The 71,763-nt window shown below is 43.8% G+C and overlaps 2 protein-coding genes across 3 annotated transcripts; one reads left to right on the forward strand and one right to left on the reverse strand.

Moving 5' to 3' along the window:
* Positions 1-9,909: 9,909 nt before the first annotated feature.
* On the reverse strand, positions 9,910-26,965 carry SUPT7L (SPT7 like, STAGA complex subunit gamma). Of its 2 annotated transcripts, XR_011903054.1 has the most exons (5): positions 26,126-26,959; positions 18,530-18,854; positions 16,785-17,022; positions 11,158-12,590; positions 9,910-11,115 (listed from the first exon to the last, which is right to left on the reverse strand). XR_011903054.1 is itself a non-coding variant. In XM_072331662.1 (4 exons), the coding sequence occupies exons 1-4, from the start codon at positions 26,536-26,538 to the stop codon at positions 12,328-12,330; spliced, it is 1,239 nt and encodes a 412-aa protein (XP_072187763.1). In that variant the 5' UTR covers positions 26,539-26,965; the 3' UTR covers positions 9,910-12,327. The 2 variants fall into 2 exon arrangements, 1 of the variants encoding a protein (XP_072187763.1); XM_072331662.1 differs by having other exon boundaries at positions 9,910-12,590; positions 26,126-26,965.
* Positions 26,966-27,115: 150 nt separating this feature from the next.
* On the forward strand, positions 27,116-47,022 carry SLC4A1AP (solute carrier family 4 member 1 adaptor protein). Its single transcript, XM_072331661.1, has 14 exons — positions 27,116-27,727; positions 28,414-28,600; positions 29,012-29,134; positions 29,826-29,886; positions 30,681-30,820; positions 30,964-31,124; positions 31,897-31,966; positions 34,443-34,632; positions 35,219-35,330; positions 41,579-41,825; positions 42,586-42,660; positions 43,473-43,543; positions 45,794-45,866; positions 46,666-47,022. Exons 1-14 carry the CDS (start codon positions 27,212-27,214, stop codon positions 46,713-46,715), a joined length of 2,076 nt encoding a protein of 691 aa, XP_072187762.1. The 5' UTR covers positions 27,116-27,211; the 3' UTR covers positions 46,716-47,022.
* Positions 47,023-71,763: the final 24,741 nt, after the last annotated feature.

Genomic DNA, 71,763 nt, shown 5'->3' on the forward strand with positions numbered 1-71,763 from the left:
TCATCAAACATAACCTATGTCTGCTTCAATGCTGGACTTCAGAATACAGCGCTGTAGCCCTGAAGTACAGTTACTTTATTCCCATGCTGTACTCAGTGCATGTGACCCTGTATTTTTTATCATTTGTGAACCCGCTAAAGGAAAAACTAAATGAGTATCTCACCAATCTACATTCCCAATTGTGAATTTGCTGCTCCGGGTCCCAACGTCTGTTTATCAGTTTCTATCACACATCAGGGCTCTTGCTGTAACAACAGCACCACCATTCTTAAATTAGCTTTCCTTGTTGGTGTTTAAATGAAAAGAGACATCTAATTTGTGAGTGAAAACATTTGTCATTTCTTAGGGGGATCCAGACACACAAAATACAATTAACATCTCTGATGAATGCTGCACGGAGGTTCAGCAGCAGCTGACAAGGAAAATGAAATGAAAACAAATAAAATCAGTTGTTCTAATACCATAACTCGAGTGGCAAGTGTAATCTTCTCCTTTTATCTGAGGTCGGAATTGCTTTTCTGCAACAGCTTTCATTATGAAAATGTGGCATTTCCTAGCACTAGAATATTAAGACAACACATGCCCACAGGGGCCCAGATCATTTTAACGAGGAACAAACAATACAAAATGCAGCTTTTATGTTTTTTCTCAGCTAACACCTGCTTTGCAACAAATGAACAATGGTAATGATAAGCACGACAACTCACACGTATCTGGGATGAGATATGTGTAGCTGGCATCTTTTTCTTCCTTCTGTTAGAAGATCCTGGTGGCCAGCACCACATTTAGAATTTCCAAAACCACTGGCCACAGGCTAAGGACAAGTTCTATGTTTCAGGGAACTGCAGAACCAATGGGGCAGCCCTGAGCTCCCCAGGAGCCTACAGCAGCCTGACTGCCTTACAGGTGCAGGCAGGACACAGCTAGGGTATGGCCTGTGGTGCCTTCTGAGCCCAAAGGAGCAGACAGTGGTGAGGAAGGACATCAATAAGAAGAGCAGAGACCAGAAGGCAAGAGGAAAGTTCACAGGAAGGTATTGCTGCTAGAGGGGGGATTCAGATAATTTACTAACTGGGGAGCTTCCATTAATATTGCACAATGTTTAATCAGCCCTTACCCAAGTATTTTATTGAGGACTGGATAGATCTTCAACCCCTTTTCACTACTGCATCACAAGACTCAGGTATTTGCTTATAGATACAGAGAGAAACATCAGCCAGGAGTGATTTACATACATTGGCAATCCTGTCTGAGACAAAACAATGGATTACAGAACCTCTCTGCAACTCTATCAGGTTGATATTTCTGTGGAGCTATAAGCTAGACCAGCTGCAGGGTGGCTCCATTGCTGCACAATGGTTTCTAGGCAGGGTGAGAGGAGGAGGACTACTCAGTTGATCCAAGACCCAGGAACTTGATATTTGGGACAGATAGAGGTACAATTACTCCAGTAATCACGATGGAATTATACCTGTAGAACAAGCCCAGAGAATCTGTCAACAGCAACTCCAGAGAATCTAAATCTAACCTGACCCACACATTACTTTTCCTCTACTTAAGAGCTGAATCATAGTTTCTTGTTTGATTGGTAAGATAACCGCCATCACCTTAAGTAGTGACTGGAACAGGATTTGCAATGCTGTAAAGTCCAGACACTGGGAAAGATCTCATTTTTGAGGAAGCTCACACAATTGAGAAGGCAATCTGCGATATAGAGTTTCCTTTGCATTTCCAGTCCCTAGAGCTTACAGGTCTCTGACAGACCTCTTACCTCCAGCTCAAGCTATAAAGAAGGTCATGCTTTTAAACTCTGGAAGCTCCCTAATTTGACCCCTACTGTTAGACAGCACAGTAGCCATCCCAGGCACATTGCTGCTGCATTATTTTTGCTCTGCGAGTGAAAAGGAAGTCTTCACGGCTGCCAATCCAGACTCTTTTTGGTAGGAATTCACTCATTTATGCAAACCAAACCTGTAAAGCTGGAAGGAGACTAACACAAGATCTAGAGTAGAGTGCAGAATAACAGTGCTGTGGTTTGCCAGATAGCAAATCTACATGCATCTCACTTGGCAACCAAGCAGAGACCTTAAAGAAGATAGAGAAGAGTGAAAGGATGCCACCATTCACACACACACACATTGAGAGGTAAAGGACAGGAATGCCCTCAGGGCCTAGAACTGGCAGGATAAAAACAAAATATAAATAGCTTCAATTGCAGACTGACTTTGAAAGTGTGTAATGATTTCTATGCCTTCCAGTTACTTCTATTTCTCTTAGGGACTCCACTGCATCTGATGGGGCAGAATCAGAAGTGACAGAGGATAACAAATGTTATTTTCCTGCTGAAGGACTATGTGTTTTTCCTCTGTTTCCTCAGAACAAAACCTTGACACTTCCATTCTCCACAGCCCACTCCATTTTTTCCTTCTCAGAAGCAGATTTCAGGGTTTTCTGGTTATATAAATTCTCACAAGGAAACTAATGTAGTGGAACTCACTTCTGATGCATGAACTATAGATGTCAGCTATGCCTCTCCCCTCCTCCTTCTCTCATCTTTATTGAGGTAGGAAGCCCCTTTCTCCTTCTGAGGGGGAAAGCTCAGTCCTGACAGAAAATGGCAAGCATAACAGCCCTGGATTTTGGAAGCTTCTCCATAGCGAGACCAGGGAGCATAATAGGCCAACAGAAGTTGTTATATATTCACAGGTCGCCCCCGGAACGTGCATCAGCACTGCTCAGTGGGGAGATGGGCCTTCAGCTCCCATCCAGGCTTTTTGCACTCCTCCAAGGGTTCTACAGCAAGGGAGCCAATTAGCACTAACGATGGCAGAGGTGACTGAGTGGTATGGACACTCGTGTATATGGAAATGACGGGTGCTGTCAGGCAAGTGGAATACGAAATCATTCCCAGAGCAGCCCAATTGTTCCAGTCAGCTAGAGGCATCAGGTGCCCAGAGAGATTAGCAGCAAATCCTGATCTAAAATTAGCACGAAGAGCATTTTTAGATCTTGTTCATTACTCCGCCATACTGCTCTCCTCCAGAAAAGCATGGGGTGTGCACATAATTCATAACATAGCCGCATGTATTGTTTGCATGCCTAAAGTTACACACGCTCATCTATCTGGGTTGTTAGATGAAATCCTAGGAGCACCACATGGTTACCTTAAGCACCCAAAACTCCTGTGGTCACAATTCCCACAAAGCCACAATGAATTAGGAAACATTCCTTAGGGAGCTGTAAATTATAAAAGATGGAACTGCAAAACCATATGTACATATCCATATATGTTACATACATCGCTTCACAGATAAATGCAGATACCAATACTAACTATATCAGAATTTTTCAAATACATACCTGCATAGATTGCTTTCTCCATCTCTCGACAGTTTTTTTGGGTCACTTTGAATCAGCAAAATCTCAGCAATGCAACAGGATTCAGGGCAAGAGGGGGAGGCAAGAATCAAGACTTGTCATCTAGGACTTCTGTAGCACTAAGAAGAATCTGTCTCATCTCTCTCTCTTCTCTACCTTTCTTTCCACTTTTACATCCTTCACAAATACGACATTTCAGCAGGCATTCCAAGAGCCCATGCTTTCCCTCCACATCAGGCTGCTCACAGATTTTCTGTATCGACTGTCACTGTTTCTTCCATTTGCTTTTAAAACAAAAGCAACTTCAGTTCTTTCACAGTCCCACACTGGCGCTCACAGGTACATGTCTACTTGCAGCATGACTCTGCAAAATTGCCTCTGCGTCTCATTAAAATGTTCTAAAAAGTCCTGTGAACAGTGCTACATTCTGTGTCTGCAGTTCTGAAGCTGCTAGAACTCTGAGAAACACCAAGCTCACATAGAATTTGCAAAATAAACAGCACATAAGAGTCTGTGCCATACCAACAAGCATCCACCTTTCTAGCCTACAGTTGGAAGGCCAGGTGTCCTTAATTACCATTTGCCTCAGCTGTACTTGGTTAGGACCTTCTTAGTGCCTTCTGTAAGGAGCGATGCTGCTTATTTTGCACCCAACCCAAGAAGAATATGGCTTATCAAAGCCGAGAATACCAGTAACACTGACAGATGTAGAGAGAAGTAGAGAAACAGTTTCTGAGAACTGTGGAGCTCCCACAGATCTGTTGTGCAAAGCTCATTTTTTAAAGATTGGCAGTGAGTCTAGAAAAGTCTCTGAGCTTTAGGCTAGTGGATCTGAATACATAAAGGAGAGCATCTTTTTATTCATTTAATTTCTCCAGTTTCTTTGAAGTTGTGGTGGAAGATTTGGATATACAGAGATGTAGCTGGTTAGCTCACTCTCTTCCACAGTAAAATCAATCCAGTAGACAAATAATTATGTTTCATCCTACCTGCCTGTTCAAAAATATTTTGTATTTTAGGGCACCCAGAGTTAACAGGGCCAGGACATCTCAGCCACATCAGACAAATTTGATTAAGGTAGTAGAATATAAATGCAACTACTATGTTTTCACTGATGCTGGGAAGTTGAGCGGCATCTCTTTTTCTTGGCAGAACATGAAGGAATCCCAGAGAATGGTTTCAGATACTAAGCTTTTTAGGTTAGGATTATTTATTTTCATGTGATTTTCTTTAGGCATTAGGAGCAATCAGCAATTGGCTTCCTTGTTTCTTTTCTCTACTAGAAATATTCAGGACAGCCATATGATAGAAGAGTTTATATTGACTGGAATTATAGCAAAATCATAGTATTACAGGAGTTAAGAGAATGGCAATGGAGGAAGACAGACAGTGTTAAACTGAGCTGGTTGCATTCACTAAAGACCATTATTACTGGGTTTTGCAGACTAAAATAAAAGAAAGAAAATGATTTTTTGCTAAATGTTCAACATGGCTCTCTTCAAAGCAGCTGCAGCAGTAGATACATCACACTGATCATGCACAGTCAATTTCCTCCAGCAAGATCAGGAACACCAAAATCTTTAATTGCCCAAGGACAGCACTGGACCAGCCCACAGCCCTGCTTTCCTTGCTGTTCAGAGTTTTCTTCTCACCTTTTCTTTTCCTGACAGTAACATGTACTTCATGAGCAAAAGGACAAATCAGCCCTTGGGGACCACATAATGTTCACAACAAAAGGATAGAGGGTCACCTCCCCAAAGATACATCACAACCATGCTTAGCCTCTCTCATTCTTCTCTCAAAAAGAAATTTGAGAGAGAGGAGAAAAATAAGAAAACTTCAGCTGAAACTAACTGTACAGTGACAATAATGGAAAGATGGTAGTTGTAAATATTCAAAAAGTTATTTACAGGAAGAACTCACCCACATGGAAGCTTTCAGTCTGCCGGGAACCACTGAGGCAACCTCCACCAGGGAGCAAATTCCAAGAGATGCTGCCTTAGTGGTGGTCAGCCCTTAAATGGGGTCTAGAGGAGGTGGAGTCAAGCCCCACCCCGTCCTGGAGCACAGCTACATTACTCTCACCTGTGCTCCCACAGCTGACCCCACACTTGCCTCAGCTGATTAATCAGAGGTTCAGGCTGTGATTACCAATTTCCCATACACTAACATAAATAATCCCTCTTTGTTGTTGCTGCTTTTGTCCAATCAGGGCAAGCCCAAGTGAGCATCTCAACAACATTTGGATTAGACACAAAACTGAGAGCAAGGCGCAGCTTCATTGACAGCTGGGGCTCCAAGGCAGCAGCCATCATTTGAAGGAAACTTATGCACAAGGGATAACAGGGCCCTGGAATACTTGTTACAACATGCAAGCTGTTTGTCCAGCTCACTGATGGGACCCTGTTCCTATTGCAGTGACCCTCCCAAAGGCACACACAGCCACAGCTTCTGAGCCGATTTCCAAAGCAAAGGCCGCTCCAGCAGCAGGAGCTGTTTCTGACCTACTGAGCCAAAGGGAAAAGACCAAGAGGCAGACACATTGCTGAGGAAGGCACAAGGGAGGCAAGGTTCCAGGACCCCCACACCAAGGGCAGGCGTCCCTCAGCCCTGTTCCCCCGACAGCAAGCATGCTGGGGCAGTAAGCCCACCCCAAAAGGGATTTCATCATAAATCATAATGAGGTCGTTTTCTTTCACTCGAGTGTTTCCATAGCAACAAGCAGAGGCGATTCTAATCTCCCATATAAAAGATGCTGTGAAAATGACACGGTTTGGGGTTTGGAGTTTTTTGGGGAGGAGAGAGGATGGGTCTGCAGCTGCCAGCAGCCCCTGCATGGCGTGCAGCCAGCACCACCACGCGGCACACAGCTTGAGCATCATGGCTGGGCAGGAGGCAAGCCACAGACATAGGAGAGCTTGTGAGATGCCCCTGCTGAGATCTCACTCATCATTTGCTTTGCTTCCCAGCTGCCAGCACACTAAAAGTACTGAAGTAGCACAGCCAGAAATGGAGCCAGTACCCATGCTGTGGCACTACAAGGTGGGACCTCTCTGGAGTTGTCGGCATGGTGCACGTTGCAGAACAAGGCTGCACTTCTTGACAAGCCAAGTCTGCCCTCTCCATGTCTGCAGGGCCTGGCCAGAGGTATGTGCCTGGAAGTGCCAGTCAGCAGGACAACAGGACATGGAAAGAGATGGAGGAAAACATGCATTCTGTATATAGATGTTTCCATATAGATTCATAGCACAACCCCATTTGTTTCTCCTTTCTGTTCCTCTGAAAAGTTTGTAGTCAACTTCCTGCAGCTGTCCATGGGGCATCAGATCATTCGACTGAGAGCATTTTCCATGGCACAGATTATTCAGAGCATAGTGGCTTCAGGACACAGGTGATACAACACAGTCACCGGGGTAGAGGGATGTAAACCCAGGACACAAGTAGGCTCATGCATTAAAGCAGAGGCATGTAATCTGAACTGGCAATTACTGTCGTTTTCCTCCAGGAAAGTGCAAAGCACCCCCCAGACTCCCGTGGACTGTTAAATTAATTCAGTACTACATGCTTCAGAGGACAGACTCCACTCTAGTTAAAATGAGATGGGTGTTACTACTGTTACTGTTCCCACTCTCCTGCCCAGTTACCAGATACAGGTGTGTATCTTAATTCATGACAAGAAATGTTCAGTCATTTCACAAGGCTATCAAATCCAACACATCACTCCTCAATTCTAACGTGGCAAGCAGAACAGAGGGGAAAATATCCTATTCTTCATTCACCACAGTCCCTGATAAATAAAGCAGTATGTAGAACAATTAGACCAGCACATAAAAGAGCAAATCACAAGACTTGAAGCAGGGCTCCTAGGTAGTCTGGTAATTTAGGCAGAAGTGCTTCAGAAATATCAAACTATTTATGAGATGTCAGATGAATACCAACACTAACACTGCGGTACCAACATCTCCTCTAGGGCATACTAGCAGTAGCACCCATAATAGCTAACACTTCCAGCTTCCCTAGCCACATCCTGGAGTAGAATCTCATCTCTCCAGTTATGATACTAACATCAATATAATCTCTGTAACATCAGTATTATTTGGGCCTGCAAAAGGTCTATTCCAAATTCCACACCAGGGCTTAGACAGAACTCCAAAACTGGGCTTTGCATTCACCATGCCATGGTTCCAAGCAAACAAACAACAACAAAATCAGATAAAACCTCAAGAATTTTTATTTCTGGAGAACTGTTTTTGTTTCCTTAGGAACTGCAAAGATACTCTCTCCAGGAGAGCAGGGGAGAAAAACCAAACCAAACCAAACAGAAAAGCCCGAAAGCCAAGCAGTTTTGTTCCATATAAGCACAAGCGAACTTATGTGTTTCACTCACATGCACGTACAAAAACATTTTAAGTAAAATATCTTTCACACATAACATAAGCATTAGTGTCAGAACTCAGCATATAATCAGATTGGCCTCACATACCCTATCTAATCGTATTTTCCTATTTTCTTTCTCAGTTGTAAATTTCTAAGCGGGGAACATCTCTTTTTCTGCACAGTATTACTCATATTCAAATTAGCATCAATAGTCTCGGAATTAAATCACTAGGTAGCACGGTCTGACCTACACTAAAGTTTTCACACCGACAATGAACTTGGTTGGATGCCAGGTAAAACTTTTCAAAAGGAACAAAAAGGTATTATTGCTAGAAGAAAATGAATGTGATGCACAGCACTCTCACCTGCAACCCTCTATCATTCTCATGCAACATACTTCAAAAGCCTAGTAATTCATGGCAAAATAAATCTCTAAGTACATCAGTGCTGCTGGACATGGACGCATTCAACCCTCCATATTCCTATTTTCTATTCATTCACCTTTGGAAAGGGAGGAAGATGAAAGAGTGAACAAGATGGTAAACTTCTGGGGCAGATGGGTCTGCAGAGCACTTTACCAGGGACCAGACAACAACTATGAGAGCAGAGCTTCATTCCAAGCCATTGTGTAATCTCAGTGTAGCTTAAAATTTGGGGATTACATGGTCAATGAACTTCTCACTAGCTCCTCACACCTAGTAAAATCTTATTTCATTCGTCAGAAGAGCATACAGCCTGTATCTGAGCTGGTGTGCTGGATTTGAAATTTCTCTATTTCATGCATGATATACAGTGCTGTAAATTCGAAGTCTTCAAACGTTCAGAAGGGAAATGCTTACCTACAAGGTAAAGCTTCCATATGCACAAAAAGAGACATCCAGTGCATGAAAGTCAGAAGCAACACAGCATAATGGGAAACAGGAGGTACAGATTTTACTCTAACATCGCTTTTTAAATGTACAAACTATGCTGATGCATTTCTAATCTCTGCATAAACAAGCTTCCCAAAGAGAATCAATAACACATCTCCCTTATACTGCAACAACACAGCTGAATCAATAGAGGGTTCAGGTTTGGCTTGTAGCAGTGTGTGTAACAGGGCGAAGTGAGTGTGGAAAGGGGATATGAAATACGAAAGCATGATTAAAAGTAAGACAGAGCATCTGTACTTGAGTAATACAAAGAAAGCACTTAAGACTGAGGCTTAAGCGGTTTAACTAAAGCCACGGAGAGCAGCAGATTTTCATTTTTAGCCTATCTGAGGTCTTGCAAATGAGCAAGCCATGCTGACAGCAGCCACTCTGTCCAATAGTTCCTGAAAATGGTGCAAAGGACTTTGCTTATGTGTCCTAAATTCAAAACTATTTCACAACAGTTTGGCAAATGCTTCATGTACAGGTGTTCTAATGCAGTATCAAAGACAGACCCAAGAGCCGAACCAGGCTGAACCTCAAGATCCTGTTCTAGCACATCCTGTGTGCTGTGGAGAACCATGGACCTGCTGTTTTAAGATGGACAATCTGCTTTTAGCCCAGTATTACAATTACAATGATAAGAACTTCTGAATGTGTAGAAGACAACGAAAAATATCTGCCTAGCAGGAGGACTCCCAGAAAGGAAAGGCTAAATTCAGATTGCTTAACTAATATTGACGGAGTGGATGCCTTTAGCTGAGGTAATCAAGTTGAATTCACTTTATTGGCGCACTGTGGAAAAATAGATACTTCTAAAACACCACTCATCTGACCTCTTTTAGACTCCTACTTCTAGGTCAGACCCATATTGACCTAAAAATGACTGTTTCTCTTCAGCTGCAAATAGGGCCCTGAGCAACAAATTTCGATGCGGAAGTCTAAAGTTCAGCCAGAGGACACCATCCAAAATGCTTTCTTTGTACTATGGCAGTCAAATAGCACAGTCATCCTATACTTGTTTTAAACAAAACAGCTTATTATGAACAAGTATAATATAGGTCAATAATATTTCAGTGTCTACCGAAGCATATTCCAGCCAGCAGCAGTCATACCCAAATGGAAGAAAAGCTCACAGCTCTAACAAAACTCTCTAAAGGAACAAAGTACCTTTTTTAATAGTAACTAAATCTCCAACAGACTTCTAAGAAGCAAATACTATTTTTCTTTTTTTTTTTTTTTTACAGTTGAGAAAACAGGGGCATTACAGTGTTCCTAATAGTGACTCAGAGGGAATCAAAATAAAGATTTCCTGATACACCGGTCCTCTGTTCAACTACTGACTAGGCTTCAAATAGCTAGAATTTACCTCCCAGGAGGATCCCTTAAGACCATGATGGGCGATTTTAACTCCAATGTCCATAAAAGCCTGTAGCCACACATTGTTATTAGACATAGAGGAATTTAATGTTTGGCTTCCACTTCTGCAAAATGGAGGAGAAATGCAGTTAGGAAAAAAGAACTAAAGCTAGGCATGTTATAAGGAAACAAAAAAAAAAATACTATGCCTGGAGCTCATCCTTTCAAGAGATAAACTTGCAATACTAAGGACAAATGGGAGGTCTGATAAATCTCCCTCAAATATCCCAATGGGTTACGGGTATAAAGCCAGTTTAAATGACTGTTCAGTCTTGATTCGTGTTCATGCTAGCTTCTTTTGAGAGAGATGCTCACTGAATCAAGATAAAGACTGAGTTGATCAACTGAAGACTGTGCAGAACAAAAACTGTCATCAGTCAGCTGAGCCATAAAAGCAAGCTGTAAAATAGATTCTGCTTCAGACTAAGTTGTCAAGATAGCAACTGGCCTGAAGTGGCTACACTCAATCCAGTAAGAGTGAAGGAAAAGTTTGCACTGACAGCACTGTCTCAAACCAATAGCAATAGCTGCTATATTCTCTCTGAAAACCCTACCTTAAACAGTTGGTTGTCAACTTCCCTGATTAAACAATTGAGAAGCTAAGGAAGAAGCTCCACTGGTCTTGTCAGTAAGAAGAATCTTGAAGGTCCTGGGCTTCTGCAAACAGGGAATTGTGGATTTAAAATCTTGAGAAATGTATACAAGACAAACAGAGCTTTGGACATTCAGAAGATATTTTTCTCAAGGAACATCTTGCTGGGCTCTCATGAGGGACAACCCTCGTCTCCACAGGTGGCCCAAGAGTGCTGTCTTACCTTCAAAGATTGTAGAGTAGAGAGTAGATTAAGAGTAGAACCATCCATTCTGATGAGCAAAAGCTAAAGCAGGCCTGACAGAAAGCCAGCACAAGTAACCAAGGAACTCCTGACTGAGCTCAGATGTACAGAAAAAGTACAAAGACATGAAAATGACAATGGGCTGGCCAGGAGAGATATAAAGACACAGTCCAATTAGGTAAGGCAAAGTTCAGCTAGAGTTGAAACCCATAGAAATGTGAAGAAGGACATTGCACACTGGAAGCAAAAGAAAGGTTAAGGAAAATGTGGGTTTGCTGTTCAACAACCTGGAAACAAAGGCTGCAATTTGAAATTGATGTACTCAACACCATACACACTTTCACTGTTTGGTCTGCCCGCTGGGTCTACTAGAAGAGTATTACGTAGAGCAAAGGAAGCCTGAGTTAGCAGGAGCTTCAGCCATCAGGATGCTCACAAGTCCATGTAAACAGACAAGATGCATTTGAAGGCACCAAAGGAGCTAGCTGATGACACTGTAGGGCCACCCTCCAGCATCTCTGCCAGGTCATCATCATCAGTGAAGGTTCTCCCCACCAGTAAAATTACCCTACTTGACACTGTCTTGTTGCTGGCAACAGTTAGCAATTGTGTGGCCAGCATGTTGAAATTATTATTTCTCTCTATATTGTATTTGTGAGACCTTAACTGGAGGACTTCATCCACTTTCACGCTTCGTCTTACAATAAGGGCACTGCAGCAATTTTCTTGGAAAGCCACTAAGATTGTTAGGGAACTGTAGCACGAGAAAAGGAGAGGCTGAGGGAGCTTGGTTTTTTCAGATATAAGAAGAGGAAAAGCTAAGGAGAGATCTCATTGTTATATACAACCACTTAATATGCATGTTAGAGAAGATGAAGTCAGACTGAACTCTGAGATGAACAGTGATGGAAAATGAAGCAACAAGTTGAAACATGAAAATTTCAGCTGGATGCAATAATAATTTTTTCCCTGCGAGGGTAGTCAAATACTGGCAAATGTTGCCCAGAGAGCTTTAGTCCCACCATCCTTGCAGATATTCAAAACTCAATGAGGTCCTAAACAACCTGCTCTATTTGCCTTGGCTGGACCAGAAAGCTCCAGTCCTAATTATTCAGCGATTCCAAGACTTAACAAATCTCCTCACAACTTTTTCACTTGTAACTTCCCCATCAGTCTGCCAAAACAAGCCACGACGCCATCGAATGCATACAGTTATCTTCAATCTCATAAGTACGGAAGCCAGCTATGAGGGGAGACGAAGCGCACCACACATCAAACCTCTCATAATGATTTCATGCAAGCTCCCTCATACAACAGGGCCAGCCCCATTTATACATTATAGCCATCATAGAACTGTCTTGGTTTGTTTCAAGTCCGTCAGAACTAAATCAAAAGGCTCCCCTTCTTCACATCTTCTTCATCTTTTTCTTGCAGCGCTGGTTGAAGACAGGTGAGGATCCCATCAGACTGTCAGCAGAATGAGAACCATAGCTGCTCTCAGAGCCATTGGGACTCTGTGCTATCCCAGCTTCACTCATGCCTGACATAGGCTCCTCAAAGACATCACTGCCTAGGACCCCATGGCCATGTACATTGGATTCCTCATTTTCCTGTGGTTCCATTTTCACCTGTGCCAAGTTCCAGAGTGGGGAAGCATTTACCTCTGCCCCTAGAGAAAGAAAACCATACATTAACAACAAAGTAAAAGGATAAATTACAACAGTTAGCAGATACAAGGGACAGTGGCACCAGTAGAGAAGTAAAAGCAAACCTACAGCTGAAATTGTCTGGAGAATAACCATCAACCAGTATGAAAGAATAAATTAAAAACAATATATGGCGGCTTTTGTTTTTTAATAGCCTAGTAGTTTCAGCTGTAAAAAAAATACGATGCTATGTTTTCAGAGCAAATACAATGCTATTTTCTGTGTGTTTTCCTCCATGAAAAATAACAACTTTGAAATAAAAAGGAAGGAGTGTCTCAGCAGCAATGCATATGCCAGCAGCACACAGACTGTACAAGCAGGACTTATAATGGAACAGAATGGTTGTAAGGGACCTTTAAAGATCATCTGGTCCAACCACTTGACCTCTTCAGGGCTAGCTAAAAGTTAAAGCATATTACTGAGGACATTATACAAACAAGAGGGGCGAAAGTGTGCCATGTGTCCTTGTCGTGGTTCCAGAGCTGCCGATAGAAAACACTGCTTTTTGATGTCTCCCATTATGCCAAGGTAAACCTCAGCTGCTCTCAGATAAGGGGAATCTGTGCAAGGAAACTGGAGACTGGAAACAGTCCCAGGTCATCTTTACAAAGAAAGAAGTTAAACAGTCCAGGGAATCATATGGATTTTTGTAAACAGCTAATTAAAACAATTCCATTAAAACACAGAGAAAATCATCAAGTATTTTATCTAAATTAACATGGAGGATCGTCCTTGGATTGCCACCATAGAATCATAGAATCACCATGGCTGAAAAAGATCTCCAAGCTCATCCACTCCAACTGTCCACCTACCACCAGCATCTCCCCAGTAAGCCAGGTCACTTAGTACAAGACCTAAGCATTTCTTGACTACCATTTCCCTGGGCAGCACATTGCAATGCCTGACAGCTCTTTTCAGAGAAGAAATTTTTTTCCTTATATTCAACCTGCTTTTCCCTGCTCCCTCACTACAAACAAATGTAAAAAACAAACAAACAAAAAAAGTAAATCAGTAATAACTTTTCAAACCTTGGAGCACAAAACAAACATCTTCAGGGTGCTCTGAAGGTTCAATTAGCAACCTAAAGCAAATCTTTGCCCTGTGTCATTTGCATGCTCCCTTTTCTCCTAACTTCTAACAAGAGTAACAGATCTGAGGGAGGATATTCACTGAAGATAACAAATGCTAAATCCACCCTCTTCTAAGACTCTAATCAGTATGGTTCAAAACACAGGTCATATATGTTTAATTCCTCTAAAACCTGTTTGAATGTAACTCGACAGCAACAATGAATGAGTTCTTATCACACGAGTGGCCAGATACACACTCAAGAGGACTCTTCCCATTTTTAATCCATCCCACAGAGGAAGACAGGCCAATCCATTCTAGTGTAACACGCTTTTGTTAGTTTTGTTTTTCATTTGGACTAGTGTGCAAACTGTGAGCAGACTGAGGATTTTCTAAGATTATGAAACCATGCTTCTTAAAAACAGCAAATGCTTTGTCCCCAAGAGTAGTAATTATAGATTGCATTATATCTTCTTATTTAAAGTTTTAAGAGAGACAAAAATCCTGTTAAAAACATAATAATTGGGCCCCTTGCTGACATGCACATAATAAGCCCAAATCTTACCAAAGCCTAAAATCTTCTTTCACTTTTACATTTGATCCCTCTTTTGAGGGGTTAAATGCATATGGAAAATAAAACAAACTAAGAAACTAGGTTTTCTTAAGTTTTGCAACTGTTTAAATCACAACCAAACCTCTTGGATGTATTATTACAATTCCCTGTTACTAACATACACCTATCAATATTTCCTTAGTAATAAGTAGTTACACCAAGAACAAGTCTTCCAACCTGTTTGTATTGTAAACTTTCCTTTATGTAGGAATGGGGAATCTTTATCTAATCTAGCCAGGAAGCCCAAACTAGGGCTTAGGGAGCAAGGGCAGACAACACAACCTACATCAGATCAGTAGTCAGATAGAAAGCCAGAGCTGAAGTGCTTGCTGATGTCCAGCTGCCTTATTGAAAAGTTGTTTTTCTGTTAACCACAAGTGAATGTATTCCTCTCAGCAACAGTGGACACATCATTAAAATGCTGTTAGTTCCACAGAGTTGCAGCTCCAGCCTGCACAATAATCAAAGGTGCTCACTAAACTTATTGTTTCTTTCTTTCATCAATTGCTCTGCATCGCTCAACCTTATTCCCTTCAGCTCTATTATCTGTCATCAAGAGTGTCACTAAGGACTAACAGTACTTAAGCAGTGACACTGCGCATTTCATCTTCAAAGCACTTCAGCTTCCAAGTACTTTACAAATGAGCTAATCCTCATTTGTCTGTCTGGGTGGAGGAACAAGATCCCCAATTTGGCCTCCATTTCTGCAGCTGCACTGAAATTAGGCAACTAGCCCACAATTGTAAGCCCTGGCATAAACAAAAACACATGCCGAACAGAGAAGGCTGAAAGGACATCTCACCATCTGACACCGTTGCACTACTGCCCTCCCTACAGGTCTCACACTTGCATATTTGAGCTGGCGGTATCCTAATTGCAGCAGCTTTCTCTCACTTCTGGTGATATTACACTCTCCAGCCTGCCCATCTCTAGACTGGGACTTCTTACAGCGATGAGATTTCCAAAGACCCTTGTGAAGTGAAGAGGGATTTTCAGAGAGGAACAGAGCACTTGTATTCTTAATTAGAAAACATCAATTCAGTATCAGAGAGGCAAGAGGCATTTAATATACAGCTAGCATGCTAACCTCTGGGTCTCAAGTGGTAGACATTATACCAAGCTTTCCAAATGAATCACTTGCAACCCCAGATGAGCCAGAAGAACCTGCTATTCTCTCCCCTGCAAAAACGTGAGCACTTCACATCTCAGAAGTACTATGGAAAACAATACAAGCTTTCAGAAACACATCAGATGGATTTGTGTCGCTTCTGTGTTTTTACTCCTGTTTTTTTATTACTTCAACAGAATATGCTATTTTTTAAAAGAGCTAAGAAACTGAGAGGCACGCTCAGCACTCAAAACATAATACATAAGTTAAGGTTAATGTTTCATTGTTTTTAACCAGATTTTTAAGGGAAACATTATTGCAAAGACTGGTAGAGCTCAGAAGGTTCTATAAAAAAACAAACAAACAGATAACTCTTTGTTTTTGAAGGAAGAATAAAACTGGCATATGTAGACACGGAAACAGTACAGTAGCAGCACACTGTTCAGTGCCGGCCACCAGCGTGCTTCAATGCCAACATATAGGGATGACTTTAAGAAACAGAGTACAGTCCCCATAACAACTTCACTCATTGTTTCCCTTTCCATGGTGGCAGAAAACCTACAGCAGGCTTTCAGGAAACCTGAAAGAGGAGGAGAGACTGGAACAAGCACATTTCACTGAGACCAATGATAAACTTTCTTAAAGCAATGGCTGTCACTACCAGGATGTCTTCCAAATATAGAGGACTGCACAAGAATCATTAATATTTTCCAAACTCATTCAGTGCCTAATCTACATAAAGTCCTGAATTTATTCCAGTCACAAGGAACACAGCCTTCAACATCTCAGTAACACGAAACTCTGGACAAGAATTCCAGACTACTCAGGAAAATAAGTACAAAACAAAACTAAAACAAGGAAAAAAAGGAACTCCACACCTATACTCCTACTTCTCCTGAGCAGAAATGAGAATAAAACTCTGGTTATTTCTGTCTTCATTACATCAGACTGGGAGAAAGACCCCAGTACTCACTTCTGTAGCAACCAATAATAAAGTCAAGAATGACCATACCTTAAAAATAAACATCATATAAACAAGCTATTTTGTGTTCTTCAGGGGAAATGACTTGGCTTGGAAGCAACGTTAAAGATCATCTAGTTCCGAACTCCCTGCCATGGACAGGGAACATTCCATTAGACCAGGCTGCTCAAAGCCCCATTGAACCTGGCCTTGACCACAACCAGGGATGGAATACCCATAGGCAATTTGTTCCAGTACCTCACCACCCTCTCAGCGAAGAATTTCCTCCTAACATCTAATCATAATTTCCCTTTTTATTGTTTGAAACTGTTCCCTCTTGTCCTGTCACTATCTGATCACTCGGAACAGCCGAGGGACTGTTTCTAGTAGTTACAACAAGCAACTACCTGAAGTCTGCGGGGAAGCTTCTACTTCCAAATTTGCAGAAAATCGCTCGCTTTGAGCTCCAAGAACTCCAACGGGCAAAGACTGGTCACCAGAAGCAAGATCTCCTTCCAGCTCCTCGCTTATGGGGAATGTGATATCACTAACAGGCTCCTCCTTAATCTTCACAGGCTTTGTGTCTTCTGCTGCCTTTTCAGGGTTGACAATCTTCTCATACTCTTCAGAGAGCTGCTTGCTAACCTGTCAAAGATCAGAGGAGATAGAGAAAAAAAAGAGGAAAGGTCACAGTGATTTCAATGACAGTTACATTGCAGTGTGCTTTCCACTTAGAATATTATTGTCTGATATGGCTGAACAAATACCCAGTTGTCAGCTACAGAGGAGATTAATTATTAATTAAATTAAGACTTCCAGATTTAGTCTGCTTCTAACAAGTACTTGTTTGTACCACTTGAATCCCAACATTCAGTCAACTGATCAGGAAAATCCCCAGGTCTTTTCAAACAAGAAGCAAGGAAGAAAAATAACAGCAGAGCTTATTTTCCCCTTCTAGATAAGGTTTCTAAATACAGAAGTTAGCGTGGACCTTCGCCTATATGAAAATCAGAGTAAGTAAGACAACAACCAGCTGTGGGATGAAAGTGAATTACATCAGCTGAATGATACAGAAAACCCAAATTTCAGAAGGAAACAACACCTGGGCATCAGGATGCAACCATTAAACTACAAGCAGCTACACAGCCCTTCAAACCAGGGAGGACATTAAATAAATAAATAAACACACAACAGCACAGGAGTATTTTTTAACTAAAGCAATCATGTAATCAGTCCCTTGGAATAAAAACACTTTTAATGAGGACAAATCTTGATGACGCTATTTTTATGCACAAGCCAAAGTCCATCACAATTCACATACTACACGTAGTTAGTTATAGATGTCTCTGATTTATGCTACCTCTGTAACACACAAGGTGACAACCCTGGGATAAGAAGGAGCACGAGCAGCTGTTCCAAGATGAGTCAACTAGCACTTTCATACAGCATGACGAGGAAGAGAAAGATTATTTGTGGTAGGTCTTGCCTTTGGTCATGGTCTACCTGCTTGATTCAAGTCTCGGTTTGTGATAATTTTGTCTAAAATTCCCAGATCAACTCTTGCATTCTTGTAACTCTTCTGTCACTTAAGTAAAATGCACATTCAGTTTCACACAGACCAAGAAAAACTATGCCCTTACTCATACAACCCACGTTTATATGGCACCTCTCACTTCCAAGAGATTTAACAACCCCTCTCCTTTCTCCACAGAAGTACAGTTCCCTGTAGACTGGGAGATCTTGCTAAATAACTCATTCAACACAGTACTAGTCCTATAAACTAATTGCTTTAGCGAGCCACCCCTTGTTAATGCCAACACAAGGCATCCTTATTTTATGAAATGGTAAGTAGACAAAAGTCTCATTAAAGCAAAAAATTCAGTTAATCTTACTGACATCACTTCGACTTTGGGTCATTACACAGCTGGGGGTCCCCCCGATTAAACCTAAACTATCAACACAACACTCTTAGCCTCTGTAGGGACAGAAATAAGTCATCTCCACCAAAAAAATCCTATTTCCCTTTTCCTTTCTGACTCTTTTCCATACCATGAGGTTTTCTAATTGGAAAACCTCAATACTGTTAGAGGAATATACAATTGTACTGGAGCCACGCATCTTGGTGCTACCCACTCGCCACTGCTCCTCTCACCTGAAGCATATAGCTGTGATAATCCTTAATGCGGTGCTGCCAGAACTTCTGCAGTGAGAGCACACTGCCAATGCCCACTTCATGAAAGACCTGCTCCATGACATCCGGGAAAGGGGTGTGCCCAAGTCGGGCTTCTCGATCCACAGCAAAGCGCAGCAGTTTGGTGAACTTCAAGCAGTACTCGTGGGCTATATCTGTCAGGGTCTCCAGGACACTCTCGTTGGCACACTCAAAGCCCGTGTGAGCCAGAATAGTGGCCATTGACTGGTAGAGAAGCTGCCGGCAGGAGGACCAACTCAGCTCAGTCACAGGCTCCCCTTTTCCTCTAAAAAAAAAAAGCAGAAAGGAGAAAAATAGCACACCTCCAAAAACTAAACTAATTACTCAGTTCAAAACATACTTTCAGTATGAACACGATCTACAGAGGGAAAGCAACTTGTTTGGGGTTCAGCTCAGTTTCTCCTTTACATAAGAATACATCTAGCACAGGTTTATCAACTTTCCCTCCTTCCCTTTCCCTCCAAATCAGTGCTACCGAGTCCCATTTTCACTTTTAATGTCATAAGAATCCTTGGGTGATTCATAAGTGTGGGATGCAAATCTTCTGAATCCTTAAGCAACTCCCTTCCCACCAAAGAGCTTTTCTCCTAGAGATGTGAATTAAACGGGTGCTTGACACAAACAACAACAAAAAAGGCATTTTAAATAACAAATGCAAATAATTTCCCCTCTCAGTCAATTACATTTCTCTTCCTTATTATCTCTGATGTCATAGGCCTAATAGTCAGATACAAAGGCTTCTGGGACAGACAAGATTTGAATTTATAATGCACAAGACACACATAAAGAGTCAGAAATGGGAACAGTTCATAAAGCTATACTGTAGCCAGAAAGACCACTTCTATATCCTTACTCCCAATAATCACAGAGTATGACAAAGAATAAGGTATCCCAAATTGTGACACAACAAGTAAACCTGAAGCCTCCCAGGAAGCCTGCAGAGCTTCTGCCTTAAAAGCAGCACTCCTTGGCCTTGGGCCTGAGACTGCTTTTCTCTGTTCTGCTAAGCAGAAATATGTGACAGTGTAGGACAGAGGAGACAGGAGGACTGACATGAGCATTTCCCACATCATTCAGTTACAGTCAGTCAACCAAATTTTTCAACACGGTGTGTAAACAAGTAGATGTTCCATGTAGGAAAAAAGAGAAGATGAGGTAGGAGTTTTAGCAAGAAATGGAAACACATTTCTACCATATTTCTAAACTCACAATTAAACTTATGCAATTTATTCACCCACTACAATCCCCAGCTGCTGATGTCAGAAATCAAGTGTCCTTTTGCTAAATACGGTATTTATTTACTTTCTTCCACTCCATTCGGAATCAATGGGTGAAGAATGCTAGCAATTTCACCCTTCATTTGTTTCTGATCAATTTCTTCCAACATCTCATTCAGCCCACTCTGAGACTTCATCTCACTCTCCCCATACACTATTTATGCAGTCTCTCCAGTAACAAGACCTGATTAAACAGCACGTAGGCAACACCAATGATTTACATAGAAGGTACCAGTGGTCTTGGTAAAATTCTCACTACTCTGCTTCTTCAACAAGGAATTGAGAACCTTTCAGCCTCATTAAGGCACTGGGTCACAGAGCCGCAGCTCCCACTGATCCTCAGAACGGACCCATACAAAACCACTGAAACACAGCAATAGAAAAGATAACATTTCAGAGAACTGCCAATGGGAGGTTAAGCCCAGAGCTATAAGGACCAAAGCCCAAAGGTTCATTTTCAAGAACACCAGCTCAGCTCAACACTTTCTGCTTATTCAAGTAAAGAGGCAGAGGGGTGGCAAGCACACTATATTAAGAGCTGCAGGTGACGATATTACTAAGAGAATATTAAGAACAGCATGCGGATCTCAGGTCATGGATTCATCCCAGCTATTAATTGCTGGAAAATGACTCACATCCCAGTTCCCTACTCAATTATGTGAGTACTGTGGAAAGAAAACAGCCGGTGCTCTGTCAAAATGAATTAAAAGCTCATCAGTTCCCTTCTAAACCAAGTGTCATCCGTGCTGTTTTTACATCTCCCTAACTATCCCCTCCATCTCCCAGGGACAGACTTCTGCAGCTTACAAAGAGCCATATGACAATACCAGGAAAAGGAGGTTACAACAAAACAAAATGGAAAAAAAAAGGGGGGGAAAAACCAAACAGAAACAAATAGATGCCATTGATGTTTTGCCAATCACACAAAGCAATAAGGGCAAACTTAAGCTGGACACAAAATGTGGCAGCCCAAGCAGAATATTCAGCCAATTCTGAAGAGGATATACACATAGGAATGCATATCACTGTTCAGAAAGCAGCACAGAACGTCATGTCTCTTTTAAATTCCTGGAGGAGAAGAAACTAATTGCCAGCATTAAAATGCAGCTAGGTCACCGTGCTGAAAGGGATATAATCAACTTGAAGTCTAATCAATTAAAGACAGAGAGAAATTTTAGGTACTGTACTCAAATCCAACTCCACACCTCTTGTTCTTGCTAAGGTCAATCAATTTTGTTTTGTTTTTCTTATTTTTTCTTCCCTTGATTTCATGTTTTCCACAACAAACAATAAGGGGAAGATGATTAAAAACCTGATTAGACAGGAAAAAAAATGGAAGCATTGCTATAGACATTAACAGAAAACAACATCTTTTTTCTTCATCTCCTTTAACTTCCAGGTACCATCTAATAGGATGAAAAATAAACAAGAATGGGCATACAGACACATTTAAATTGAGAACATCTATCTAATGCCAAGTCTTTCCAGCAAACGGCTTCTTTCCTCCAGTCATCACAGGTAAAGTGTACTGGTCTTAGATTTCACCCTGATGCCCAACACCTCCAAGAGCAACCCCCCAAATAATATTATGCAGAATGGCACTCTACCATCCAACTGCCATCTGAAACCAAGCCTATATTACCAATGTCATGTTAACCTCAAGTAAACAAGAAAGCTTTAATCCCTACAATTCTGTCACCACAGATCAGCAAGACCAGCAGTTAGGCCTATGACTTGGAGGTAATCATCTCTGTGGAGGATACAGCATGAAACTTATCACAAACACTGGCCACCTTCTCACTCTTCAGTTTTGTATTCCCAACATTTCCATGGTTCAACAACATTAGATGGCGTTCCAGACAGAAATCAACCTGCCAAGATACAAATTCATCAGGTCCAAAGCTGAGCCTTCTCCCATTGCAACCAAACCATCTGCAACATGCAGAACTTTGCACCAACACACAAGAGAAAAATGACCAGTTTATACAAATGGAGCTTATTTTCATTATTCATAAGGTTTCAGAGCTAACAAAAGGCTCATTTTCTGCGTCAGCCAGTTAACATGACACAGTCATCCCCCCAAAGGCACCACAGTCCATTCACCCAAGCTTCTCTCCTGTAAAGACTTTTTTCTTAAAGGAAGGGAGAGCTTATGGTCCATTTGCTGTGCCACCTCAGGGGAAAGAAAGTGCTTGGCTGAGTCAGTACAAAGATCAACAGCTGAGGCTTACTCACCTGAGGTAATGGACTGAGGTGCTCTTCCCCCACACAGGAGAGCATAAGCTAGTGGCAGATGGAGGGAGGGATTGTTTTCTTACGAACACATTCGTTTTATGAAACATTTCATCGTAGAGCTGAATTTCTACCAAATTAGGTGCATCAAGGTCATTTCACTGCCATCTTTCCCAATACAATAAAATAAAGGAGAACATCAGTAAAAAAGAGATTATAATGATCAGGGAGTGCATCAGAGAACAAAAAACACCAACTCAAAATGAAAAATAAGCTTCCTTTTGAGAAAGGGCCTCTTTTCACCTCATCCTGAATAAGTCTCTTTTCAAATAGCTCTGCTATGCCTGCAGGAGGATGCGCAGGTATACACAGAAACTGTTCAGTAGATAATGGCAACAGGCAATAGCTAACATTTGGAAAATAAATTAGGTCCCAGTGGGACAACACAGAACAGCATAAAGTTTAGGAGATGGAAATGAAATGCTTTATCCAACAGGCTAAGCATGTTCTGCCTGCTCTGATTTCTACTGCTCCAAATCCTCCCTCAATGCTAACCTAGCTATCCCACCAACACACACTTCCCTACCTCTGTACGAACACTAAACTATTAGACCTTCTGCCATGAGCTGTCTTCCCATTGCGAGCTCCCAGTACAATTCTCAGTTCAATACAAAGCACAAACATGATGTGGTCAGGAACACAAATGAGAGAATGACAGAGAAATCCATTAAGAAAGCAACCATGTATACATACACACACACAAAAAATGATAAAGTTAGGTTTCTTTCTACAGTGGATCCATATTAACAGTGGAAAGCTGAACACAGAGGAAGGAAGAGCTATCAGCCATATTATGGTAAGAATCTCCTGTTGAAATGGCAGTTGTATGTTACAGTTCCTTACTTATTCCTCATCAACTATGCTTTAAATTTACCTTCTGTTTTTATATCAGCCAAAATCAAATGTTAATCTCCTATTGTGTATTCCAAGAACTGTAACATCAACAGTTGCAAATTACCGGGACCAGATGGCAACCCAGCCAGGAATACTAGAGGAATTCAGGGATGAAACATGTGAATAGCTGTGGTGAATCACCTCTTGCTTTAAAGTGCCACAGCCCATGAGAACCAGTAGGTAGAAAGTGCGAAAACACTCTTTCAATATATTCAGGGGGGAAAAAAATATATGAAAAACTACAGGCTGGTAAGCCTGTACTATTCTGGTACATCAGGGAAATTCACAGGAATGATAAGAACAGAGTTAGAGGACAGATGAGTAAATAAGATACTTTCAGAAAGACTCCAGACAGCTCCTGTAAGTGGAAAACCTGCTTCACAAGGCTGCCACAGCCCTCCAAAGCCACTGACAAGCAAGTATATAAGAGATGTACACTGGAAAGCTAAGGACATTCCTCAGGGATCTGTGCCAGAGTCAAAGATTTTTTCCCACATACTTATCCACAGCTTGAAAAAATGCAGAAAAAGAACAGAGTCCTAATGAAATCTGCTGCTGGCACAGATTTCTGAAGGGGGTTGAAAAAATCAGAACAACTGAAAAATAGCAGTAAATCAGGTTCTGCCTCCTCCACGCCACAAAAGGGATGTGGAAATGGGGATTACGGATATGGTGTGGGGCAGAAGGCAGAAGAAACTTGTAGTCTAATTCAAGCTGGCCACTCCTCCTTTCTTCCTATGGACAAACATACCTACACACTGCTTCTGAGACCTAAGTTACCACTAAAGACAATGGAACTAAAACATGCATTTAGTCTAACACCGTAACTCTGACAATGACACTTAAAAGGCATTGTAAAACTAAGCAATATCAAGAAGAACAGTCCTCCCTCAATTGTTTTACCCACTAAAAACAAGCACGAACAAATCTTGTAACTTTATTTTTAATCCTATAAGAATAGATGCTGTTCTTCATGTACGTGTATTAAAACAGCAAACATGCAACAGCAAACTAAAAGCTTGCCTCCCAGAAAAGCAGAAACGTGTTTGGTTTAGCAGGAACACAGTTAAATTACACCCTATACCACGTCCTATAACAAATCGGTCGGCCACAAAGCATTTCATGTCGAAACCGCCTATCTACACTTTGCAATCTAGTCCTTATACTCCCCCATGTGGTTGACTGTTAAATAACATTTGTTTACCAGCACCGCGGAGACTCCCAAGGGACAGCAAAAGTGCAAAGCGGCCCCCAAATCATCGTTAGGGCCCCTGAAAATTTAAAGTTAAAGCTGAAGGCACCAGGGAGGTCAGTACAGAAGATACACAAGGCAAGATACACAAGGCTGCTTCAGCTCTATAAACCATAATGCCATAAAGAGCAGGAGGTACAGGACTCATATTCATACTCACGGAATATCCCTTCACCCCTTCAGGCAAATCACTTTATTTCATCCCAGAAGGATGAAGACGATGATTTAGGCTTACCTTCTGTTTCTGTACCAGCCAAAATCAAATGTTAATCCCCTATTGCGTATTCCAAGAACTGTAACATCAACAGTTGCAAATCACCAGGACCAGATGGCAACCCATTCAGGAATACTAAAGGAATTCAAGTTTGAAATATCTGAATTGTTATCCCAGCTGAAACCAGCACAGCATGTTCCTCCAAAAACAGCACTGAAGTCTCACTCTGCTATCCAGAGAGACTATGTTACCAAAAGGAATGTCTTTCAGTTAAAATCATTGAATGCTACGCAGGCCATTAAAGATCTGACGCATTTAACCAATGATATTTTATGGATGTAAACTTTCCACACCTGAAAAAAAATAAAAGGTATTGTTTTCTCCTATATCACATCTATTGGATCAGTCCTTAAGAACAGTGGGGATTAATCTCTGAATTTAAATGCACAGTCTAAGAGGAACTCTGAGATCCTGCAGGAAATAGAGCATCTCCTCGTAAATAATACCAGGGTTAAAACTGGAAACACCTGCCTTTTCCTTTCCTTCTACCATACGATGCCCCATTCTAGTGTTAAATTGGACATGAATGTGTGAGCAATATGTATTTAAACATTTAATCGTAAATCTTTGTTGTGATGTTTACTGCCTAAGCTAGAAAGAAGATGTTTGTCATTTTTACAGTGCCTCAGAAATGATTTCTATATCCATAGCTGTGAAGAGCTTTGAGTAGTGTACATCAGAGGGTTGACAAGGAGGAGGTGGCAATGCTGTGTAATCAAAGATTGACTGCAAAGGAGCAATGCAACCTTCCTTTCTATTTCCTCAAGCCCATGGCTGGTGGAGCCAGCGTTGGAGAGATGGGAACTCCCTTCACCAGCACTCACTGCCATATGTGACCAGGCCACAAACACTGACAGTAGGATGAGATCGCAGCACCGTGCATCTTTGGGCACAGAGATCTTACAAGTAGTAATTAGCAGAGCATATTCTCAGAATCTAAAGCTAATGAGCCAACAGCCAGTTGTGTAGTTCTTCTGAACTGTGAGAATACAGTCTAGCTGTAAGTGACCTAAATACAAAAGACTTTGCATTCAATAACTAACTTTCTCAAAAAACCAATGAAGATGGCAAAACTGTTCACAAACGTTAAGCTGAGTGCTAACGAGACAGAAATCAGCATTACACATCTGCATTTTATAGATAGAAAGCAAAGACACATTTGTTTTAAACAACTTGCACGTTGTGGGCATCTCAATCTTCCTGTTCCTAGGCCTGCTTTATTCTTTACACACAATTCATCAGCCTTAGTGAACTGACAAAACAACGCATATATTTAAAAACACTCAGCTTTCCTGCAGCCAGGATTCATAGAATCATTAAGGTTGGAAAGTCCACTAAGGTCATCTAGTCTAACCACCAACCCACCATCACCATGCCCACTAGGCAGGTCTCTCAGTGCCACATCCACATATTTTCTGAACACCTTCAAGGATGGCGATGACTCTGCCACCTCCCTGGGCAGCCTTGTTCCAACATCTCGCTGCTCCTTCCGAGAAGAGATTTTTCCTAATACCCAGCTTGAAAAGAAACAAGGAAATACCACATACCTGTAGAAATCGCTCTCTGGGTCACTGTGCCTCAACTGGAATGGCATTTTGGGGGGCTTGCTGTCCAGAGGAAGCAGGTCATCAGGAAGAGGTGGGGAGGCCGGACGAGAGGGCAGAGGTTCATTGTCTTCTGTCTTGATGCCCTCCGCTTGCTGCTGGTTTTGTGCTTGGGCCATGGCGATGAGGCTGCGCAGCCGCCGGTTGTGCTGGATGAGCTGGATGGTGTGGATGGTGAGGCTGCAGGGCTCGGAGGGGACGTCCAGCATGGTGGTGGGCCGAGGTTTGTTGGCTGACGGCTGGTGCAGCGGAGGGTCCTGAACCTCCACCGTACGGAACTCACGCTGGAGGAGGTCGAAAGAGCTGCGGTTGGCCTGGTTGGATGGCACCGGGATCTCGCCCCAATAGCGCAGCATTTTTACATGGGATTGTCCTCCAAGTGCAGGGAAGGCACCCAGACACAGCAGTACGAGCCGTGGGGAGAAGCTCTTGGCTTTGGGCAGCAACAAACTGGTGCTGGCCTCGGAACCGAGCAAATAACTGATGTCAGGAAAACCCTTCCAAAGTCACCGTGAGAAACGCAGCTTTCAAGACGGCATCAGGATGCAACGTCCGTGTGACAGATCGCACGGCTGCTTCTCCTAAGGAGGGGGAAAAAGAAAGCAAAGCAGCGGCGAGGAGGGAACGACTTCTAGGCAAAACAGCGCAGCGCAGCCCCAGTCCCGCACAGCAATCCGGGCCCTGACTGGTGTCAGGAAACCCGGCGGAGGAGAAGGCCGCAAGTTCGACCCACCGCGACCCCACCGTTCCGCACTCCCCGCCGCCCGACCGGAACTCGGCCTCGGTCCGTCGCCAAACGCGGCACCCCGCAGCCGCCGCACTTCCGCAAGGAGCGCGGAGCTCCTACTGCAGCCGCCAGCCTTCTCCGCTCCTCCCGCCGCTCCCCGCCGGTCTCACCCCACTCGCTGCCCCCAGCCGTGGCCGAAGCAACGGTGCGAACCGCACGGCTGAGCCCTTTCCACCCTCCGGTACCGCAGCCCCGGAGGCGCCGGTTCCCGGAGGACCCAATTTAGGATCGGACGCGACAAGATGGCGGAGGCCATGGAAACGGAAAGCCGGCCTGCCGAGTTCAAGCGGCCGAGCCTCCCGCTGCCCGCTCCGCAGAGCGCCGAGCCCAGCCCCGCACCCGGCCCCAGCCCCGCGCCGCCCCGTCCGGCCGCCTCCGCGCCGGCGCCGCGCTACGAGGAGCCGCCGTGGGGCAGCCGGCCGCCCGCCGACGCCGGTTACGGGCTGGAGGTGCTGAAGGGCGGCGTGCTGCTGGGCTCCGTGCGGCTGGATGGCGGCAGCTGGTTCCTGGTGGGGCGCCTGCCCGGCTGCGCGCTGGCCCTGGAGCACCCGTCGGTGTCGCGGCACCACGCCGTGCTGCAGTACCGCGGCCGCTCCGCCGACGGCCCCGACGCTGATGCCGGCTTCTACGTGTACGACCTGGGCAGCACGCACGGCACCTTCCTCAACAAGGCGCGGGTGCCGCCGCGCACCTACTGCCGCGTACGGGTGGGCCACGGGCTGCGCTTCGGAGGCAGCTCCCGCCTCTTCCTTCTGCAGGTGGGCCGGGAGAGGGGTCGGAGACTGCACTGCGGCTTCCCCGGGCCGCACGCGGGAGTTCCGGCGGCTCTGCCCAATCTCAGGGGCTTGGAGCTACTGGGAGATGCTTCTGAGACGTGGGGAGGTTCGGCTGCGCGTGCATCGCTGAGCAGGCTGCTCAGAGAAGCTGTGGGTGCCCCATCCATAGAGGTGTCAAGGCCAGGTGGGACGGGCCCCTGTACAGCCTGTGATGATGGGAGCAGCCCTGTCCATGGTACGGGGTTGGAAATGAGTGGACTTTGAGATGCCTTCCATCCCAAACCATTCTGTGATCCTTTGTGCCAAGAGAGAGCTTGTATTGGTAGGAGACTAGAAACACTCAGACCGTTTCACTCAGAGGGTGTAGCTGCATGTTCCTCAAATGCTTCTGTGTGGCACTGGTGGATATCCTTGCTTTCTGCCTTTAAATACAGCTGTGTTTGAGCTGCCTACAACTAAACAGTAATGCTTATCTCTTTTTGCCCCCTTCTTTAGCCACTGAAATTGATATACCTGAGCATGCAGGCTAAAACAAATCATCCAGTAATTCAGCTTTTACACGAGCACTATGATCTGTTTATCTGACTGTCTGTAATTTGCGTGTCCACTGAAAAGACAGGTTTCCTTTTCATTCTGAAACACTCATAGAGTTGCTCTTTGTGACATAGGGACCTGAAGAGGACCAGGAGTCTGAGTCAGAGCTGACTGTGACACAGTTGAAGGCGCTGCGGAAGCAACAGCAAGCAAAGCTGGAAAAGACCATGCTGGGAGACGACTCTGATGAGGAAGATGAAAAGGAGGAGAGAGGAAATGAAGGCAGTCAGAATGTCGATATGAGCTGCTCATGGGGAATGGGTGAGTAGTGACACATTGATGAGCTGGTACAGCTTGGGAGGTTTTTACGTGAGTTTTCAGTCAGCTCTGGCATTGAAATTCCAGTTGGATTCCCAAGCGTCCAAAGCCAGTGAAAGTTTTTGACTACAGATCAGCCTATTTCTTTATAAAAATAGGAGTGCTGTGAGAAGGCAAGACAGAGAGAGAACTATGATAGAGGGTTTTTTCCCTAAAACTGGGGAAAAGGGGGCTTGTCTGTACTTCAAAAGCGACATGGAACTGTGTATAGTTTATGCTATAACAGAAGCAGTTAAAGGTTATAATCTTAGGATGATACAGCTGATGCTGCTTTCAAAATGACTGTACTTAAAGTTTCCTGGTGTTCTCATTCTAACTTTTCACCACTTTGTTTGTACTTACTTGCTCTTCCAGGGGAGGATGCTGAGGAGGATGAGGTTGAAGAAAACCCTATTGCTATTGAATTTCAGGATGTACAAGATGCCTTCTATACGAAGGATCCCAGGAAGGCTCTGCAGGGCTTTTTTGACAGAGAAGGTACTTCTTAGTTGTAGATTGTTTTTGTTTGGTAGAGTTTGCTGTTTCCCATTTTTCTCTGGGAATTAAGGTGCAAAAGCAGAAACTTTACACTATGTGTGGGGCTTTTTGTTTTGTCAGGGTTTTGGTGGTTATTTAATTTCTAACTTGTAAACTGGAGGTTGCAGAGAGCACCTTGTGTGGCTCCAGAGTGGCACTCCAACCACATCCATCTTTTGAAGCTATTGAAAAAGACCCAAACCATCCAATTGCAGATGACACTATTCAGAAGATAGAACTGGAAAGTATTGAAAGACAGTGAATTGGTGTAAGCTTCCATTGGTTGCTATGCTAGCAAAGCTTACAGAAGGCTTACCTATTTATTAACGTGAAAAATTAATCTTTGGGGTAAACAATATTTGTGAATCCAAATTGCAAACTGTAATTTCCTCAGAATTATTTACTTTTACATCTGCAGGTGCAAGATGTAAAAGTAAATAATTTTTCTTTGCAATATGTTTTACCAAACAGGTCTCTTAAAGGTCCTCAATCTGAAAAAAAAACCTTGATTGTGGAAAATGTCCAGATGAGTTTATTATCAACTGAATGAGTTTATTATCAACTGAAGATCACATCAAACTTTCTCTGCTCTGAAGATTATACCTTCTTACTTCATCTTTGCTAACTACATCCACTTTTTTTTCCTCTCCAGGAGAAGAGTTAGAATATGAATATGATGATCGTGGGCACAATAGCTGGCTATGCAGGGTTAAGTATGTATAACTTCATTCACTTCCATATGTAGAAACTGGCTTCATTGAATTCAGCAACCAAAGCTGAAGGAACTGCTTGTCTATCACACTTACCAAGGAAGCTATCTGGAATTGGGCTTAAGGCCTGATACTAAAAAGGTCAAGGATCAGTGTCTACTTCTTTTTCTGATCTGTCAGTATTTGGTACTACTAAGAAATGAACACTGGGAAAACGTGACACCAGGTTCTCTCAGTTCCCCTTGTTTTGAGAAATATGAAACTGAAATGCAAGACAAGAAACTAGGAGACTGTTTTAATTCCTAATGGAAAAGACAAAAAAGCATTTATTCTACTGTGCACCCCAGTTCAGTTACTTGATGGTATAATGTAGTTTTTGTTGAATCCCTTCCACTGGCCAGTAACATCATTCTCCTACTAAGCAGGAGAAGGTGAGCAAGTGAGAAGTAAGCGAGATAGGTCTCAAACAGATAGGTACAACAACTCATCATTTCTTAAGGAAACTGCCTCAGTATGGCACAAAGTATATGTTACTGGTGTTGCATAGATACAAGATGAATGATTAGAGGAAGATTTATAGCTTGGGCTAGCAAAAATAAAAATTTACTTATCAGCTTAGACAATGTGTGCTTGTGTTTGGATTAGTAGTGTATCAAATGAAATGTGAAAATAGGTAACCCACAAAAAAAGACTATAGAGAGGTAGAAGAAACAGTGTCAGCATGACAGAGTACGTGAGTAGCATCCATGAAAAGTTGTTTCTATTGAAGCTGTTCTGTGATCCTTTGAACTGAACAGATTGCCTGTGGATGATGCATCAGGGAAGCAGCTGGTGGCAGAGGTTCTCCATTCAGGCAAGAAGAAAGAAGCAATGATCCAGTGTGCACTGGAAGCTTGCAGGCTACTGGATGCTAGGGGTGTACTGAGGCAAGAAGCAGGTAAATAACTTGTTAAATGCTGAGCTAGTTAAAAAGAAAAAGTGAAATTCTAGGAATTCAAAATTGCTATACTGAATTTCTTTGACTTCTCAGTGGTCTGAAAGTCATTTTGTTCCTTGCTTTCTCCCTTGAATCTTTCCTAGTATCTCGAAAAAGGAAATCAAAGAATTGGGAAGATGAGGATTTTTATGACAGTGATGATGACACCTTCCTTGATAGAACTGGTGCTGTAGAAAAGAAGCGACTGAACAGAATGAAAAAAGCTGGTAAAATAGAAGAAAAACCAGAGACTTATGACTCACTGGTAAGAAGAATTATTAAATACATTCACTAAAGAATAGGCCTGGCATTGTTACTCCTTTTTTCAGGTCTTTATCAATGGGCCAGATTAAAATTGATGGTTATAGAATGCAATGCTTTTTGATGTCTTGAGGGGAAAAAAAAAGAACTGGATCTAAAAGAAACCTTAGAATCTTAGTAACAGAAAGTAATTTGTTACTTAAGTGTAATACTTGTACATCACAGAAAACATTATTGGGACTGGTACTAACTGATACTTATCTGCTACCTTATTAGAAAAGGATAACTGGCTATGGAGCATGAACTGTCTTGTTAGCAGGAACAGTCACTGCTTAAAACCAAGTTAGCCTGCAAAGAAGTAGTCTTCCACTGCTTCAGCTTCTCCAGAGAGGAGGGTTCAGTTCTTGAGTATGCAATCTTTAATGTGCCCCAGACTAGGGGAGACGAGTTAAGGGCAAGTTCTACAGAGGTGATATGGCATGGGAAAAGCAAGGAGGTGGGCATAGAGAGGTTTAGAAGATTGTAATGATGGTAGAACATAGCTCTAAAAGCATTGCACATTTCCTCATGTTCCAGAAAGTTCTTTCACACTGTTCAAATAAGTTCCTTATACAGTCTAGATCATTCTTAAAGTTTTTCATCCCAGGAATTCTTGATCAAAAATCAGAAATAAAAACAATAGAAATAATGTGGTAGGATATTTGAGGAATGTTTAGAAGGAGATTTTTAAGATCAAAATCTCATAAGAGTGTTGTGTTTTTCCACCCCCCACATAGGTTGCAAAGCTAAAGGAAGCTGAAAATGAGCTCTCTGAGATAACAGAAAAGCTGAAGGCTTCAGGGAAAGGTAGGACGTGAAGTCTCTGATTGTAGTGCTTTACACTAAAAAAAAAGATGAAGCAGCAAATAAATGAAAATGCATATTTGTATAATCATATAGTCATGCCTTAAGTGCATTTTCTCACGTCATCTTTTCACAGAGGGGCAGGAAGGTGTGCAAGTAACAGTGATCTGAAGGAGAATACTTGGTGCTCTTCATTAAGTACTGACATGCTATTATGTGTTTAGTGACTTAATAACAAACACAGCTTTTTCCAAAAGTATTCAGCATCAAAAGTAAAGGGGTGAGCATACAAAATCCTGGAACATAATGGGGTGAACATTATTACAGTTTAGCTGCCCCAAATAGCAAAACTGACCCAATTTAAACCACATTTTTTCATCTCTTCCAGAGCAATTTATAAGGGATAAGGCAACAACTGAAAGAGAAAAGACTGTATCTTATATTTCACTTTTCCTCATTGCAAGTGCATCTTAAAAAGGAAAGCTCACTGAGCTTGCTAGCTAGGGAATCCTTCAGCTTTTCAGGATTATGTCTGTCTATGAAGGCAGAACATTTCCTAATTGGGAAAATTTATCAGTTAGTACCTTAAATTTAAAAGCATTCTACACAGAGGAGTACATTTTGCTTTAAATTACTGATAACATCTTGTGGAATAAAAGGAAGGCATGAAGGAAACCTTTTTTAGGCTGGTTCACAAGACAAGAAGTTTTCTAAACGAATCAACTTTGTTAAAAGCTGCAATGCCAGTATGTTAGAATTTCTTCAGGAACCCTGCAGTCTGCAAGAAAACAGCAACCTGGCAGCAGAGCTATCTTTTGCAATTACATGTTGTACAGCTGTAATTATATAAAGGTAAAGTAGATGGATAGCCAGAGGTTATATAGGGAAGACTCACCAAGTTGAGGCTCACAGTCAAGATGCTCACCAATGTTAAGGCTTGCTGCAGAATCTCCACACAAGAGCAATCTCCAGAAAGAGATGCTGCCTTAGTGGTGGTCAGCCCTTATATGGGATCTAGGAAAGGTGGAGCCAAGCTCCATCCCTTCCGGGAGCACAGCTGAATTACCTTCACCTGTGCTCCCGCAGCTGACCCATCACTTGTCTCAGATGGTTAATCAGAAGTTCAGGCTGTGATCAACAGTTTCCCATACACGTGTATATGTTTCTTCCTGGTTATTCAGAAATGCACCCAAACTCATTTGAATGATTGTTTGTGCTGATGATTGATTCTACTGAATGATAGTTCAGAAAACCTTATTGTTTCAGTGAGTCCATGGGTCAGTTCGATGTCTTTGAAATAACTGTTTTCAACATGAATTCACTGAAAAGTAGTTCATGATCAACTAACTAGTAGTAGAAGCTAATGGTCTGAGATAAGTAATTCCCATCTTTCATGTGTCATGAAGCTTTTGTTTCTTGTTTTTCAACAAGGGTGGTTGACATACAGACTAGGAGAACAAAGAATATGTTCATTTGTAGACTGCTATTAACACCATATAATTCCAATGCTATGTTGCCATAGTTTGGTAAGTTGCTAATATAATATCTTAGCTAGTTTAGAGCCTCGGAAAAATAGCTAGGAGAGTCATCTGACTCAGTGAAGATCACCCAGTGAAGCACCCTTACACTGTTCTGGGACGAAAGTAGTGAGCTGTGGAACTGCAGTTCCTTCTGTTGTTCTGAATTACCTGACTGGACATCAAATGCTACCATTGAAATTCAGTGCTTACATTAAATAGTCATTCCTCTCAGCTTCTGCCTGATAGGTGATTCAGACTGCTTATTACCAATTTTTCATACTTGTTAGAGCTAGAGTTTCTCCTCCTGAATTTTATTGTAGTCAAATATGCATAGAAATACTGAGGTTTGAAATCAGGTAAGTAAAAGGACTGTTGTTTTTTATTGTGTTCCTTCTGCCCTCAAGTACAGGGCACTGCTTTCTTGTTACAAAATCAAGTCAAAACACAGGTAAATTTTGTCTTAACATAGAAAGTTCCTCTCATACACACACAGTCCTCCAGAGGTGGGAGTCAGCACCATGTGATTCATTTTTAGGTTTGCAAATGTTATTACATAAGAATTCCAGGAAAGCCGAAGGGATTCTCTGTGCAGTGGCGTGGGATACTTTGTAGCTGTGCTTATTTTGGACTGCTGACTACAAAAAGGACTCAACAGCCAGTTTTGTGGGGTTTTTTAGAGACAGCCAATCTTGATTTGAGATGTACAGTGTAGATGGATTTAGTCAAAGAAACATTCGGTTTTGAGAGGCTTTGGTATCTTAGTAGTTTCAGACTTACTGTTAGGCTTTGTTAGGAGAAATGTTTTCATCCTTCCAGAGCTGTCAACCTTCATTATTTCCAATTCAGAAAGATCTTGCAGAGAAGATAGTCATTGTTATATACCTTATACTGATCAAGTCATCCCTTTAGTCTCATCTCCCCCCTCATAACAATATGTATCTTACCATCATCTCACCTAGGCCAATCCCAGCCAGCAGCTCAAGATTCCTTGGATGAATTCATGACAGAAATAAAATCGGGAAGCACCTTAGACAGCGTGACACGAAAGAAACTTCATCTGCGGTCATTTGAGTTGAAGAAAGAGCAGCAGAGACTGAAAGGGTTAATAAAGCTCGTCAAGCCTGCAGAACTGCCTGAGCTGAAGCCCCCGTAAGTTTTGGCTAAAGTTTGGGGAAAAAAAATTGCTGTTGTTACTTTCCATGGGCAACTGTGCATCTTCCCATTAAGCAGACAGTTTTCCAAATGCAAAAGCAGGTAATGCCTTTACAACTACCTGCTCTGTCACTAAAGAGCCACTGCTGCTTCTGTGGCCAAGGCAGATGCACTGCAGTTGTGAATTAAGATAAGCCCAGACAAGAGCGTGTGCTGGGTTCATCCCTTGCTAATGGCAACTTGATTAGAGGTTTCATTGCTTAATTTATTTAAATTTAGGTTTGGCCTCCGAGTGTTTATATATATACACATACATATTATACATATGTAAGTATATATGTGTATTTGAATTTGAGAGAATCTGATAGGTATTTTTCTTTTCTCTCCTGTAATAACAAGTGTCTGACTCCTAAAACAGACATGTAGCATGGAGGAGTCATCTCTGAAAACCTCCTCTTTAGATGCTGTGAGTGAGAGAAATAAAGTCTTTATGCAAACACCTTTATTTGTTTGCACTTGTAAATATAAGATGTAATAATTAACAATTTATATACTGTTTTTCTTTGTATCTAAATTTCACTAGGTCTGGGAGTTACAGTTTGGAAGCAAACAGCAAGTCTAAAAAGATTACCCTCCCTCTCTTCGGTGCTATGAAAGGAGGGAGCAAATTCAAGCTGAAAACTGGAAGCTTAGGGGTAAGTGCTCTGAGTCAGACGGTAGATCTCAGACATCATCTCAGGCTACGGAGCCTGCAGGTAGAAACTGTGTTTATCACATGTACAAAAACACCATGGAGGAGCAAGCCTGCAGGAGTGGAGAAATGCGCAGGGCAGCAAGCAGTTACTGTCAGACCTAGGAAAAAAATGCGTTCTCTAACTATGGCTTAGACATCTTTTTTTCTCTTCCACCTCTGCCAATATCTTTTCCTTTATAACTTAACTATTTTTCATCCTGTGGATATTCCCTACCAGTTGTCCCTGTGACTGTACCATGCGTGCTTTGTCCTGTAACAAGTTGTATTGGTTTTAAATGTACAGATGGAAACAAAATGTACAGAAGGTATACAAGTGAATGAGTAAAGGGAAAACTCACCAACGGTGGTGCCTTGACTGAAGCAGCTGAGGCAGTCCTCCCTGGTGAGCGATCTCCAAGAGATACTGCTCCAGTGGGAGTCAGCCCTTAAATGAGGTCTCAGAGGGGATGGAGTCAAGCTCCACCCCTTCCGGGAGCACAGCTACATCACTCTCACCTGTGCTCCCACAGCTGACCCCATACTTGCCTCAGCTGATTAATCAGAGGTTCAGGCTGTGATTACCAATCTCCCATACACTCCACCCCTTCACAGCGTGAACCAATGATTAGGTGAGTTTTCCCTTATCACAGAGACCCAACGCGACGCTGATACAATTTCCCGTCGCACCGAATGCTGATGTTATTCAAATGATGATTGGATGGGTATTCACGATCTTCCGTGGGCCAGTGCTTGATAGATGTTACTGGAGACAAGCCATCTCGAGGTGCAGGTCCATTTGCGTTTCATCAGTCCACACAAATTGTTCTCTGATGGTCCTAGAGGCTTAGAATCTTAGGGAGAGTAATACAGATGTTTCAAGGGTACCAGGAGAGGAAGGTCTGCCCTCCAGGGCAAGATACAGGCCGTATTCTTGTCTTGGGTCAATACTTCTGCTCGCACCGGATTATGTCCCGGCCTCCGATACCATACCCTCTGGCCAGATATCTGTGGCTGTATAACTATATCTGGCACCAGAGGAGGAGTCCTGATCTGCCATAGGGACATGATGGGTGTCCCTTTAGCAATAAAGACCGGAGTATTGACCACGATGTCAGTAGGCCATGTACCTATCACCGAGGGGGTAACTGAACCTCCCACCTCCAATAGTCTCCCCCAAGGTGCAAGTAGGCCACACCACTTGGGTCCTACTTGCACCTTCCAGGGCCAATTTATCTTATGGATTCCTGGTTTTAGATTCTCAGGGGCAGGGAGCAGAAGATTATTGTCATTACCAACCTGCGGTTTTACCTCATTATCAGCACCTGTAATTTGAATCCTAAGAGGGGAGGCCCATATAGTGTGTAACATTTTCAGAGCACTGGGTCTGCCATCCCGAGGTCTTTCGTTCAAGTCCCGCAGGGTTTCGTATAATCTTTTTGTCCACCCCTGCAGGGACTGGGAGTCTGTCTTCAGGGCAGCCTTAAGAATACCATTGTAGCGTTCAATAAGGCCTGCCCCTGTTGGATTATATGGCAGATGGAATCGCCATTCAATGTTGTTCTCTTCTGCCCAGCGCTGTATCATCGCTCCAGTAAAGTGAGTCCCTTGGTCGCTCTCGATGACTTGAGGTGTCCCATATGCAGACATCAGTTTAGTGAGTGCCTTAATTGTATATGCTTGATTTGCCTTTGGTACGGGATAGGCTTGCAGCAGTCCACTTACAGTATCAACGCAGGTCAGGGCATATCTCGCCCCCTCAGACCGAGGGAGGGGCCCAATGTAATCAACCTGCCATCTCTGAAGAGGACTATATCCTCTAGCAATGTGGGATGTTGTTTCAGGCAACGGTCTTGGTCTCATCTTCGAGCAAGCGTCACAGTCCTGACATGCTTGGACGATATCAGATAACTGTACAGGCAGCCCCCATGCTTTAGCAGCTGCCCACATTATCTTTTGTCCAGCATGCCGTAGCTTCTGATGTAACCATCGGGCAATATTTTCGGATTGTGAATTCCCAATCCATCGAACTCGGGCCAGTGTGTCCGCTTCATCGTTTCCTGGTGACTGCAGGGGTTGATGACCAGAGACATGGTAGACACATACCGTCCTGTGTTTGACTGTATTCCAAATGTCTACCCACATGTCTTTCCCCCAGATCGGTCGGGCGTGGATAGTCCATTCCTGGGTAGCCCACTGCGTAATCCACAGAGTAAGCCCCCGGTACACGGCCCAGCTATCTGTACAGATGTTCAGGATGCCATCACCAGGTTCTTTAGTTATAACCATCCACACGGCTCGTAATTCTGCCCATTGGCTGCTCTGACCATCCCCCTCATCAAACCAGATTGTCTCAGTAGAGGGATGGTATGCTATAGCTCGCCACTTGCTCGGGTTGCCTCTGCTGGACCCATCCGTATACCAGGCATCTTCAGGAATAGGATATCTTCCTTCCTGAACAGGGCTCTTCTCTGGTGGAGCGACCATTGGTTCTTTCGGCGTATCACTGCGATATGTCACTGGGCCTAAGATCTTCTGTAATTCCTCCTTGAGTGGAGACGAAGACAAGCTGCTTCTTTGACTTAGATAGGCGACCCATCGTGCTACCGTCTGTGCTTGGGCCACCCCTGTCTTAGGAAGGTGAGTTAGATCTCTTACCCACCCCTGGATCGGTAATGTAGTTTTAACTATAACCTCTGCTGTTTGCGTTATTGGCTCTACCGCTTGTAACGCTGAATAGGCAGCCAATAACTGTTTTTCAATCATGCTGTATCTTTCTTCTGCTCCGTGCCAAACCTGAGACCAGAATCCAATGGGGGTTCGAACAGAACTCTGGCGTTGCCACAGGCCCCAGCCAAAACCATCCTGGGTAACATGAACGTCTAGTTCAGCTGGGAGGGTCGGATCAAATATACCCAATGCCTGGGCTTGTTTAACTGCCAGCTTTGCCTGTTGGAAAGCATCTTGTTCTACCTTCCCCCAGTTCCACGATTGACCCTTCTTGGTAAGCTTATACAATGGCCTCAACAACTGAGCTAAGTGAGGTATAAAGGAGCGCCAATACCCCAATATACCTAAGAACTCTTGTAGCTGTTTTGATGTTGTAGGGACTGGGAACGCTTGGACTTTATCCACTACTGCACTGGGTAGTACTTTGGTTTTTCCGGACCAAATTACTCCCAGGAATTTTACAGATAGCCCCGGACCTTGCACCTTCTGTGGGTTTATAGCCCACCCTCTCTTTTGCAGATAAGCTATCAATAAATCTGCTGCTTGTCTCACCGCCTCTAATGAATCGGACGTTAACAGGAGGTCATCAATATAATGATATAAATTTACATTATGTGGCTTCTGCCACTTAGCCAGATCACGCGCCACCAAATTATGACAAAAAGTAGGTGAATGCACGTACCCTTGCGGCAGAACCTGAAAAGTCCACTGCCTGCCTTCCCATGTGAATGCAAACTGGTCTTGTGATTCTTCACTAATCGGAATACTGAAGAATGCATTCGCTAAGTCTAGGACACAGTGATACGTTTTAATTTCTCTACTTAGTGTGTCCATTAGGGAGGCAATATTGGGTACGGCTGCATGAACGGGCGGCGTGACCTTGTTTAATTCCCTGTAATCCACTGTCATCCTCCATGTTCCATCCGATTTTCGCACTGGCCATATTGGGGAGTTGTACGGGCTATGTGCAGGCCTTATAATACCCACTCTTTCTAATTCCTGCACTGTTTTTGTTATTTCATCCTGCCCACCTGGGAGTCTGTACTGTTTTACATTAGTAATCCGACGTGGCTTGGGCAGACAAATAGGCTCATGTTTTGCATGGCCTCTCAATATTGTCTGAATTGCCCGGATACTAATGCATCTCTGCCGCAACCGGAACTCTCCCACTGTTGTGTGGAGAGCCAGACCCCACAAGATATCAATTCCCAATATGTACTCCGGAATTGGAGCAATAGATACCTTGTACTCCCGTGGTGGGAGGCGCCCGACCCCCAATTTTACCCAAGTTTGGGTGACTGGAACGGTCTGTCCCCCAAAGCCTCCAATCATTACTTTGTTCCCTCTGAATTTTGTTGGGTCTCCATAAATTATAGATGTTTCCGCCCCCGTATCAACGAGGGCCATAACCTTCTGCACATTTTCTCGGGACCAATATATTGTCAGTTCCACATAGGGCCTCCGGTCCCGTCTAGAGGCCCTAGGGTGACTGACGTCCCTCATCACGCCATAAACTGGGCCAGATTCAAGTCTTTTACCTCTGATGCCTCTGGTACTGTGACCCGAGGCACCTGAGGTGGCCTCTTTTTCCTATTTGGCACGATAAAGTCTTCTAGATTCCAAACTGTTGTTGGTCGTCGTTCTATAAGCCTTATCCCCGGTCTTTTGGGGCGGTTTTGAAATTTTTGTTCATCCTTCAGCTGTTTCCACAACTGAAGCAGAACGTGATTGGGCTGCCCATCAATTTTGGCAAATTGAACACCTGCTCGGAGTAGATCATTAAACATTTGTTTTCGGGACACCCTAATGGGTCCCGCCCGAGGGGTTCGTGGAGCCGATCTCCTGGCTCGGGCTATTGGAAAAACTTCAGGATCTTCAATTACTCTAATATTGCGCTTGGTTCTTAGGCGCTCCGTTTCCCCCAGGTCCGCTACCAATTGGGCAGCATGCTGGACTGCTGCCTCTGCGGCCACTAGAGGATTCAATATAGAAACCAATGTTCCATACATATGTGAGGGAGCCTGTTGTAAGATTAGGTCCCTCATTCCCGCGGAAAACTTCACCATGTCCGGACTAACAGATACATCTTCATAGACAGCCTCTCGCATGCCTAGTTCCCGGATATAATTTTGTAGGTCTTCCATAGAAGACCACATTCCTGTATGTATTGGCATGTCTGTTTTATTTGACCATACCATACGGCAGGCAGCCATTATCCAATCTACGATCGAATGATTCTCTTCAGGGAACTGGGACCCTGAGTACAATCTCTGCCTCAGGGCAGGATGGACTGTTATAGTTGCTAGTTTAGATACCTCGGAGCCGCTAACTATTACACTTTCTGCTCCCGAGTCCCATAATCGTAACAGCCAGGCTGGGACACTTTCCCTTGGTCTTTGCCTGAAGCGCTGTACTAGATCCATAAGTTCAGTGGGTGTATATGGACGTGCTGTTACGTGTAAATAGGAGTCAGCAGGGGTCCATTGATCAGGAGGCACCCCTGCTGGTCGCTCCTGGACTTTTTTTGTTTTTTGGGTTACCATAGGACGGACTTCTAATAAGTCCGTCTTAAGTGGCTCTTCTAGGTCAGATTTAGTGACCTTAGTTTGATCCGATGTTTCAGGATCCTTACTATCATCCATTGTAATATATCTAATTTGGGGGGTGTTTGAAAAAAATGATGAATTTTTCCCCGTTAATAGATTAATTTCGCCCTCCAATTTTTCAATGCGGGCTTTTAATAATTGATTTTCATGTTCAATCTTATCTGATTTAACCTCTGCCTGATTTAAAGCATTCAATAAAGGCCAAGCAGCCATGGATGCAGCCATTTGCCTTTCTTTGGTTGTCAAAATATCTTTTTGCAACCCCTGAAAGTATTCAGTTAGATGGTAAGGGGACATATTGCCCGTTACCCGTAAGGGCCCCCATTGTTCGATAATCGTCGCTAATTGAAAATATGGGGACGCCTCAAACCCTGGTATTTGTCCCGGGAGGATTTTCCCTAAGGGGGTGATCTTCTCCCCCTTGAACCAGCTAAACACATTCCACAGGAAAGACATTTTTTTTTTCCGATATTTGCAGGCTCCTGCCTGGCTCGCCAAATGTATTGGTTTTAAATGTACAGATGGAAACAAAATGTACAGAAGGTATACAAGTGAATGAGTAAAGGGAAAACTCACCAACGGTGGTGCCTTGACTGAAGCAGCTGAGGCAGTCCTCCCTGGTGAGCGATCTCCAAGAGATACTGCTCCAGTGGGAGTCAGCCCTTAAATGAGGTCTCAGAGGGGATGGAGTCAAGCTCCACCCCTTCCGGGAGCACAGCTACATCACTCTCACCTGTGCTCCCACAGCTGACCCCATACTTGCCTCAGCTGATTAATCAGAGGTTCAGGCTGTGATTACCAATCTCCCATACACAAGTATTGGTGACATCTACTGCCATATTATCCTAGTACTAATGCACAAGTCTTTGTCGTGCAGAAGTTGCCTGACAAGCGTCCACATATCCCTGAAAGCTTGTTAAAAATGAAAGATGATGGACCTGAGGAGGAAGAGGAAGAGGAAGAAGAGGAAGAAATTGAGGAGGAGCAGAAAGTAGACGCAATAAGCAGCAGAACATCAGATGTGGAAATGAAGGCGACAGTAGAGGAAGAAACAGGAAAAGAAATAAATGGTCCCAATGGTTCTACCTGTAATACGAATGAGAATCTAGAATCCCTTCAAGATGGTAAATGATGAGTTTTGATTTTTCCAGTAGCAAACCTGAGCCTGTAACCACTGACTTTTTTCGGAGCTATGGGAATCCCCTAAGATTTGGGTCACAGGTTTTCCAACAGCTTTTCCACAGATTTTTGCCATGAATCCAGAGTTTGTGTGGAAGCAGAGGAGAAACAGGTGAGTTTCACCTGGTTCAAGTTGGAACTCTGCTTGGCAGTCAGTTTTTCCACACTTTTGGTAAAATAGCAATAATCTCCTGGATTCAAGAAAGGTCATATTTTGATAAGCCCTGCTTTCATTAGATCGAGTGTCAGTATGATAGTAAACACAATGGGTTCTTGACAAGGAGAGGTATTTCATAAGAAAACAAATGCCTGTGTAAAGGTTCAGACAGCTTGTAAGGAGGAAAGTAATTTAAAAAATAGGAAGGAAGAGGTATTTCCTTTGCACCTAAGTAGTTTATCTGTAACCCATCCTTTTTAAAGTTAACTTAATGTAGTGGTGGCAGAAACCTAGCTCTAACTTCTTAGTCAGAATGTTGGGCAGGTTGCTCTTGAAAAGTATGTTTTAACTGATCACAAGTTTTCCTTTATTATCATATTGCAGTGCTCTTAGATGAAATAATGTGGAGGACTTCTAAGAGAAGACTTCTTCCTGAAACAAACATAGCTAAGAGTTCCTTTTAAGAACTGTTCCTCAGGGATGCTAGCGCTCCTACTCAGAGTCACAGCATAGCATTCACATAACTCCTTCTTTTCTTTATTTAACAGGAGCTAGTTTTCAGCCTGAGCCAAAGATACTACGGAATAAATCTCAGATGGGACCTTCACAAGAGAAATCTCAAGGTGAGATGTACAATTTAGATTACTATAGCAAGGTAACAACTACATTCAGAAACTGCCTAGGGGAATTAGTGCTTACTTGTTAGCAGAAAGAAACGAAGACTAATTTTAGACTCTAGAATTAGAATGAAGGATTGTTTTGTTTAGGTAATGTTGAAGGTACAGGTAAAGAAAAGTCACTTCAGCCATTTCAGATCTCCCTTCTTTTCATAGTCATTATCACTGCATTAAGATTCTTTGTTTAAAAACAAAGAAGCATAAGAGAAGGAAAATTAATTTAGGACCATAAATATTATGGATTTCCCCCCACCCCCCCCCTTACTTACTTGAACTAAGTTGTGTCACTTGGTAAAAGGGAAGTTCTGCCATTCTGTACTGTCCACTACTATATAATGTTAGTTAGCACTCTTAATGACCCACATTACCCCTCTACTTGAATGCACACAGAAAAAAATCAGTTCTCAAAATGAACACAATGTGTGTGTGTAATGAGCAACTGGAGAGATGTTTGACTTATTTTTTCTAACTCAAATTCTTTTAGTGCATATTTTCCTGTCCTCATCATCATGTCCATAAACTTAAGGAAGGTCAATATTTCATAGATGAAGAGGCAGAAAAGTCAGAAATAACTTCTTTCTTTGACTTCCTCTTACCTACATTACTGTAAAATGATAAAGACAAAGCGTGTTGGTCCTGTGTAGCAAGCTGTCATGGATACATCCAAAAGGAAATATATCTTCATGTGAACTTTCTGTGAGTGATATTTCTGGTATAAATTTCTGATGCATCTTAAATCTTTTTTTTTTCCCCCTCAGCATCTGAGGCAGCATGCAGGGAATCCAGAGAGACAGCTGAGGAAGTTAAGAAAAGCAATGCCCCAAGAAAGGTCAGTTACAATTCTGCAACTCCTGCAGCCTCTGTGTTTTAAGGAATCCTTGGGTAGATTCCTCATTAAGTGAAATAGTAATAGTAGCATAGAACTACATGCTGACATTGGATGCAGCTCTTGAAGTCTTCAGTGAGAAGGTAAAGCATGGTATTTCAAGCATAACGGGGGTGTTCTGCAAGGTTGAAGTAAGCTAACAAGGCTTTCCAATTGAATTGCTTGGCAGAGCTGAAGTTAAGCCTCTGGTAATTGCTTCCTTTCCTGTATCACAAGTGTTGTAGAGCACAGGTGATCTCTGGGCTTTCAAAGTGGTATTACAAACCTTTCATGGAGAAAAGCCTGGCTGACACAGGACATGCTGAACTCGAATTGTAGCTAGTCTGTATAGCCATTACCAAGCCTCATTCTTTTCACTGAGATACAGTAAGATATCTAACAAGAGTATGGTTTCTTGCAAACTAATTTTTAAATTTGAGTGGCTATACCAAATAACACGTTCCCCATGAATAAGACTTGTGTAAAATGTCAAGTATGAGTCTTCAACATTCTGGGACAGAGGAAAACGTTGCCTTCCTGGAAAAAGTGGTTAGGAACTTCTCTGATGGTTTGCTCTTAGCCTAGTGGTTACTGTGAGGCTCTTCCCTTCACAGCATCCCACCCTTGTGGTGGCTACCAGAAACAATTACTCTAGTTGGTGGGTCCTGAGTTCTGAGCATTATGGTAGTTTTTTTGTAGCAGCCATTCAGTTTTAGCCCTGCTCTGCCTATTTAAAGAAACAGCTCCCTGTAGCATGTGTGTGCTGCTGCTGCTCGTGCTAGTTCTGGCAACGGACCCAAAGGTTTTGTAGACAAGGCCTTTAGAATCATCCTTTCTTACTGGCTTGAAGTATGTTCATAAACAAAGTAAGGGTAAACTTAGGCTGTAAGAGCCCAGAGTGCACCATTTCTATGGATGTGGTAGAACAAGGCAGCTTCTCATGCTGAAGCAGTCAAGTCAGCACCTCTCATCAGTACAGAGTTTGCTGTAACACTGAGCATTCTCCAAATACCAGATGGCTTAGCTGTATTCTCTCTCCCATTACAAATCACTTTTTCCGCATGCTCTGCCTGCTACCAGGCTCAGATCTTGTATGGAAAATATCAACCTGAAGTCAGCCTGTGTTTTTTTTTCTCTTCGACTATTTGCAGAATATCTTCAAATCATACAAAACAGGAAAAGCAGTTGTTGGGTCTTTTCCTCTTAAGTGGCTGTTTTAAAACCATATTTAGAAACTCAGCTCCAGTATAATGTTGTTTAGAACGTTAGTGTTACAGAAGAACTCTTTTAGAGGTTTACTTGGGGAAAGAAAGCTTTGTGAGGGAATGAAAAACTGCTTCAGCTGCATAACTTAGGACTGTGTCACAGCGCTACAGAACAGTGGAAAGCAGTGCTAAGTGGGTACATTTCGAACTCTGAAATCTTTCACTTTACAGCTGTGTGATTTTATTTGTTAGCTACCTGTACTTGTTGAAAACAAAAGGCATCCAGAAAATGCTGATGTGACAAAACGCTGTCATGCAGCTGTGTCAACAGTGGCCTGTTTTTGTTTGCTTTAAATATTGCAGGAATGCCTCACAGAAATTGGTTTTCTTTTGAAAAACTAAGTTATAGCTGAACTTTGATTTGAAGTATATAACACGTAGTGTACTTCTATAAGTCACGTTAAACCTGAAGTTTTTAGTGGGATTGTGCTGTGAGAATGCTAAAGTACTTCAAAATTCTACTCTAAAGCTTTTCACTGCATAAAAAAACTCAATGTTGAATGACACTGACAGACATGAGAGTGAGACAAACTGTCTGGAAGCGGAGTTGTGAAAGCAAAGGGGGAGCTTTCTTTGAAACCGAATATTCTCAAATACATTTCTGTTACTCAGTAAAGCTGTTGAGTGTTGCATTGAATCCATATTCCCTGACTAGTCTGCCCAACACTACTGTCTGAAGGCCATTGATAACTGGAGTTGGTGCTGGTAACAGACCGTTTTGAGAGGGAGTTTGCACTAGACAATCTCCAGAGGTCCAGTCTAACCACCGGTTCTGTGACACTACTGGAAATAAACAGAACTAGAGTGTTCACTGTTTGTTTTAGCCCATGGCTGTTGTAGAAATAATCCTTATCTGTCAGTGTTAGTATTTGAATTAATGAGAGATTTATTGACAGTGACATAATGCTGAAATGGCACAGCACCTTAGAAGTCTCTTCTCCTTTTTCAGGTCCAACAGCCTTTTTTTTCCTCACAGTACCCAGCTGATGACCCAGACTACTGCATATGGATTCCTCCTGCAGGTATTGACTATTTCTTTGGTTTTCTTTCACATAATTTGAGAATCTGTCTAACAAATAGTTGGTTGTTCCCGTAATGTACGGAGGAAAAAGTCACAGGAATATTTTACTGAGAACACAACGATTTTTGGCTTGTTATGCCCCATATTTACTTCTTATATCACCATGTAGTACCAAGTCTAAGGTAGTTTCACCTCAGTGGACAGGTGCACCTGAAGTCTGGTTTTCAGTTTTCTAACTGAAACAATTGGGAGATCTAACTGCAGTGATACAATGATCTATCTGATCTATCTGTAGCTCAAAACTTCACTAAAGATAAATATTCCAGCAACCTCAGCATTCCCAGTTCTTATGGAAGCTTGTGAAATCTGAAAGTGTTCTGCAGAGTTTTGTAAATGCAAACTTTGGGGCATCTTTTAGAGAAAAATCTTGCTGATTCTTTGGTGAAGACAAGCAATCGATGCATACATCCTGTACACACTAAAACTGAACAGCTTAGTAAGTATATGGCATCCATAAGAGGGAGCTCCTTTTCCTCTCTCTGCAATCAGCTGTCTTATTAAGGGATCCCAGGAAAAGAAGAAAAACAAATCAGGAATAGATGAAGCTTGGATGTTAATAGTACTGTTAAGAGGAGTTATAAATCAAAAGACAATTTGGACTCTAGTGTCCATTCTGGATTTATTCCTGTCTGACAGGTGCTGGCCAGAGAATAATACTTGTCTACAGATCTGTTTCATGCTAGTTTTTTGGTAGGTTTTGTTGTTTTAGGTCTTTTAGTAACTTTATCTTCGTCCCTTAGATCAGAGTGGTGATGGCAAGACTCATCTCAATGAGAAATACGGCTACTAAACTTCAAGCTCCCAAGAACAGCTCTGAAGTTTGAAGGTCTGCTCTACTTCAAGATTCCTTCACCACCCATTAATTGAGGAATAAAAGAGCTGGGTTTCCAGACTCTTTTCCAGCTGTGCTGGCTGTGAGCTTTGTGTCCTGTTGTGTGTCTTCCAAATACCCTTTTATTTTCTTTTGTAAGAAGACTCCTGAGCCCACACATTCTTCTGCCTTTTCCTTCTACTGTTAGTTTCATTATTTTTATTTGGTGTGAAACTGCAGGCTCCTTTTGTAAATTAAAAGAGATTAAAGACACTAAACACCTCTACGCTTCCAGGCTTGAAATGTAATTTAGGTTGGTTTTATGCAGTTAAACTGACACTGTTTTGCTTCCGATATTATTTGAAAACAGCATCAGGGTAAACAAAACCTGAAAGTTCTTAAGGGGAGGAAGGGAGGAACCAACACCTTCCTACTTCCAGAAGGAAAGTGTTTCACTTGTCCCTAGTGAAGGTCTTGCAACACGCTGTATGCTTGGTAGGAAGGGAGCTAGAAGGAAGGAACACTTACAGAGGTGTAGAAACACTCAAGAACTGAAGAGGCCGGTGCTGCACATCTCACATTAGAGGGTAACAGAAGAAATGGTGTAAAAGGCTGCTTACAATACATCTTGTTCTTTGCTTCTCACAGACCAGAAACAAAAGGGGGCACTTCAATGCTATTTCAGTACTCTCAAAAAAGTGATTGCACTTCTTCATCAGTAACACTTTTCCACTAGAGGGAAGAATAAAGCAAGGCTCGAAGTCTGAATAGGAACCTTTATCAAAGGATGGTAAAAAGCTGCTGCTGTTCTGCAGTGCCAAGAACAAATGAAGCCAGCACCAGATCCTGACCTCTTTTCATCCAGCTCTGCAATTGGATGCTTATATTTATTTTGTCTGTCACACTCATATGTGAAATATATGCCTTATGCGTAGATACACTTTCAATATGTACTTAAGTATATACTACGTATATTAAAGAAGATGTGAGTTACATATACATCCAAAATGCAGAGGTATAAATTGAATGAGCACTTTAGTAAGAGGTCATGAATGCGATTGGACGTACTTGAACAAAAGCAGAAGCAGGTTGTGGGCTCCTGCCAGAAGGATTCTATGGTGCTGCTGGGTTTTGCTGTTCCTTTACTTTGGCCATCTCAAAGTAGGTGTATTCAAAAAGCTGATGGTACCACCTCAGTGGTCACCTGGCCATCAAGTAGGTTCCCACTTGCTACTCACTGCCACATAACACTTTCCTTTTTTGCCTCATACGTACATAACTGAATAGAGGTATTCAACCTCCCTTTTCTGGTGTGATGATAACCAGGAATGCAAGTAGAGGCCACCACGGTATGCAAAAAGTGACTGTACAACCATAAGCCTTCAGTTTTTACCAACTCTTTTCACAGACTGTGATGGGCCATCACCATAACCTTATCCCTGTGAGATATGCAAGCCTCCCTCAAGATCTTTTCTATCTAGTTGGCAATAGTAACCCATTTCTTAATGCAGGTCAAGGATCTTCTCCTGAAGGTCCGTATAACACATCAAGAACTGCTTTTTCTCATTAAGCACCATACTGTGTGCCCTGTCATAATCCTGCCATGGAAGAGGATCTACATAACTGGTATTTAGCAATGCTAAAATATATATATTTGTATTTATACACACACTTGTGTCTTGTCCATATTAATCCCGCACTTCTTATGTAAGCCAAATAACCTGTTGTCTTTGATGTTTTGTTTTTTAATGAAGTAATACCTTGTGTCTCTATAGCCATCCCCCAAAACCCACACCACAGCCTGTGGCACCTCACTCTTCCACCTGTGAGAAGTGCACAGTTACACGGCAAGCAATAATATTCACATCCATTAACGTGATTACGGAGTAGATGATGAAGCTCATAGCAATTTCCCACCCCAAATGCAGTCCTGCCCTCCCCTATACCGTTATTTTCTCTGTACAAAATGAAGAAAGAGGTCTTAGGCTATATCAGACTGTTTTTGGCCACAGGTCTTTTGCTCTCAGGGAGAAGGATGATGAGGTTATTAATAGAATCATAGAATGGCCTGTGTTGAAAAGGACCTCAAAAGATCATCTAGTTTCAAACCCTCTGCCACATGCAGGGCTGCCAACCACCAGACCAGGCTGCCCAGAGCCACATCCAGCCTGGCCTTGAATGTCTCCAGGGATGGGGCATCCACAGCCTCCTTGGGCAACCTGTTCCAGTGCATCACCACCCTCTGTGTGAAAAACTTCCTCATAACATCTAACCAAACCTAAGGTTATTAACTTGCAGCATATCCTCAGGCAAGGGGATCTTACTCTGTATAACTCTCCTGGGCACAGACCTCTCCATTTTCCTCACAGAGCTCATTTGCCGCACTCAACAGCTCTACATCAGTCAGAGCCCTCACTGCTGTAAGCACTGCGGAACTCCCAGCAAAACAGAGACTGGAACTTCTGTCTGTGACATCAGAACGATGATTGACTGCAGGGCCCTACACATCCCACCCCCAGCAGCTTTTAGCCTCACCGCAGACAAGCAGGAAGACCAATACCAAGCCAAGACCAAAACTTCAGCACTCTCTCACTCTGCAGACTGTATCAGTACGTTTCTTCAGCTCCTCTGTGAATACATGGTACCTAGACTCATAGTGGAAGACCGTTTGAAGCTGTGCATGCTGACAGTCGTGAAGATTTAATATGTAGCATAAATCATCAGAAATATTCAACACAAGGTCCTCCTCCACCATACAGCCCATCCCATCACCCACCCCTTCTGTTTAACACCTCCACATCCAGCTCCAGATTCAGCATCCAGCTCCATGCTGCAAGGGCATCTCTGCAGAGACCTCTAGCCCTTGCTGGCTCTGACCCAGCACTACTAGGTTAGCTCCCCACTTCCTTTAAAACCCCCAGATTAGAGCAAGCAACCTCCAGAGGGTGCTCGTGATGCACAGACCTCGCTACACCTGAGCTCTCCTCCATCCACAAAGGAATCCCTCTGTGACTGGGGGTGTGTATGGGTCTCTGATGAATGGTCAGAAGAAAACTGGTGCTACAACCATACATGTAATGACCACGTTTCTGGAAGGGCAAGGAGCATTCCCATGGTTATTCAAAGCCTTCGAAGGAGCGTGACACCTATTTGGTCATCTATTTGTTAAACTGAGTTTGCAGTACAGTAAAAAGCTCCAGGACACAGGGACATGCCTTTAACAAGCATGCCATCCTGTAGCCAGCTCACAGACCTTGCTCAAGTGTTCCAGGAGCGACTGCTTAAAGCTGCAGTTTCCTGCACAGAGCATTCACTTAGTAGGTGTTTTTCTTTGCAACATGTGTTTACCTCATCATCATTCTTATTTTCTGCTGCTATGAAAATTCCAGTTCTGCATTCACCTAATAAATACCCCTAAATTTATAGAGTATCAACACCGTAAGGTCCATGAGCACCTCATATTTGGGCAGCTGGCTGCAAGGTGTTGCAGTTTTGCTGCTCTACGCATAAAGCCATATACAGTTTGATATCTGCATAGCTGTACATTCTGCTCTGCTGGGGCACAAAGCTAAGCATATGTACTTGTGCACAGTCATAGACATTATGCGGTTGTTTTCCGTTTCTTTTATACATTTGGAAAATGAAGTGCTGTCTTAGGAGCTCTCATTTTCAGAGGAAATGTGAGGGAAGATGTGGAAAGTGCTCCGTAAGTTAAAGGGAAGGGCAATACATCAGCTCCATCTGTTTAATTACGCTTTTAAATCGTGGCAGTGTTTTGTTGATTGTGCAGCTGTGTGGATGTGTGTGTGCAGGTGTATGCACACTTACAACCATAAATATATCGCTTTGTTTTTCTGCTTTGACCTGTTAAACCACCTGAATCTCAGCTTCTTGCTTTTGCTGGACACAGTCTGCTGAAACTGCAGTCTGGGTTTTGCTTGAGTACCTATTTCAGATGCAGTTTATTGTAACATCTAGACATGAGCTGTGCCTGGGAACCTTATGTGGTTCACCTAGGCTCAGTGCTCAAGCCTGCCTAGGTCTCTCTAAATGGTATCTCATCCCTTGGGCATGATTTTTCTCCCTTCACTGTACTCAGTCTGATCTGTTTTTCTGCTTCTGGTGTTTCAACACTGTTTCTTCTGTAGGGTAGCAAAGCATTGTGTCGAGCCACTTCCCTTGTTACTCTTTGCCCTGGAGCCCACCTGAGGCTGAGCAGGCTGCTGGTACAGAGCTGCATCCCTGCCTTCTTCCCCCTAACCAGAGCACTCGGGGAAGCACTGAGGTTTACTTTCCTGAATTTCTTCAGGGGATAAACAGCAGAGCTATCGGCTCCAGGTAGGGCGGGATGCCAGAGGAATATCACTGTGAATCTCCTAATGCACTCATTCATCCATCCACCCCATTCCCACTACACCTTTTCAAAGGAAACAACATTCCAGACTGCTCCATAGGAGCAATTCAGTAACATCCTAATTGCTCTTACACGCTAAGGTAATTATAACGGGGTCTGTGATGGAAGGATGATTTATTTTCCGGTGTTGAGAGCACAGCTGTAACTACACAGACCTTCTCTGTGCTTCCTCCTGAAACAGCTCTCTTGGCTGCTCAGGTGTCTCACCGCAGAACAGATGAAGCCATTTTTTCTCTCCAAATTAGCAGATTTGCCTGAGAGCTCACATCTGCACTTGTGAAGCCATCATACAAGGAAACACACTGTGAAGCACTGAGGATCTGCAGATAGATTCCCTTATGCCATTCAAAACATGTAGATAAGTATTAAACAGTTCAGGCTCAGGCCCAAACAGAATCAGCTACTGAGCTTTTGTGATTCGCTCTCAGCCCCTGATTTTCTTACAGCATTTCCTTAGAATCACAGAATCATTAAGGTTGGAAAGACCTCTAAGATCCAGCCCATCCACACCATGCCCACCAACCACATCCCTCAGAGCCACATCCACACACAACTGGAGGTTCTTGAACACCTCCAGGGACAGTGACTGCACCACCTCCCTGGGCAGCCTGTGCCACTGCCTCACCTCTCCTTAGATAAGAATTTTGTCCTAATATCCAACATGAACCTCCTCTGATACAGCTTACAGCCATTAACTTGGTGCCCAACATTCCCAGCAGTGAAACACGGTTAGTTTAAGAGAAATGCAGATGTACTCAGTGAGTGAAATCTTTGTCTCTCTGAAGGAAGCTGGCACAGGGTCTATGATCTTGCCATGTTCATGAATAGCATTGTGGACCTGGAGTGAAGGATACCATCAAGTGTCCTATACCCCACAAGTGTGAGTGGTCTTAGGGGCCGAAGGAAGGAAGAAAGAATGACCAGATCTCTCCTGTGAAGGAAAAGGCAGAATTCAAACTACATTTAAAATGACTGTGAAGGAATACTTCAGTGGGCCTCTGAGAAATAGCAAATGAGCAGGAGATGCAATGGACAGAAGTTGCAGTGATGTTGTGCCAAGAAAAGTTCACCCTGGTTAGCTCTTGGCACCTGGGTACTTAGAATCTGTCTTAGATTAGTACCCTTGGTACTCCCCAAAGACAATAGCAAAGATGCGCTCTTTTGGGGGTGTGGAGTAGTGGGTAGATACTGTAGCTCTGACTGCACAATTGCTTTCAACTTAAAAAAATAAGAAAAGAAAGAAAAAAATCTGGCATCCATAAGGGAGAGAATTGGCCGGATGGTCCACAGGTACGAGCAATTTAATGTTTTTTAAACTGCCAGAAATAGCTTCCATGCCCATAAACACTGGATATATGCTTATTTCAAATCTTCTTTACACAAATTAGATCACATGAGGCATGGTCTGTTAGGGGACAGAAAGAGTATGATATCTGGATTAGCTCCCCCAGCAAGAGGACTGCCTTGCCTCCAGGCAGCTTCCTCATTTTGCCTTTATGCTGGATGATAACTGGGCTTCACTGTTGGGCTGTAAGCCGAGGTACAAGTGGCTGTGCCCAACTTTCAGAGCATGGTCCCCAGCAGCATTTTACAACAGGTAGAGTTGACCTACGGTGGCTACACACAGCAAAGGTTGCAGAGTTATCTATGAACAATATTGTAACCCTGTTTAAAAACAACATCAAATTTACAGCAAATCAGATTTCATTGTTCTGTCTTCTCTCCCCTCTATCTGTAATTTGCTGACATCTGTAAGGGCAGCAGGGTTAACTCAAACCAGTTAAAATCTCTAAGAACGCAGAGACTTGCTTAACATTCTGCTGTGCTTTATCCAGCATCAATGAGGCTTGACCAGAAGAATTTTTTAAACTACAGGTCTTACTCCAGTTTGTGTTTCATAATAGTCACCTTTAAAGAGGAAAGAAATGTCACATCCCAGGCCATGAGGGGGCATGTGGCTAAATAACACAGAGGAACTGGAGCTGCGCAACAGCCAGAGGAGGAGGAAAATGTTGACTTTCCACAACTGCTTGGAGCTTACTAGGAATAAGCGTAGCAGCACTGGGCCAAATCTCCATTCAGCTTGCTGTCAAATGGGTGAACAGAAATGAAGCAGAAGAAATTGTGTGTGTGCATATGTGTGTATGCGTGTTTGCTCCCTATAGTCGCCTGAAAGGAGTAGATGTACTAAGGGACATGGTTTAGCGGGGAAACACTGGTGGTAGGTGGATGGTTGGACTAGATGATCATGGAGGTCTTCTCCAACACTGGTGATACCATGATTCTATGTGTGCAAAGGTGATAGGAACAGAAGCAGCAGTCACAAGCTGCATGGTACATTCTCTCTTCAAATTCATGTCCTCCGTAAAAAAGGGCAACATAACCTCTTGCACTACTGGCTTGTCTTTTCAGTGGGAAGAGAGAAGATCTCTTAACATGATCCCTTAGATGTGCTTGTTTGGCACATTTTGCTCACGCAAAATTCTGTGAGGAGCTCACTATTCCTGCACTGGGTAAAGCTCCTGGCAGAGCTCATGGAAGTGTTCCCAAAATCTGACTTGGAACTATAATTTGAAGCCAAACTAGAGAAGACAAGCTACAGAACAGATTCACAGGACCTAACTGCTGGATCTTTCTTTTGTGAGTTCAAGTTAGTGCCTGGCCAATGGATGGAGACAGTTGTTGTGGAACCGGATGTTCAGATATTGGGGAAAACTATGACCTTTATTCTGAAAGGAATGGTAGTGTGGAATGAGGGCTGTGTGTGAGGGAGTGAATGGGCTGTTGTCAGTTAAGCTCTGTTTTTAGTTCTTGCTTTGGATCCTATTACCTTTTGCATAGAAACTGGGTTTATTTCTACATTCTCTTCAGCCTAAAGCAATTTATAGCTCTTGTTCTTCCCCTTGTGAGTGGGTGGGAAGCTCTTATTTCAGAGTCCTTTAAATAACCAGACTCAATTTCACCCTCATAAATTTGATCTCCAACACACATCCCTTAACTAAATAAGCAAATATTTTTTCCTAAAGCCAGTTTGGCTTATACCTAGGTTGACCTTTTGTCAACAAAACATGAAGATATGATCATGATTGGAAACACTTCTCTCAGGCCCATAAACCGGGCAAACAAAAAGAGGAGAAGGGAGGGGAGAAAGGCTGGGGCTTAAAAACTTCATTTTGGAAATGTCAGCTGGGCAACCAAACAGCATGAATCATAAAAAAACAGTGAAAGAGGCAGGGAAACAATGTGTGAACAATTATTGCACTGAAAGAGCTGGTAATTCATTGTATACATAACAAATCTATCTGTTAAGCTGGGAAATGGTATTTCACTTAATCCTCTGGCACGGTTGGTGGTTTTCCACACAGAGAACTGAACTTGGATGGCATCAGAGGATAGCTGGGTGAGCTAGGGCACGGGACAGCCTTGTAGGGATCCACAGCTCAAGCCCTGCAGCAGATGGTTCATAGTGGTTTTGCCAGGTAGCATACCAGGGACATAAGCCTAGACAAGTATCAAACAAGGCAAGCATCATCATCAACAAATTAAGATCTTTCCAAAAGCTGAGAAAAACCATTCCCTAAACTTTCACGGTTTCATTGGCAAGGCCTAGGGTAAGCAAAGAAGAAATGTGTTGGTGAATTCAAGAGTGGTGTAGGAGAAAGCTTGCTGCTGCTCATGCAAGTCTTCAGCAGCAATAGTGCCAGGACAGTGGCCTATCTGGCACCTGGTTCCAGCCTCTCATCACAGGAGACTTTGCTGAATGAGCTGCACCCTGTGCTAACCTCTGCACATCACCACCAGTGCTGTCATCAACCCCAACACGAATTGGGAGAACTGAGCAGTGAGTGTATGATGCTGCACTTACTAGTAAAGACATCATAAAAATAAACCCAAAATCAGGCATGGGGCCTGAATTTCCCATCATCTGCTGTGACCAGTAGAGTAAGAGTGTCTGTCTGTTCACATGTCCATGTTAGAGCTTGCTATGCTTTTGTAGGCTGTCTTCCTTCCATCATGAAGGGTAGAGAAAAGGAGGAGTTGAGAATACAGTTCTGAACAGATTTGGGGAAAGGCTGAAGCTGTAAATCAAGATCCTCAGTACATTTCATCTCATTTCCTTTCAGTATTTAGCAAGAAAACAAATGCATACACAGGAAATAAGGAACAGATGCGCAAGCGCATCTTGGGACAAATAAAATAACATGCAAGTAAGCAGGCAGGCAAGAGTAGCAACAAAGAGTAAATAGACCACACAGGCACCATCAACATGGGGTTGCATCTCCAAATGCTGCCAACACCTGCAAGGGCCACAGTGAAGTGACCAGTTCCACTTCCAGTTTTGGCTGTGACTATCGCAGGCCAGAACTTTGACTGTCAGTACCAAATGCTTTGATGACTTGGATGTGCAGTGATTCTCCTCAAGAATAAGCAAACACTGAGGGATATGGGAGAGAACCAGAGACAACTGAGCCTACTCTCCTCCTCTTGGGGCAAATTCCTTTTCCACATTGAGTATGCAAACCAGACAGAACTTACAGCAGAGACTGGGAAGCTATCGTATAGTCTAGCTATCCATGGTTTTGAGTGTGGCCAACACCTTCCCTCTCCCACCCCATAGACAGAAAGCCATCTTTTATACTGGATCTATTGAGACTGAGACATTAATTCCTCATCCCCAGCCTTCCATAAATCCTAACACAGCAGTGTCACAGGGCACCAGTCCACAGTATTGTGTAGAATACCAGCCTGCAGCACCCACAGAAATATAACACAGCCTTGACAAACTCCTCCAAGCCAACAACAGACCTTAGGCATCACACAGTCCTAGTTTTGCAGGGCAGGGTTTGTACGTGAGCACATGGGTAAGCATATATTCACCTCACTCCCAGTCCATTTTGCACAGTTTCTACAGTCCCTTGTGAGTATTAGACCAACATCTCTGCATCATCACCAAAGTCTGCAAGGTCCCCATCACCCTCCAGGGTATCCCTTGGGCTCAGGGAGCCTGAGATGTCCTCTCAGATGGAGATGTCCTCTCAGCCCAGGTGAATTAGAGGACTGGTGAAAAATATCCATGTTCTCCCTGTGTCCAACCCGCCTCAGTGGCAAGAATGTACTGGTAGATACTCACATGCCCCAGATCACTGTGCTCTGCCTTACGACTAGGCCAAAGCATTTGATTAATGACTGAGTTAGTTCCCATGTTCCCAGATGGGGCTATCCTGAGGTGTGCTGGAAGCACACAGCAGGCTGTCCTTCAGTGGCTGAGCACTTTGGTAGGGTGTTAGCATGAAGGTCTTTGCAAGCCACTGGCATGGGAGCAGTCTAGAGAATATGCAGCACCAAACACTGCCCATCTCAAGCAGGGAACAGCGTGCAGGCAGGAGGGAGGTGACACTTCACACTGTCAGAAGGACATTTTGCTTTGTGCTGTCCAACTTTTTGCTGGAGAAATATTTCTTTTTTCCTCCATGTCTTGGGATCAAAATGACTATTACTCCTTCCAACCAAACATCCCACCACAAAAACAACAGTCAAAGCTTTTTTGCTGCAGTGTGGAAGATTCCCTAAGCAGCTCTCTCTGGTAAGTCTTGCTCTCTGACCACAGGGTGATATAAATGGAAGGGAGCTCCTGGGTTGCATCTAGTCCTTTGCTGTCACAGGACACAATGTCATAAAGGCCCTTATGGAGATATATCCTTAGCTCTGTGTAGCTGCTCAAGGGAACTTTTGATCAGCAAGAGTAATATTTATGCTAAGTATGAACCACAATCTAACCTCAAGAACAGTTTTTGGTTCTGGTTTGGCATTTCCTGAGCCAAATCCCAAACACACACGAAATATCTAAAACCTCAGTTCTGCATTTCACGCTGTCTTACATGAGTGCTTGCCTCCAACCAAGCTATCTCAGTATTTTACAGCATAGAAAAAACAAGCTTGCATTTAGATAAAAGGTTCTGCCGAAGACTCCTGTGTATTGCCCACATGGCATGTCCCCAAGTGCATGATGGGCTATAGAAATGTTTCTAGACATCACTTGGAATCCTGTTGAGAAGCAGCCACCTCTAAACACATTGCAGCACTCACTGAATGGCTTCCAACCATGTGAAAGCTCCATTTGTGAGGCTTCTAAGGAAATTGCATCCAGTTGTCATTGCAAAAGAGGGAATTTTAAGGCATGTACAATGTAATTATTCCCACTGGGAACTGCCAAAAACAGCAAGGGTGGCACCCCGTTGCTGTGAAAAAAAAGAAAAAGGAAAAAAAAAGAAGTTGTAGACTATCTACTGCTGTGTGTGGCCAGGACTTTGATGTCACATCTCCTCTGAGCACAGCCCTACCCCTCAGCCCCCTGCCAGCCTCTGGCCCTTAGTGCTGCAGGGGAGCATGGAGCAGCCCAGGGCCTGGACCCACATTTTCATGGGGTGTTTGTGGGGAGCAGTAACCTCCCCTGGTAAGGCAGGCAGCATGGCCAGGTGCAGAAATGTAGTCTGGAAGTGCTTTGGCCTTCCACACCAGGAACCAGGCATGACACCATGGCCAGGAGCTCTCAAGCCAGGACCCCAGCAGTGTCACCATGCTTGCTGCTGCTGCCCTGTGGTCCAGGGGCCTTCCAAAAAGACCTGGGAAGCAGCACAGGGATCAGATCTAGGTTTGATTAATCTGTAGCTTATCCTTTTTTTCTCTAACCAGAATCTTTTCCTCTCAGCACAAGAAACAAAACACAGCAAAGAATGAACTCTGGGGGAGGCAGGGCCTGGAAGAGGCTCAAAAGAGCCTAATCTCATTCTTCTGTGTATGTTTTTGCTTTGTATAGTCTTTTGTGTATGCTTTTGCTCCAGATGTCACCAGCAGAGCTGAGCAACTAAACTGTCAGTGACAGAGCAGTGGGAGAGGCAGCAGAGCTGAGCAGGGAGAGCGGGCCCAGCAGGGTGGACATCTCATGCAAAGCCAACATCACCACTGTTCTGCTTTTACAGAGGGCCTGTGGCACCACCACCTCAGCTTCACTGCTTCTTGCAATGCTATTGCATGTATGAAAGAGAGCCCGGCTCCATTGTTCCACAGAGCCAGGTCTCATTTGGCCTCCAAATGAAGAAGACAGCTCAGGGGAAGACACTAGATGGGGCTGAAGCCAGGGCTGAAGGCTGGGGCATAGGCATAGTGCTGTTCTGCCAGCTGCCAAATTGCAGAAAGTGCCCCACCGATAATCACTTGTATACTGGGATGGCCAAAACCCAAGCTGATCCATCTCCAGCATCAGCTCTATATTGCAGTAGTTGTTTTGATCTGTCTTAAATAACACATGCGCCTTACTGACAGGACATTTGCAGAGGTTTAAGAGCAATTAAATTCAGACGTGTCTCTCACATGGGAGCTTGGCTTCAGTGAGTATGGTTTCAATAACCTAGTGGTATTTTGTTTACATGCCATAATTACGATATTAAAATCCATACACAAACCTCACTGAAGGCAGCTACATCTTTTAGTGCATGGTCTGCAGGGCCTTGTGTGCACGAGACTGACATCTTTGCAGGATGCAGAGGTTAACGGTGACAGGATGGATGTGGTGCACGTTTCCATATGGTTAACCAACACCACAGGCACAGCTGAGTGGGGATCTTGGTGTGCAGCAGGATAGGTACTGCCTCCAGCTCACGTACTAGAAGCTGCTGGTGAGCTAGCTGATGACCCTGAGAGACAAGCACTAGCAATATGGCCATTCTTAGTGTACACAGCTGTGTTTTCCTCTGGTACAAAGCATCCCAATCTGAAGGTGTTGACACCAAAAAGGGTCACAGTGTGGATGAAGCATTTGTCTTCATAGCAGTGGTTGTGTCACACAGCTAGGGATCACATCTAGCATGAAGATATGCCCCTCTCAAGCACAGGGCAAGAGGATGCAGGGTCCTAAATCTTAGCCCTTTAAAAGTTCCCAGGCCAGAAGGGACCCCAAGTTGCATAGGGGAATTTATCTTGTGGAATACGCATTTGTGCATCACCAGGGAGAACTTCAAAGAACTGACAAAGACAGTATGGCTCAATGGCTGCAACCATAAACGAGGCACAGTAAGATCAGTGCCAGTTCTGGTTCAAATAAGCACCTCACTTTCCCTCTCAGGACTTATGTCTCCCACCTTGTGACCTTCTTCTCTATCTGCAGCATGTGATTTTCAAGAAGGGAGCTCCAAGATACCAGCCATAGCCATCATCCCAGTGGAGACATTTTGCCAAGCAGGCAATCAGGAAGAAGTTGTGAGAAGTATTTTAAGATCTTCTGTTAGTGCTGAATTCAAACAACCTTGATCTGTTCCATTATATGACCATGAAGGCTTGAACAGTTCATCTTTTCACTGGAACGGGGAATAAGAGCTCAATGCAGGCAAGTAAAGACAAAAATAAGTAATAATTTAATGGTTTAAAGTCTGAGGCCGCAAAAGACACTTAATTTCTTTGTCATGTTCCAAGTTGATGACTTCCCTCCAAGCAAAGGAGATGTGGGGAGAGGAACAGTCAGGGGTGGAGATGAAACGGTACCTCCCGTAATAAAAGCAAAGCAGATCTGCCTGCAGTGAGTTTTCCTTTTGGAGAGCCATGCCTGGATAATCTCCATTTCTACCTAAGAGATAGCAGAGCTGTCAGGACAGACTCCATGTGGCCACACAAGAAAGCACAGAGACAACCCCTTGGCTCTAAGGAACGAATGTAAGAGGGGGGAGGAGGAACCACCAGCAGGGGAAAAGAAAACAACAAAACCCAAATCCATACAGCAAACAAAAGCACAGCTCCTATTTTTACCCAGTAATTTACAGGCCTTCCCCCCTTCCTATTTCACCCATTTTTAATCTGCAGCAAGTATCTCTAAACTGCACTGAGACAATAAATCTGGATCCCTTTGAAGACCTTGGGTGGCAGTGCAACAACAATATACTTTATAACCCAAACAGAAATCCGTTTTCCCTTTGATCTGCAGCATGGTACCTCTGCTGCATATATATGAACCCACAGATGTGCATACGTCCCGCTGAAACCTCTGTGCTGTTATCTGTTGATCCCCTGCAATGGACTTCAGAGGGATCCAAGCTGGCTATCATACACAGTGTACACCCTCACAAAGACACACGTATGTGCAAAGCCTTTGGGTCATCATAAAAGGTGTCCTCTCAAGAATCAGTAAACCAAAGAATTGAGTGAAAGAGTCAGTGGTTCAGCAGAAGGGACAGGAAGTGGATGTAAGCAATCATAGGGTTTATTTTTGAAGCAGAGTGAGAGAAAAGGAAAGAAATCTTATTGCATTATATCTTTCTCAAATCCCCAGGGACCATTTAGCAGGGTCACATCTATGTGATCGACTATGCAGACCTTGGCCCTTGAACTAGCAGAATAAGCAAGGGCAGCAGCTATTTGTCATCCTTTGTGTAAGCCTGCTCCGGACACTTTGCCTGTGGATTTTGCAGACAGTTGTTGACAGTGGAAAAATAGTAAGGCACCAATCACTTCACCATTCTGGTTTTCTATCTCAACATCTGTTCTCTTGTTGGAGGCAGGGGGCTCTTCATGTCCACTCATTCTCCAAACAGAAATCCCCTGGCTACTGAATGACACTCCACAGAGGGCACCCAGTCATCTTTCAGACATTCACAGCCTCTGCATCCTTTTGTTTTAGAGATAAAACATATAATAAACTAGTTTTTTCTTTAGTTTAGCCTTGTACTGCCATCATAGCAGCAGTAATCTGAGTTCACATGTCTCCCACAGTCATTCAGGTGAAGGGATGCAATGCATTTATGAGCAAAGCATTGATCACAAGAGTATCACTCACCTACTTCACAAATGTAGCTCCCCTGAACCAGAAATACAGCTCTAGATTGGCATTTTAGGACAAGAGAGAAGGAAAAAAAAAATCATAGTTCAAAGAAAGTGAGATCAGGCATGAGAGAAATCTGTGATCTATGCTATGCATGGTGTGAAATCCTGGGGAACAGCAAAAAGGGCTTGTTGCCTTTCATTCTTTCTTACTTTCTTTATAATCCAACCTGTCTATCTTGCCATTCTGTAAACCATGATTCAAATGTCAGAATACCAAGTCCTGCTGAAGGTGAAGAGCTCAGCTCTCATGCCTTATGAAAGCAGGATCAAAGTGTGAAACAAGATTAGTTAAGGTAATGTCGTCTTCCGGAGTCTGAAGAGAGCTTGAAACTTAAACTCTGAGGGGTAAGAAAGCCTTTATTCCATATTAAGTTATTCATTCCGGGACCACAATTGGTTTAAGTAACACTGCTTGACTTACTGGCATTTCATCAGAAATATCCAGCTCAGATGTCCTTGCCAGGTCTTAGACAATCTCCAACACTTCCCAGCTGCCATATTGCCTTTTGCCCAATTGCCTGCTCAACTGCCTTTTGCTCAGTAACAAGGCCTTCAGTTTGTCCCCTACATTTTTTAACGGGGATACCGTTTGCCAATGTATCGGTCCAATAATGTGTCAAAACACAAACCCAAAGGAGTGAAGGGGGAAAGGGACAAGGAAGGGAAAGATGACCAAATCCATTCTCAGAACCAAGATGCTTTTGGGGCTCATTCCTGCCACTAAAGCCCAAGGCTTACTGCCCAGGGACAAGTTCACAGCCATGGGGCCAGGTAAATAGGACAATTGGATCAGCAGCTTTTCCCAACCGCTGCCCTCCAAAAAGCAAAGGAAGGACAAAAACCCATCGCCTGACACAAATTAATTTCCTGGAAAGACTGCTGAGAGGGTTAAAAGCACATGTGTACACAGCGCCCTGAAACCTGACCCAGCCACTGCAGCATGCTGTCTGACATGGGCATCCCCAAACCTCCCTGCATCACACACCGTGATGACCTCATACACAGGGAAGCACCAGCGTTGAGGCAAATACAGGCGGTAAATCACAGGCAGAAGAGCTGAGCAGAGAGAGCTGTGTCCCCCACTGCCCATTACAGGTCTCGTTCCTTGGTAATTTTCTAGGTAATTACCTCAGGTGGCACAGAACAGGAGCTGGATACACAATGACTGGGAGTGGTTGGAGTGGTCAGTGTTTTCCCCAGAATGATTGATTCTGTTTTCAAACTGTTCAAGAGGAAAGTAAGTATGGGACTAAACAGTGCCTACAATCCCCTGGCACGGACACTAGAGGTTGTCAGTTTTGACCCTCCCTGCTCACAGCTTGCCCCCAGGTGCCACCACAGCACATTAACTCACTGCACAATGGTAGATGGGTGCTGCACAGCTCATGGGTGTGACACCATGAGCACAAAGCAGATGTCAAAGCACAGCAAAGTTCTGCCACTGGGAACAGTGAAGAGTATACTCAAGTCCTGACTGTTGTGCTCAAAAGGTCAGAAATTAGGGCCAAAAATGACTTCAGGAAAAATGTTCAGTCCAATACCAGTCCCAAGATAGTATCAGCTATCCCCACACTGCTCCTGACATAGGTGTGTCCAACTTCTCCCATAAAACACCACCGCTAATAGATTTCCATCACTTCTCTGTGTGAGCAATTGGCAGGGATGACCCAGAACATGATTAGCAGACTCAGCAGGGAACAAAACAAACACTGAAATGACTTGACTTCCTAGATGAAGGGAAGGAAAGGGGTCAAGTAAAAGTAAGGAAAAGGATGGGAAAACCAAAAGAAGGAGCAAAAAAAATCCACAAAGATTGTCATTCTTGTCTCCTTGTATAATCCAAGAGCTACACAAAGCCCAGTCCTTATCTTGCAACACCTGGAGGCCCGAGAGGCATCCAGATAGTGTATTAAATAAAGAGTCAAGAGCCATCTCAGCACTCCACAAGGTAACACCACCACTAGGAGCTTTTGGGAGGTAATGCATTGAGAGTGTGACTATAAACCATCAGTTTGCCACAGCCCAGTGCTGACCCCAAGAGCAAGAAGTCTGTGATGGGGAAGTTGGTCACTGGTGTGTGGCACTTCAGCCTCCCATTAAAGCACTGGTCCTCTACCAGGCTGTCAGACGGTGGTGGTGCAAATCTGGGCCTTGACTCCACAGCAGCTCTCTGGCAGCCTGTGTGCTCAAGTCCAAGGTTCCCAAATGGTTACAGGGCTATAAAGCAAAGTAACTCTGCACCGTGCACTTTGACATTACCACCGCTGTTGATCTTGGCGTATTATTTATCCATCTTCCCGGTCATAAATTTACTTCCCAGACTCTGTGACTTGCTTTATAACCATACTCTCCGTGCTGAGACTGCAGAGCCCCTGGGACAAGACCTTTGCTTCTGAACTTTCTATTTAGAGCTTTGCAGCTCTATGACATGAACAAAAAGAGTAACTTCCCAGATGGCGTTGCAGTGAGCACAGAAGTTTTTGAAACACTACTTTTTTGGCTACTTAGAAGGTCACCGATAAGAGAGGGGATAAATCTCCAGTCCTCCTGCACAAGGCCTCACTGCTACTACACGGGGAGGAGGAGATGCTGGTGGCCTGCCCGCAAATACAACCCACAACAAATCATGAAGCCCTTCATCCTCCCAAGAAGGTCAGCACGAAAGTCCTCATTTCTCAATCTCCTTTTCCCAGGTTTAGAGCCCTGAAGGAGGCGAGCAATCTCACCATATACATTATCACCAGAGTCTAAGTTGTCTGCACAGTTCTTTGCACCAGGCTTTGGGAGCTTAAGCAAGACCAAGGTTTGCCCTGCACATTCTAATTCCTGCCACTTAGAGAAGCCCAGAGCTCACCAAGCTCCTGCCTCACACTGGTGACCTCAGAAGGCTTCTGATGACAGCATCCATTGGCTCATGCCTTTCTGAAATCAATGCTTTCTACCAGCCTCCTCCTGGACCTCTGTGAGCAGTCTGCTGTGGGTCTCTTTTCATTCGGGTGAGTAAATTTGAACAATGCTTTCAATCACTGCCTGTCTCGGCTCAGAGTGGTCCCTCAAGTGCACCATGAAAGGAGAAGCACATCTGGGCTGGATTATAGGGTGGTGTAGTGGCGCTTATAACTACAGATTCCTGCATATGTTTCCGAGCAGGATGTATATATTTATACGTCAAAATGCAGCGAGCCTGCAGGGCTGAGTGCCTTCATTTCCACAAGTCCTTCCTGGTTGCTCTATTTAGAAGGCTCTATGGACACTTTCCACTGCCCAGCTCATCCACTGGGCATGAAGAACTGCTTCCTTTTGAGAAGAGAGGCCAAACCGGGGGAGTCATTTACACCAGTGAGACTTGGGGGGAATACTATGATTTCCCTGCATCTTACATCCAGTAAGGCTTATGTGGGTGAAGACAACTACAATAAATAAATAAATAAGCAAGCAAACAAATAAAACAAGGAAGGAGAGAATGAGACACAGAGTAAATCCATTGAGATCAGTAACACTACATCAGATTTACACTGGTTAGTAATCCAAAGGTTACTGCATGCTCTCCAGGACATTCGTTTATGACAGCTCTGGAGATTACAGTATGGTCACTAAAACCAGGATCTGAGCCCTGAGGCTTTGGAAACAACCTCTTTCACTCAAAAATTTCTTCTTTAGTGATCCGTGAGCTGAGAAAAAGAGACAATGATGTGTGGATGGAAAAGCAATAAAAAAGAATTAAATTAAAATTAAAAGGCAGCAAGGCTCCAAAGAATTTACAGATGTCTCTCCTCTCCTTCCCCCCGCTTCTCCATGGTCAGCTGTAAATATTTATCTGTCAGGCTGCAGGGAAAGGCATTGGCCTAAAGCACTTAATCACAATTCCAGCATGGCTGCCCTCCAGAGCACCCCAAACCTGGGGGGTGATGACTTTTGTTTGCAGCTTTGTTCAAGGAAGACATCTCTGTCCTCGGATGCTCAAACATGGGCTTTGAAAAAGGGCTCGCAACATCTCAAACTTAGGATCCTTTTTTGTTTCCCCTTCTTTTTAGGATTTTTTGTTGTTCCTGTTCTTTCTGAAGGGCCTAATTTTCTGTTTTAACCCCAAGGACGGAGGTCAGCTAGCCCTCCTGCCCCACTCACAACAGCCCCATGCTGGACTGCTGAAGTGACAAAAGAGGAGTGAGAAGCTGGACTGCAGCAGTTGGGAGCTTTGAAACCTTCCCCAGCAGCAGAAGAATCAGTATATTTTTAGAATTAATAGAATCACTGAATCACAGCATCACTTTAGTTGGAAGGGATATTTAAATGTCAACTAGTCCAATTCCCCTGTCATGATCAGGGATATCCACAGTTGGAACGCATTGCTCAGAGCCCCCCCAGCATGACCTTGAGTATTTCCAGAGATGGAGCATCCACCACCCCTCTGGACAGCCTGTTCCAGTACCTCACCATTGTAAAAACTTCTTATGTCCAACCTAAATCTCCCCTTTTAGTTTGAAACCATTTCCCCTTGTCCTGTCACAACAGATCCTGCTAAAGACCCTTCTCTTTCTTATAGCCCCCTTGTGTTTCACAGGTGACAATCGGACCCACAGCCAATCTCACTGGGGAAAATGGGGCTATCTCAGTGGAGTCCAGCAGCTCCACATGACAGAAGTTTGGGACAAGTGGAAACACTGCTAGGGATGGCCATCACAGGGGCTTTGGTTTTGGGGATATACAATGAGAAGGACCCCAGAATGCCTTGTTTCTCAGGCCACAGTGACACTTCACTACTCCTACTCTGTCCAGTCCAAACTGTCCCTGCTTTGTCTTTCGCATCTTCCTACACCTTCTTCTGCTTTCAGACCCAAAGTAGCAATGAGAGGCCATAAATTCCCAGCAAAAAGCCTCTGTTGAGTTTCCTCAAATGAGCCTTTGTACTGAGCCATCCCCAGGGAATCGCTCTCCACTTCTGGGAGGAGGAGCTGGGAGAGAAGGGGAGGACAGGACCACAGCATGCACAGCTGCAGCCTCTGTGAAACACCAGCAGGGCCTCCCTCAGTCTCTCTCCCCACTCTGCTTCAGCCCCACAGCAGCTCAGGGGCTGGAGCATAGTGAAGAGGTAGCTGCAGCCATTCAGTGTCCCAGCTCCCAGCTGCCCTGATCAAAGCGTGGCCTGGACTTCCTTCTGAGAAGAGCCGAGATGTCCACCAAAAGCTCTGTTGCTACTTCACCTTTGGACTCCAGATATTTCGTTTTTATAGCTCTTTGCAATTTTCTGCAGGGAACACCACGCTTGTGCAAAGCAGATCCATGCATAACAACGTTTCCTAACTGGCCTTCACTGCATTCTCATTGCCTCACCACTTGTTGCACAGAAATCGACTTAGCACCTGGTTATTTCTTAGTCTGTCTTCATGCCTTCCTGGGCAATGAGATTGTCTTCATTTTTTCCCTCCTTACCAATGTTTCCTTGTAGAAATGCTCAGCTTCCTTCCAAAGCAAAACAACTGGGGAACTCCCTTCTCAACAGTAATTGTGACCTCACAACTGTGATGTGAAGGGAAGCTGAAAATGTGCCCAAGCTCGATCCAAATGTCTTAAGAACCAAAACAGAAGTAGTCAGGCTCCAAACTGCACACTTCTGTAGTTTTAAAGCCAATACTGTGATAGTTGGGCCCTCATTTGGGATTTTGCAATCTCCAAGGCAGGTAATTCCATACCAGTAAATCCTGTGCTCTGACAGATTACAGCATTGCTATTCCATGGGCTACGGGATGCTCTTAGAGCACAACCGCCTCTTCAGGCAGGCTTTCCCAAAGGGGTATTTGCTTTGATCAAAATGGGCTACTGGCTACACATTGCATCAGGGTTTCCAGCTTCCAGATTGCCTCCAGAGATGCAGGGCAAAGTTTGATGCTACTAACAGGGACTTCAATACACTCAAGATAAGGCTGGATGGGGCTCTGAACAACCTGACCTAGCTGTAGATGTCCCTGATTATTACAGGGGAGATGGACTAAATGACTTTCAATGGTCCCTTCCAATTCAAACCATTCTCTGACCGGAGCAATTGGTTTGGTCTGCTCAGCTCATGAGCTCAAAAAGAAAGTTTTTTCTCCATGCAGTGCTACAGCAGATCAAGAAAAGCAGAAAAAAAAATTCAGTAGTTTGGTCTGCAGAAGAACTGCACAAATCCTGTTCACCTCAAATACCTTGTTGTCTCTCAAAGACAATCACAAGGCTACAGTCCGTAGAGCACCACCATAATGAAAGGCACAGAAAGCCATCAATGATAGAGAGATTAGGTGATTTAATACAAAGCATACTTGCTGCTCAGAGTTTTCTGAGTAATCCAACTTCCTCGTGTCCCTGCTGCATTACAAAAATGATGCATCATCTCCCCTTTTCTTGGCTTTGTTACGGGGAATGAATCTCCCCTGAGACTATAATTGCTTCAAACACTCTCTGCTCTATTTATATTTGATTTTATCCAGCGGTTTCAAGCAATTCTGATCCTAAATGACTGTTGATCTAGGGCTGTACCCTGTCTAACGTCTGTTTTGAAGCAGTTGTGTGCAGATCTCTTTGAATAACACTACACAGGGCACAGATGACTTGGCTCATCAATTAAAGACTCTATAATGATCCAGCCAAAACAGTGTTTATCTTGACAGAGACATGTGACCACTATGGTTTTCATAGTTGTGGACTCATGCTAACATGTATGTCTTTCCACTGTCTTTGCAAGATGAAATTCTGCCCTCAGCTGTGTGATTGCGGCATCAGAGGATTTACCCTGAGCAATGGGAAGCAGTGCTTGGATCTCTCTCTCCAGATCCAAGTCCTCCATCCTGCTCACAACCACATGCCCAACACAGTTGTGATCCTAGTCCTCCCAGAGGTCTCTTTGTAGCCAACACATAACTCTCCTGTTATCTGGAAGTAAATCCCCATGGTCACATGGACCATCCTACCTGGGTGATGCAGCACCTCCATGGGGCTTGGCCTGGGCTCCAGCCTTAGCTCTGGAACTGTTCCCCTTCATGACCTCAACAGGAGCAGAGAAGAACCCTCCTCTGTGACCTCAACATGGGCAGGGACAAGCTCAGTCTGTCACAAACATTGGGTTCTTCTCTTAACTGCTCTGTGCCTCAGTTTCCTCCTCACAAGGTGAGAGTGGCCCCCCCAGCACGAGTCAGAGAGAGGCTGAGGCCCTGTTAACACACCATGCCCTACCTAAAGTGGGCCTCCCCTTCCCAGCCAGGTGGAAATACACACTGCAAGCAGTGCTGCTGGCAGTGCGCCTGGCAGCTCCGGTACCCAGAGGTCACCAGAAGGGGGATGCACTGCTTGCTGCTTCTGGGCTGAGAGGGGAACACTGGTGCTCTTCTCTGAGGGCACAGAGACCCTCTTCATCAGTAGGTTGAAGTCAGGTCTTCTTCCTCCACTGCCGCAAGGACAGAGACACTGCTCTGCCTGTGCAGCAGTGGAAGCCAGGGGCAGGAGGAGCACGTAAAGCAGACAGATGGCCGCACAGCCAGCCTGGTTATTACCGGAATAAATTGGGTAAATCACAAGCTAAGCAGTTGCTCTCCCTGCGGTAGAAGAGGATCTGACACCACGATTGAAAATTAGCAGCATCTTGGAGGCAATCAGGGCCGGGAAGCTTGCTGTGCAGGGAAGCGCCGCTCCACCGGGTGCTACACTTGGACTGTGTTATTACTGCACTTTAAACCACAAGAACAAAATGTTTGGGACATGCTAATGACACCAGGAGAAACAGAAGCATTCTGATTTGGTAGTAATTGTTGTAATTATTTTCCACTAGAGCGGACACAAATATAATATAATGAGACTGATTATTTATCAGCGTTGTACACGAGAAAGAAAACAATGCCAGTAAATAGCGGTGGGTTTATTTTGGGGAACTGTTTAAAGCTAGGAGAAGACAAAGCAGCGCTCTTCAAAACAAGGCCTGTGAACATGCTCCACTGAAGGTCTGACAAAGGCTTTTGGGGTTCAGAAGAGATTTGTATAACCCAGTTTTTGCTCTGCTCTATTTGCCTCAGTCATACGGCTTGAAGCCAGGTCTGCTGGGCACCCACCCTGCTGTTGAGCAGGAGCCTCTGTGAGGTCTGGGCTAAACGTCAACGTGTTGGCAACAAAACCATCCATGGTAGAAATCACTTGGGGAAAAAAAAAAAATAGCAAGGGTGCTCCAACCTTTTATAGAGAGAGTACAGTTTTGTATACATTGAGGCATTCTTGCCCCAATCCTAAGAGCTGGAAAAAGGCAGACAAGGAAGGACAGAAGCATGAGAAAACCTGGGAGCACTGCCTTGCATTAAGATTCCAATGCTGAAATCTTTGCAGTGGCTCAGTGCAGAGCTTCAGAGGAACCTGAAACCAAGAGGCAGTGAAGAAATAGAGAATGATGTCAGAAGACATGGGTCAGATGGAGGAGAGGCATTCACAGAGGCCAGACCAAAAACGGGCCAGGTAGAGATAAAAAGGCAGATCTCACACCAACAGCAGTGCACTACAGGGCACTCAAGTGTCACCACCCTTCAGTGGGCAGCAAGCGTGGTGAAGCTTGCTGGTGTAATATGCCAGGTGCTCCAAGGCTACTCCACACTGCAGACAGCAGCCTGGGAGCAGCGTTACATTGCTCCCTTCAGGGACTCTGCAGAACATATCAGACTAAGAAAAGTAAGTCCTCATGGGACCCTTCAGTTTCCTCCTATTTCTATTGTCACTGGGGCTTTGTTGTATCCATTTGTCACCCCACTTGACAGCTCAATCTCATAACGCTTTCAGTTCCTTCATTCCCTTGACCTTGGTGCTACAATGCAGCAAACATGTCGGATGGGAACATGCCATCACTACTGGCCAACCCACTAACAGACTGAGCTATTATTACAGCGGGCAATGATGTGAGCAACCACAAAAAGGAAAACAGATTTTTGGGCTCCGCATGTGTCTGGAGCTATCTGCACATCCTGTCCCCAGTTAACTGAAAACATGTGGTCAAGGCCTGTCAGGCCACATGCAGCTACAGCCCTAGCTAGCGCCTGGAGCGTCTGCACCTTCCATTTCCTCACTCATTTCGTGAGTAAGCCCACTAAAATCTAGCTCAGGAAATGGTGAGATACCAGTGTGCTTACATGTAGTCCTCACCACCGACGTTATCCTCTTCCTGCAGCACAATGCTGTTTTGGCTGCATCCTCTTTGGCTTGCTCACCGCTACGCAAGGGGTTACCAGTCATTGGAGGACACTTGTCCTGAGATTTTCCTACACCCAAAAACTATTGCCACAGAAATCATGTGTGTTAGAAGGGATCCTTAAAGTCCTTTTGGTCCAATTCCCCTGCAATGAACAGGGAAAGTTACAGCTACATCTGGTTGTACAAAGCCCTCTCCAGCCTGACCTTGTCTGCAGGGATAGGGAATGCACCACCTCTCTGGGCAGCTATGTCAATGCCTCACTGCCCTTTTTGTAAGAAGTATGTTGGGGGTTTTCCCTCAGGCCTCTATGGAGCTGAGATTAGCCTTTGTCCAGGTCATTTGTTACCTACTCTGAATGTCCGAGACAATAAAATGCAGTTAAACTGTTTTTAATAATAACACTTGATAAGAAAACAGAGTGGGTGTGCCTGTTTGGAGGCACTCGCTTCAAAACCAGGAGAGAACAGCAAGGTGAAGAACCCCCAGAGAAGGGGCTGGCACACAGCAAACTGCCCTAAGAAGCCTTCCCACCACACCACCTTCCTCAGCTGGAGGTAGCATTTGTGCATGCAGCATTTCTTGGGGGTATTTGATTTCCTTCTTTCTTTTCACGTCTGCAGCCATGTAAATATGTAGCAGTTGCAGTGTCCTGTGGCACAGGGTTCCCAGTGCAACCCCGCACTCTGTACAACTGCCTCCAGTTGTTTGCTTTGAACCTGCCACCTGCTAGCTTTATTTGATGTCCCTGAAGGTCTTGTCTGAGGAGGAACAGCGCATATAATCACTCACTATGTTCAAACGAGGTGGCTTTGTTTTGAGTCACTGTTGTCCAGGTGCCTCCTTTTTAATTCAGGGGTGAAAAAAATCCCAACTGCCTCAAGGACACAGATCAGCCATCCGTATTTTTTTCTTTACTTTCCCCTAACATTACCAGCATGACACATTAGAAAAGTCCACCACTTGTCACCACAAATGACTGAGACTGCAGAAACAGCGAATAAATACTCCTCATCACCTTTGCCTTCAGATACATAACCTGTATCAATATCCCCCATCTACAGACGCTGCAAACACACAGTCTCAAATGTGCCCCTCTTCAGCACAAGCTCTCCTGCCCACATCCCAGCTGGGTATCCACCAGCAATCACCCTGCCATGCTAATGCTTGCACACATACCCATTGCCTTTACTCTTCTAAGGTTTCCTTCCACTTAAATATAAATACCACCACCATGGAAATGTCACTGTACACAGTCTGAGCCTACACAGCCACAATGCTGGTGCTTACTCCCTACAACTCTACCCTGACACACACACATATAAAAGCATTCTTTCACCCCATGCCTCATCACAATGTACTATGCAAGTTCAGAAAGAAAAAGGGAGAGCCTTACTTTGTCATGAGGAGATGGTCCAGCCAGAGGAATGTTCTGCAGCTGAGGTGCTTCTGTACCACATTTCAATGGCCTCCATCTTAGCCCAGGCTGAGAACCCTAGCTTTATCAGCACTGCCTGATCACACCTGCTTTCCCACTCAATCTAGTAGGT

This window comes from Excalfactoria chinensis, chromosome 3, assembly GCF_039878825.1.
Source record: "Excalfactoria chinensis isolate bCotChi1 chromosome 3, bCotChi1.hap2, whole genome shotgun sequence".
Taxonomy (NCBI): Eukaryota; Metazoa; Chordata; class Aves; order Galliformes; family Phasianidae; genus Excalfactoria; species Excalfactoria chinensis.

What these genes read in the sequence shown, in the direction of transcription:
- SUPT7L (XM_072331662.1), bottom strand. Translation starts at nt 26,538, where the DNA reads ATGCTGCGCTATTGGGGCGAGATCCCGGTGCCATCCAACCAGGCCAAC. An exon ending in CCAGAGAGCGATTTCTACAG is followed by an intron (nt 18,855 to 26,125) that starts GTATGTGGTATT and finishes TTTTTTTTTTAG; the next exon opens with AGGAAAAGGGGAGCCTGTGA. An exon ending in ATCACAGCTATATGCTTCAG is followed by an intron (nt 17,023 to 18,529) that starts GTGAGAGGAGCA and finishes GATCTTTGACAG; the next exon opens with GTTAGCAAGCAGCTCTCTGA.
- SLC4A1AP (XM_072331661.1), top strand. Translation starts at nt 27,212, where the DNA reads ATGGCGGAGGCCATGGAAACGGAAAGCCGGCCTGCCGAGTTCAAGCGG. An exon ending in CAGAGACTTATGACTCACTG is followed by an intron (nt 31,125 to 31,896) that starts GTAAGAAGAATT and finishes CCCCCCACATAG; the next exon opens with GTTGCAAAGCTAAAGGAAGC. An exon ending in CTGCCTGAGCTGAAGCCCCC is followed by an intron (nt 34,633 to 35,218) that starts GTAAGTTTTGGC and finishes AAATTTCACTAG; the next exon opens with GTCTGGGAGTTACAGTTTGG.